At 35.7% G+C, this 72089-nt stretch overlaps 1 protein-coding gene and 1 non-coding gene across 6 annotated transcripts; both read right to left on the bottom strand.

Annotated features, from left to right (window-relative positions):
* Positions 1-15922: 15922 nt before the first annotated feature.
* TRNAR-UCG (transfer RNA arginine (anticodon UCG)) lies at positions 15923-15996 on the bottom strand. Its single transcript has one exon. It is a non-coding gene; the product is annotated as a tRNA-Arg (tRNA).
* Positions 15997-16803: 807 nt separating this feature from the next.
* On the bottom strand, positions 16804-51196 carry LOC131144391 (type 2 DNA topoisomerase 6 subunit B-like). Of its 5 annotated transcripts, none has more exons than XM_058093015.1 (12): positions 51116-51196; positions 50888-50981; positions 50464-50547; positions 50281-50307; positions 49805-49913; positions 49650-49725; positions 42454-42474; positions 21007-21203; positions 19797-19941; positions 18678-18870; positions 18426-18556; positions 16804-17601 (listed from the first exon to the last, which is right to left on the bottom strand). In XM_058093015.1, the coding sequence occupies exons 1-12, from the start codon at positions 51149-51151 to the stop codon at positions 17302-17304; spliced, it is 1413 nt and encodes a 470-aa protein (XP_057948998.1). In that variant the 5' UTR covers positions 51152-51196; the 3' UTR covers positions 16804-17301. The 5 variants fall into 5 exon arrangements, with proteins under 5 accessions (XP_057948998.1, XP_057948999.1, XP_057949000.1 ...); XM_058093016.1 differs by having other exon boundaries at positions 21007-21200; XM_058093017.1 differs by lacking the exon at positions 42454-42474.
* Between the last annotated feature and the right edge of the window lie 20893 nt (positions 51197-72089).

The raw sequence follows: 72089 nt of genomic DNA, 5'->3' as shown, positions 1-72089 counted from the left end.
TTTCCAACAAATATAATATCAGAGTTTTCTAAATCTATCTATATACCATAATAAATCATGCATCCACTTGTATTCCCATATATACACATATCTTACAAAAATATTCAGTATTCACAATACCAGTATGTTTCACAACCATTTATAATATCTAGAAGACTTAAAACATAAAACATAAAATATTTGCATTCTCAAAAACATCATTAAAATGTTTATAACCTTTTTTTTCTTAGATCTCCCAAAAATGCTATAAAACCTCGAGCTCTCTAAGTTCGATCTCAAGGAGGTCCTAAAAAAAATACATCTATATTCGGGTGAGACACATCTCAGTAAGGGAAGAAATAATATATTAAAACAGTGTATGACCAACATGAGTTTATATAACAACATAATATTTAACATTTGAAAATCATTAACATAATTTCTGAAATTATTCTCTGAACTTAATCAAACACATGCAAAAGTTTAACCCACGAGATTACCTAAGGATAGGGGTGATTATTCGCTCATACAAGTAGCACCCCTCTACTCTGATACTTAGGCAACCCAAAGGTCACTACTAAAGCATATCAGGGCACTCACCTTACTCAGTAAGCCCTCAAGTATTAGATTAATCTCGTACTCACACAGTTCAAACAAAAGTTTACCAGCGAAAACCCTAAGGATAGGGAAATCTACCCGCTCATACAAGTAGGTTCCCTATGCCCTAGCACATTATGCAGCTTACTGCTACACCTAATACAACCAGAGCACTCGCCTTTCTCAGCAAGCCTTCGAGCGAAAAGTTTGCCCCGCCCAAACGTAACATATTCTACTAGCATAAATACTGCTAATACCATAATACATTATTTTCTTTGCCATTATTCTGCATCTCCCAATTGTTCATGTTTTCATCTTTTATTTTTCATTTCATTTCACTTTACGTGACTCTTTCCCATTTTACATTGTTCACATTTCACGTTTCATTTTCATTTTCATTTCATTTAATTTCATACCCAGCATCTTTCAGCTGTTTTACCCAACAATTTTTAGCTGTTATACATTTACCCAACATCTTTCAGCTGTTATACCCAGCATATTTCAACTATTTACATGTTTGCATTAACACACACAAGTAACATAGTTTGTATCATATTTCATTCTCAATGTATTACTTACTTAACCTGCATCTCATACATTTAACATATATTTGCACAGAACTTACATTTACTCATACCACACAATTTAGTAATAAAATTCATACACTGCTTGAAAAATAAGTCAACCAACATTTAATGTTTATATACTGAAAATACCTTTCATTTTTTACATAATTATCCTGAAAATATTTTTCACTTTCATCAGTTCATTTTGGCATATACGTAACTAATAAACAGTCCTAAATTCGAAAAAACATAATTTAAATAGTTGGCATTTTAAACCCATATCGAAATATATACACGTATTTATAACACAATTCATTTTCCCTTAAATTCATAAAAATTCTAGTTTAATATATATTTTTTCCCTTACCTGATTTATTGAACTACACCAACAGGGACCCCGAAAAGATACCTGCAGCGCTTAGGGACCCCGTAAAGATACCTGCGGCGCTTACCCGGACCCTAAAATAATAATCCTAATTCATTTAAATTAACCCTAAATAAAATATTATTTTAATATTTCCTAAGCCCTTAAATACCAAATAAACAATTATACCCTCAACCAATTTGCCAAAATTTTCAAATCTCACTCTCGCTTTGGAGTGGGGCGTAGAAAATCCTAATTGAAAAATTTACTTATGTCAAATGACGACGATCACGATTAGGACCCCGTGGTGGTGCCTGATCGTCGATTTGATTGCAAATTTAACAAAAAATTGAGAAATTAGGGGAATATTGTCTTACCCCAGGAATGGTGTCTACCCTGCTCGCACGACAAATCCACTCCAATAGAAATATCGGTGGCGGAGTTAGGAATCTAATGAAACTTTTTGTTTCCCGATCGGCGCTCGTTAGACTGACGAAATTGAGGAGAGAGAAAGATTTCAGGGGCGGCCTCTCCCTCTCTACTCTGGATAGATCCAGAGCTTCTAACTTCCTTTTTTTTTCTTTATTTTTACTTTATTATATATGATAACAATTTATATTATATTTATAACCACCATTTTATTTAACTAAATTAATTTAATTTAATAATATTTAATTAATTAATTAATTACTAATTACTCTTAATTAATTTTTTTTCATACTATTTCTCTTTATTTGTTTATTTAATACATTAATTTAATAATGTTTAACTAATTAATTGATTAATAATTTTAATTAATTAATTTTTTTTATTTTTTTTCCCTGGTTATTACAGTGCACGTGTACTCTTTAAAGGGTGGTTGTTTTTAGGCAAATTTCTGACTTTCTATACCCTTCCCTCCTTTTTTATTGAACAGTCATTCAGAGGCCTTAACTAGTAATCTGAATTATTTTCCTCTTGATAATGAAGCTTATTCCTCATCATCTATTTGTTTCACTTTGTAATTTTTTTTTCAAAAAATAAAATAATAGCTCTAAAAAATCATAAAATTTCACTTTATTTTTAGATTTTCAATATTTGTAGGAAGTTAGAAAATATTATTTAGAAAACATATTTATTTATTTATTTACGTATTTAAGAATTTAAATGTTATTTCGAAAACCAACCGTTCGAAATGGATTTTATAAACTTAGGATATATGGTATGGTATTTTGAATAAAAACAAACGGTGGAAAGTTTTGTTGTTTATATGGTTATATTTAAATGTAAAAATTGTGTGGCCGATGATTATTTGGTAGAATTTATTGTTTAACTAGATTTAAAACTGTTTGCGAAATACTAGAACTAATTGTGAAATACTACAATTGTTATGAAAAATACTAGAACTGCTTGTGAAAAATGCAGGATTTTGAAATAAAGGCCAATGACAGGGTATTGTTTGATTTGTCAAGGGCTAGGATTATTATTTGATGGCCAATGGCCGGAGTTTTATTTAAACAATTGTGAGCCGGATTGTATTTGTGGCCGGGGGTCAGGTTTATGGAATAACAAGAAATATATGTGAATTGATATTTTAAATAGTGATTTTTATTATCTAAATTGCATGATACACTTTAGGAACCCTCGAGACCAGTGTATTGTAAGTACGGTACCATTGCTAGTTAGACCATGTGCACCCACACTGTTCTAGATAGAAGTGTAGGAGGTCCCAGCCGACTGCCTGCGTCAGGTTGAAGTAAAGGCGTCGGACCTGCAACTTTGTTGTGGATGCTTGTAGATGTGCTTGCAAAGGATGTTTTTTTTTTTTTTTACTTTATTTGGGCTGATCGCCTAGGCTTAGTCCAGCCTTCGGGCCGCACAACTCGTGTCATGGGGGAAGTAAATGACGTGTTTGTCACAGGGAGTGTCTTATATGCAGATCTGTTAATTTATGTGAATACGAATAATTAATAAGATAATTTCGAGGACTTACTGAGAAAGGTGAGTGCCCTAATAGCAGTAATGGTATTGGAGTAGAGGGAAGCTATTTGTATGAGCGGTTAATCTTCCCTATCCTCGTCTAATTGTGTGCGTGAGTATAAAATAAGAATGATTTCATAAAAGTGTTTATTTACTCAGTGAACTGGTATTTTTCTGTACACTAAACACATACTGGCCACACACTGACATTAACTTAGTCTTTTTCTTACTGAACTGTGCCTCACCTCTACTTTACAAACTAATTTTTCAGGAAATCCCAGAGATCGGGTCTAGTAGGCTAGAGGAGCCAGGCTAGCGATGTAAATTTATGTAGGTAGTGTGTATGGACAGAGAGTTTATTTTTGTGGAATTTTATGGGTTGTAATTATGTGAAAATGGATATATTTGTGTATAAAGATAGTTAGAACTCTGATAATGTAATTTGAGGATTTTGTATTTTATTTTCGTTGCGTATATGTGTTTAATATTTGATGAATAAGGTATCAGGTACACATACGTCACTAAAGTAGCACTTCAGGCCCACGTGGCTGGTCGAGGTCGTTACAGGTGGTATTAGAGCCTAGGTTTTCTAAGTTCTGTAGACTTTGAGGATTGATAATTACTGGAGTATAGGTTGAGATAAGATATGGATAGGATTGGGTAGGTTAATATTGGTTTTGGTTTGGAAGCTTAGAGGCAAAAATCTATTGACGGATTTCTATGATTTTCTGAATCAGTCGCAAGTTTCAGAAAACCATGGTAAATCCATCAATGGTTTCGTTTCTAGGTTGAGGGACTGGAATTCAGAAAATTTAGGTTGGAATGTTAGGATGAGTGGGTATATGGGTAAAGTTAATGTTAGGATGAAGATTTTTACCTCAATGATTTTGTGATAGAATTGGAATATGAATTATTAAATTAGAACATGTATATTATATCAATTCAATTATTCCATAGTTGCATTAATTATGTTAAATGTGAAAATTTTAATTTAGGTTATATCCTATTTACAAGATGGTTTCTAGGAGAAAAGATATAGTGGTTGGAGGGGATACCTCTAGTGAGGATGATGTAGATGCTTTAGCAGTGCTGCGAAATATAGCGCGGCAAGCTAGAAAGGAGAATGGGAGGGACTCTAGAGAGCAGGATCAGCTAGTGGCTGATAGGGGTTGCACATTTCAGCAGTTCACCCACGCGAACCCATCGGCGTTTGCAGGAGGACCAAACCCGATCGCAGCTGAAGATTAGATTTAGGAAATAAAGGAGCTTCTGAGGGTGTTGGAGTGCACTAAGGAGCAAAAGGTGAATTATGCCACTTACAAACTAATGTGGGAAGTAAAGAGATGGTGGCAATCGGCGAAAATAGTGGAGCAGCAGTGCCTAGGGCCAGCGGCTATCACTTGGAGCTGGTTCAGGGAGGTTTTCTTCGACAGGTACTTCCCGGTTGTCACCCGCACAGCTAAGGTAGAGAAATTCTTGCAGCTGACTCAGGGGCCCATGACTGTGTAGCAATATGCAGCCAAGTTTGTGGAGTTAATCCTGTTTCGCTCCACACATGGTTCCGAACAAGCCACCGAAGGCCCAAATGTTTGAGAGAGGATTGAGATAGGGAATACGTGCACAAGTGGTGGCGTTGTTGTTGACTCAAAACTTTTTTGAGTTGGTGGATTGGGCCATGGAAGTTGAGGCCAGCATTCAGGAGGGGGAGAGAGTGCTAAACCAGAAGAAGAGGCCCTTGCCTCAAGGGTTTTACACCAGCTCTAGCCAGGGCTCATGGAAGCGGCCTGGTAATTTTTTTGCCCAGCGACAGGAGATGGGGTACCGAGGCCATCAAGGGGGTTCCCAACGCCCTATATGTTCTAGATGCCATAAGAGACATTGGGGCAAGTGCAGGGGAGGATCAGTCATCTGCTACCGATGTGGAGAGGCAGGACATCGGATGCGAGATTACTGCGCGATGTTGAATTACGCACCGTCGCAACCTCAGTGTCGGGGAGGTAACCAGGCACCCCAAGGTGGTCACCAGTGGGGTATGGCTTAGGCACGAGTATACTCACTTATCCCACGTGATGCGAAGAACGCCAGCGATGTGGTGACAAGTGCTATTTCCATACTGTCAGAGAGTGCTGTTGTGTTATTTGATTCAAGTGCAACCCACTCATTTGTGTCTCGGGGATTTGTTAAACTATGTGGGTTAGAAGCTCAATTGTTAGAGAATGAGTTAGTAGTGGGCACACTAACAGGGTCAGTGTTAATATGTAGCAAGGCAACCAAGGATTATCCGGTAGAGATTCAGGGGAGAGTGCTGCCTGCTAGTTTGATAGTCCTTGATATGCATGGTTTTGACATTATTTTGGGCATGGACTAACTAGCATCCAGCTACGTGAGCATTGACTATCAGAGGAAGGAGGTGGTATTCAGACCTCCTAAGGAGTTGGAGTTCGTATTTGTTGGGTCGTGTGTGTGTTCGGCACCACATATCCTTTCTGTTATCCAAGCGAAGAGGTTACTTTTAGGGGGATGCTAGGGTTACCTTGCAATGGTGAAGGAAGCTCCGAAGGAGGAACTCAAGTTGGAATATATCCCAGTGATAAAGGAGTTCTCTAATATTTTTCTAGAGGATTTACTGAGGTTGCCTCCTGATCGAGAGGTGGAATTTGCAATTGATCTGATCCCAAGGACAGCACCAATCTCCAAAGCCCTATACAGAATGACTCTAATTGAATTAAAGGAGTTAAAAGAGCAACTACAGGAGCTTCTAGACATGGGGTTTATCAGACCGAGTGTATCGCCCTAAGGTGTACTGGTGTTGTTTATGAAGAAGAAAGATGAGTCGATGAGGATGTGCATCGACTACCGGGAGATTAATAAAGTAACAGTGAAGAACAAGTATCCATTACCCCGAATTGACAACCTGTTTGATCAGCTTCAGGGTACGCAGATTTTATCTAAAATCGATCTGTGATCTCGATATCATCAAGTGAAGGTTAGATTAGATGATGTATCGAAGACTGCTTTTCGGACTTGGTATGACCATTACGAGTTCTTGGTTATATCGTTCGGGTTGACAAATGCTCCAGTGGTATTTATGGATCTGATGAACAGGGTATTCTACGAGTACTTAAACTAGTTTGTTATTGTGTTCATAGATGATATTTTGGTCTATTCGAGGAGCCCTGAGGAGCATGAGGCTCATCTGAGACTAGTACTTTAAGTGCTCAAGGAAAAGAAGTTATTTGCTAAACTTAAGAAATGTGAATTCTGGTTAGAGTAGGTTGTGTTTCTAGGTCATGTGGTATCTAAGGAAGGGATTTCAGTGAACCCAAGCAGAGTAGAGGCTGTAATTGACTAGGCAAAGCCGAAGAACGTGTAGGAAGTCAAAAGTTTTCTAGGTCTTGCTAGATACTACCGCCGATTTGTCGAGGGATTTTCCAAATTGTCAGGGTCTTTGACACGACTAACGAGGAAGAATGTGAAGTTTGACTGGACTGACGAATGCGAGTAGAGCTTCTAGGGGTTGAAGCAGCGTCTAATCACTGCCCCAGTGTTGACCTTTTCATCAGGTGAGGGTGGATTTGTAATCTATAGCGACGCATCGCAGAAGGGACTTGGTTGTGTTCTAATGCAGTAAGGGAAAGTCATTGTGTATGTGTCTCGCCAGTTGAAAGAGTACAATCAGAACTATCCTACACATGACTTGGAACTAGCAGCAGTTGTGTTTGCGTTGAAGATCTGGTGACACTACCTTTATGGTGTAAGGTGCGAGATCTTTAATGACCATAAGAGTCTAAAGTACTTCTTCACCTAGAAGGAGTTGAATATGAGACAGCGCAAATGGCTCGAGTTGATAAAGGATTACGACTGCACCATTAGCTATCACCCAGGAAAGGCGAACTTGGTAGTCGATGCATTGAGTCAGAAATCTAGGGGTATGTCAGCCTCAGCAGTTAAGGCTTTGCACCAGATCATGATGGAACTTGAGAGGTTGGGTGTAGAATTGGTAGAAGGGAATCATCAGGCGTTCATTTCTAGTCTGGTGGTTCAACCGACTTTATGGGAGAAAATCAGAACAGCTCGGTTGAAAGATGCAGAGTTGATGGAGATTGTAGAGAAAATACAGGATAAGCAACACACAGGCTTTAATGTTGCTGAGGATGCAGTTCTCAGATTTCATAGTCGATTGGGTGTGCCAGATGACGTAGAGATAAAGAGGACGATTTTGGGGGAAGCTCATTGTTCTCTCTATATTGTTCACCCGCGTAGCACGAAGATGTATAGAGACTTGCGAGAATCGTTCTGGTGGAGTAACATGAAGAGGGAAATTATTAAATTTTTTTGTCAGTGCTTGACATGTCAGCAGGTGAAGGTAGAACACTAGAGGCCAGCAGGACCATTTCAACCACTTGACATCCCTATGTGGAAGTGGGAGCATATCTCGATGGACTTTGTATCAGGATTGCCTTCAGCGTTGCATGGGCAGAATGTCATATGGGTAGTTGTTGACATATTGACGAAGATTGCCCATTTCATTCCGTTTAGAACCAGTTACTCCATGGATAAGCTGGAAAAACTCTATGTTCAGGAGATAATTAGAATACATGGCATGCAGATCAGGATTCGTAGTTCACTTCCCGATTCTGGAAGAGTCTGCAAGGAGCGTTGGGTTCTTAACTCACTTGCAGTACTGCATTTCACCCACATACAAATGGACAGTCCGAATGAACCATTCAGATTCTCGAGGATATGCTACGGGCATGTGTGTTAGATTTTGGGGGCAGTTGGATCCAATGTCTGTCGTTGGTTGAGTTTGTATACAATAACAGTCACCAAGCCAGCATTGGAATGACACTATATGAGGCTTTGTATGGTCACCGGTGCCGATCTACGTTATACCTGGATGAAGTAGGCGAGCAGTAGAATTTGGAGCTAAAGCTTGTTCAGCAGGCCTCTACAAAGGTTGAGCTTATCAGGGAAAGGATTAAAGCAGCCCAGAGTCAACAGAAGAGTTATGCGGATACTCGCCGACGGGAGTTAAAATTCAAGATAGGTGATATGATATTCTTGAGGATTGCTCCAATGAAGGGGGTGATGAGGTATGGAAAGAAGGGCAAGTTGAGCCCTAGATACATTAGGTCGTTCGAGATTCTAGAGAGAATTGGTTCGACGGCGCACAGGATAGCATTATCCCCAATGTTGTCCATGATACACGACATGTTCCACGTGTCCATGTTGAGGAGGTACGTTTTAGACTCCTCACATGTGATCAGTTATGAGTTGTTGGAGATCGGGGATGCTCTAGCATACGAGGAGGTACTAGTTCAGATTTTGGATTGGAGAATACAAGAACTGCGTACCAAGGATATACCGTTAGTGAAGATGCTGTGGCGAAATCATGCTTTTAAGGAGGTTTCTTGGGAATTAGAAACAGAAATACGTCAGAAGTACCCACAGCTATTCGGCGGGGGCTAGTGCCAAACGGGTAAGGGTATGGTTGTATATGAATAGATTAAAGTAGGTTGTGTAGATAGTTGTGTATAGTTTTAATTATGGATAGTCTTTGGAAAAAAATTGTTGTGATTATTATAATTTTTCAAAGGCAGTACTGTAACCACGGTATTCTTCCGCCATAAGTGAGAGTAGTTAATAAACTTGGGACGAGACCACTATGTGGGTGGCTACTGACTCTTCTGTAGACAGGGGTAGTGAGTTAAGAATGTGATTGGTCATAGTTAACAAATTTCAAGGACGAATTTTTGTAAGGAGGGGAGAATGTAGTAATCCAAAAAAAAAAAAATTAAAATTAAATTTTTTAAAAAAATTAAATTAATTAAATAATTATTATTAATTAAATAATATAATATTATATTATAATAATATATGTTATATAGATAAGGTAAGAATTCAATCCTGAGATTTCAATTGCGATCCAGAGAAGCTGCTTCTTTTCTGCGTTTCATTTCTCTGTTCCCTTCGTCCCCTCTCTCCCACTCTCAATCTCGTTTTCAATATTCGGCCGATTGGAAATTTAAAGATACCATTGGATTCCTATCACCACTACCGATAATCCTACTGGAGCAGATTTTTCGTAGGAGCGACGTAGACATATCTCCCGGGGCAAGACCAATTTTCACCCTTATCTCAGTTTTTCTTAAATCTTAAACCCAATTGACGAACAAAAATTGTCAAAAGATTCGTAGGGAGATTCTCTACAATCTAGTCGGAGCGGGTTTTCGAATTGGAGCTCCAGGGTACCAAACCTAAATCGAGGTAAGTTTAATAATTTAGGCTTTTATAGGTTATCTAGGGTGTTCAGAACCTAGGGGGATTTTAGGGAAAGTTACTCTAGTTATTGTGATAAATAATGTGGTTAAGTTTGAATTTCAAGGTTTAGGGGTTTTGAACGCCGTGGCGCATAGGCTGGGGTTTTATCGGGCTTTTTAGGAATCAGGTAAGAGGATTATGTAAGAACCCGAACCGTGATAACTAGATTAAATATTAAGAGAGGGGCAAAATTGAAATTTACCAGGCTTTGTCGACGAAGCCAAATTTTATCGACGAAGTGTGTGCTTTTCTCGTAGACGTAATTCAGAGACTCGTTGACGAGGAGTTTCAAAAAAAGGGAATATCAAGATTCGTCGATGAGGCCACCGATTCGTCAACAAATTCAGTGAAAGATTCATCGATGAAGGTACCATTTCGTCGACGAAATCGGGCCGAGTCAAAGGGCTATAAAAGGAAATTCTCATTACTTCTTCATTAAGAAATCTCAAACTTATCCCTCTCTCCCTCTAAACCTCTCCCTACTCTCTCTCTCTCTCTCTCTATAGATTTCTTCGCCGATCGTTGATAGAATCGGGAAACGAAAGTTACCATGAGGATCATGGAAGGATCCTCTACAACTTCTACGAATCGGAATCTCGTTTCAGAGGTTTTCGGGTTTTGGCGAAAAATCGAGTTAAGGCTCGGTTTTCATTTCTGATCTGGTAGTTTTTTAGAGGATAGTCTTGTGAGTATATTTTGTACTGTGATTTGTAGGTTTTGGAACTCGGTTCGCTGTTCAGGAGCCTTGGAGTTAGGGATTTGTTATACGGGGTTAATGTAAGGAGAACTATGTTTATATTGGTTCTTTTCGAAATCGGACTCGGTGGAACTGTGGTCCATGGTCCTGTGTGTGTTTTGGCTACTCATTTGGGGGAGGGGATCTAATGGGAAAAACTATGGATTTTTCATTATTGCAGTTTTGGAAAAAAGGGGGCGACGGGCTGAATCCCGGGTTTTATTGAAAACCGAGTATATGTGTGATTTATACTGTGATATTGGGATGGTCGTGCCTTGACTTTGTTTAAACTGTATTAGTTTGGAAAACCATGATTTAGATTACGAAATGAGTGTGGTTTGTTTGGTTATATGAGCATGCATGTGTGTGTGATTGCGGAATTGCTGATAGGAACACAGTTCCAAAATGATTCTAGGTACTGAGAGTGTCCGGCTTTGTATCCGAGGGCGTGCGTTTATCCCCTGCCACGTAGGCAAGAGTGTCTGGCTCTATATCCGAGGACGTGAGCCTATTCCGGCAGATCAGGCCGAAGGGTGTGGATCCACCAGTTAGCGCTGGTACGATGTCATGGGAGTCGAGGACTAGCCATGTGCCGGTGGCGCCGTGCTTCGCGGATTGGCTACGGATCAATGCCGGAATGCCGGATCGGCTTCGGGCCAATGAGTGTGACGACACTGTGTATTACTAATCATGTGTGTGTATTGTGACGGGGCTGCGTATAAATGGCCGCCGTATGCGTGCGTGTATGTACTGTGTGAATTCGTACTAGATTGCATTCAACTGCGTGTATGTTATATCATGATAACACTCAAATGCCACACACTGATATAACTTGTGTTCCTCCTTACTAAGAGATGTCTCACCCCTGCTGTACGTACATTTTTATAGGTCCTTCGAGTAACCGGAACTAGCGTCCTGGTGTAAGGAGTGTAGTGGCCGGTGTACTGCGTTAGCACTTGGGTAAGTGCTAGGATTGTAGTTTGTTGGGTTGCCATTTTGAGTTGTATTTGGGCACCCAGTTTGTACGTTTTGTCAGAGCCATGTTCTGCTCTTGTATAGACTCTGGTATGGTACTGCATATGTTGATATAGAATGATTTTTTTCCCTGCATATATGATTGTGGTTGGATGTGTTTAGGGTGCCTAGGAACCCCATAGGGTCGGACCATCATCCATTGTACTGTATCTGTGATGATTTGTATGATATAGGGACATGTTAGGTTACATTTTCACCCCAAGGTTCCATTACAGGGTTCGGGGCGTGACAGATTAAGTTAAGTCAGAATTTTATTAAATATGAACTTATTAAATTGTTATATGTTTATTTATTTACGTATTTAAGAATTTAAATGTTATTTTGAAAACCAACCGTTCGAAATGGATTTTACAAACCTAGAATGTATGGTATGATATTTTGAATAAAAACAAACGGTGGAAAGTTTGGTTGTTTATATGGTTATGTTTAAATGTTCAAATTGTGTGGCTGATGATTATTTGGTAGGATTTATTATTTAACTGGATTTGAGACTGTTTATGAAATACTGGAACTATTTGTAAAATACTGAATTGTTGGGAAAAATACTGAAAATGCTTGTAAAAAATGCAGGATTTTGAAATAAAGGCCAATGGCCGGGTATTGTTTGATTGGCCAAGGGCCAGGATTATTATTTGACAGTTGAGGGCTGGGGTTTTATTTAAACGGCTGTGACCTGGATTGTATTTGTGGTTGGGGGTCAGGTTTTTGGAATAACAGGAAATATATGTGAATTGATATTTTAAATGGTGATTTCTATTATCTAAATTGCATGATATGCTTTAGGAACCCTGAGGACCAGTGTATTGTGAGCACAGTACCGTTGCTAGTTAGACCATATGCACCCACACTGTTCTAGATAAAAGTGTAGGGGGTCCCAGCCGACTGCCTACGCGAGGTTGAAGTAAGGGCGTCGGACCTGCAACTTTGTTGTGGATGCCTGCAGATGTGCTTACAGAGGATGTTATTTTTTTGACTTTGTTTGGGCTGATCACTCAAGCTTAGTCCAGCCTTCGAGCCACACAACCCGTGCCATGGGGGAAGTAAATAACATGTTTGTCACAGGGAGTGTCTTATATGCATATCTGTTAACTTATGTGAATACGAATAATTAATAAGACCATTTCGAGTGCTTGCTGAGAAAGGTGAGTGCCCTAATAGTAGTAATAGTATTAGAGTAGAGGGAAGCTACTTGCATGGGCGGGTAATCTTCCATATCCTTGGCTAATGGTGTGCGTGAGTGTAAAATAAGAATGATTTCATAAAAGTATTTATTTACTTAGTGAACTGGTATTTTTTCTGTACACTAAACTCATGTTGGTCACACACTAACATTAATTTAGTCTTTCCCTTACTGAATTGTGCATCACCTCTGCTTTACAAACTAACTTTTCAAGAAATCCCAAAGATCGGGTCTAACAGGCTAAAGGAGTCAGACTAGCAGTGTAAATTTATGTAGGTTGTGTGTATGGATAGAGAATTTATTTTTGTGGAATTTTATGGGTTTTAATTATGTGAAAATGGATATATTTGTGTATAAAGATAGTTAGAACTCTGGTAATATAACTCGAGAATTTTTTATTTTATTTCCGCTGCGTATATGTGTTTTATTTTTTATGAATAAGGTATCAGGTACACAGACGTCACTAAAGTAGCACCCCAGGCTCAAGTGGTGGGTCTGGGTCGTTATAGCATGACTCATGACATTAATTGAATGTTGTCCTTGTTGTTTATGTCATGCCTCTTCTTGAATTAACATGCTTCCCAATTCATTCACATTCCATTTTTTTTTTAATAGTGTTATAGTGAATTTGAAAAGACTCAAACTGAGGAGGCAAAGAATTTAGAATAAACTGAACAAGGAAATTTTCATCAACATTCATTCCCAAAGTTTTAAGTCTAGCAACTAGATTAGTCATATCCAGGACATGTTCGTTCATTCCTCGGCTACCATCAAACTTCATTGTGGTAAGTTCAGCCATTAATCTCCCTGCAAGGGATTTGTCTGCTGAATGAAATCGATCTTCCACAACCTTAAGATATTTCTTTGCATTTTCTAGTTGATGAAGTGTTGATTAATATTATTTGCTATACACATCCACATGAACATAATACTTAATTAATTTGTTTGACCTTTCCTATGACCTATACAAAGCCCACTGCTCCGAACTACTCGTTTCAGTAATAGCAGTCGATTTATCTATTCGTAGAGCTAAGTACAGATCTAGAACATCAAGATGAAACTGAATTTGTTCATTCCAATTAGAAAGTTTGTCCCATTAAAGATCGGAACAGAAGAAGCTAGCGAATGTAGTGAAACAGAAACAGACACTGTAATAAAATGATCACAACATTAATGCTTTGAGTAAAACATTTCATTAGTAAATTGCCTTCAATCTTTGGATTAACTTATGTAATATACTAACATTTACTTTTAATGGTGATTTTCATTCACCCAGGTATAATTGATAATCCTTTACAATTCAATTGGTTTGTCACCTTTGGGCAACCATCCCAATCTTACTACTATTCTTTCAGTTATCCTGACTAATTCAATGATTACTTGAAAGTTGGTGCACCTTTGGGTCAACCATTATAATCAAATAACTATTTTGTAATAATTTTTGCAAAATCATATTTCAATTCAATATCCATCCCAATTCCCCACTACAATACTTTACTTGCTTACTTTCATTCTACATCTTATGCATGCATAAACATAATTGTTGTTCCAGATACAAATGAGTCCAGAACACGCCATCATTATCAATTTACTATTATAAAACATGTGAATGATTCACTCTTAATCAAGTAATAAAAACAATTTGCATGCATTTCATTTAATAGCCCACTTTAGTATCACTGTACTCGGAAAAACCGTTGACGATTTCAGGCTACTTCAGGCAAACCGTCGATGGTTTTTCTGAAGCTCAGAAAAATCTGCTCTCGGTATCTCAATCCGTCGACGGTTTTGTTCGGCCAACAAAATCACAGTTCAGAACATAAGATTTCAAACCAACAAAACCCCATAAATCTATCATATATCACATAAATTTTTAGGAATCATATATCATATGAATTTTTTTTTTTAAGTTCGATTCCAGAAAAATATCATATATACAAATTTTCATACAAAACCATAACGAGATCGTAAGGGGTTAATGGAAATGATCTTTAACATGAAGGAAGAACACGATAATTTTAACACTTGCTCGGATACCACGTGTAAGAAATTTTATATGTTGTATGATATTTAACTATCATGTTCTTCACATATGTCTGTTAACTTTAATCGTGAAAATAATGAAAAACCATAACGTATGCATGCCGGAATCATTCATGTTGTGTACAAATCAAGGAGAACGCTGCTAGAATCATTTCTCTCGCTTCACCCTGATTTCTTATCTATCATTCACCAGATTTATGGGAGTAGAGATGATAAAAAAGAACTAAGGTAGAGAGAGGACAATCCTATATTTCTCCTTTCTAGTTCACTTCCTTAGCATACAGGAAATAAACTCTCTTATCCCACTCCCCATAACAGCAGCTGTAGTTATAAAAGTCCCTTCAACTTTTGGCTATTTAATCTCACATGCATTTTCAAAACAAGTCATTTAATCCAATCCTTATCACATGGATGATGGGACGCATACCCTTCATGGGACTCATATCATTTGCAAACTTGGAAAGAAATAAGGTTAAAAAGCTACATATCTCATACAAAGCAGCTTGATAACAAAATATATATTACCTTGAACTTAGCTGGTAACCTTTCTTTCCATCTAGAGTGGTACATAAATTATATAAAGCCATAAATTGCAGTCAGCACTAGCCTGTGTACAACCCACAAGCCCCATTTCACTCTATGCGGATTTTCATTGTCATCAATGAACAATGGCGACGAATCAAGCTAGTAATTAATTTATTCAAGCAGAGGGTTCCAATTTCACGTATATAAGGAAGAAGAGCGAGAAAGATGGCGAGAAAATCGAACCTGAGAAGGAGAATGACATGAACGAGTGACGTGAAAGCCGTTGGTGGAGACGCGTCTCGTGCAGGGAAGGGGAGGGAGGTTTGGTGTTGTCTGATCTACACTTTGGATAGGCGAATTCGAAGGCTATGGTTAGTCGATAAAGACGAAGCAGCAGAGAGAGAGAGAGAGAGAGAGAGAGAAATCAAACATTTTTTAGCATAGAGGCCAGTATTCCAGCGGCAGAAGGCGGAACGCCGGCAGCAGGACTGGGGCTCCGGCGGACGTCTAGGACGGAGGTGACTGAAACAGGGGAAGAGAACAAAACAAAACGCTTACACATCATGTAGCGTTTCTTTCAAAAACCGCATCGACGCGTGGAAGCGTATATATATATCCGACCACAGTGGCAGTCGAACCCACGACCTTTTGATCCGAAGTCAAACGCGCTAATCCACTGCGCTATGCGATCTGATTGAGGACAGTGGAGTACCTTTTAATAAAATATTCTATTGCGAGACCGTGAGAGCTTCCCATGACTAGAAGGTTTTGAGAGTATGAATCATAAATTTTAGATTTGTATTTTTTTTTTTTTAAATTCAACAAAAGTAATATAATGTTACGCTAAATCTTGTTCAAATTTACATTCAAGATCTGAATTTCAAATAGTAGAACATGATATCACTTATTTTATTTTATTTTTTTGTATTTTATAATAATAAGATTAAAAATGAACATGCTGTACTAAGGTCGGTCAGGTTAAGGCATGTGGAAGTATGTAATAAGGTCGGTCAGGTTAAGGCATTTCATAGGTACTAAATCTGGAAAAAAGGGGGAAAAATCAATGATATTCTTGTGCTGTCCTCATAGATGGCAAACCAAACACGAGCTTTAATTTTTAGTATAACTTAATCTGAGTTCTGTGAAACCTTTGTTTGCAGGTACTAAGGAGAAAAAAAGTTCAAGGATAATATGTAGGAAAGAATATTGTATTGCAGGCTTAATTTGCTTATTATATTGGGTTAGATACCTACCTCAATGAAAGTTAAGTTGTAGGTGGTCAAAATCGGGTTGTTAGCTGGGTTGGGATATGGTTCATTCCATGCATTATTAACAAGCTGTCGATGGAGGGTGCTGGAAAGACTCATTTAATCTTCTAGCTATCAAAGGCATATGTAGCGTTCACATCATATCTGTATTAGAAGATCTTTGATTTATTGGGTTGATTTGGTCGTAAATTATGTGACACTTTTATAAGATAAAATTACAAAATTAGTGTGTGAAAACAAACAATACCTTATCAAAATTGAATCGAGACATGTACATTTGATAGTGTAACTATCTTGAATCGTACATAGAAATATAGCCCACTCAAACAAGAGGGTTAGAGATCGAACATAATATCACATCAAACTCCTATATTGAAAGTTACAGTATGCAATGCCTAGCTTAAGGTTTTTTTTTTTTATCAGTTCAAAACCTGTGTAAGTTTGGACTACACAATAGGAAATTGCCCATCTCCCATCACAAATTCTTTCCTGCTCCTCCCCTTTTTTTAAACTTTGATTACTAGAATGTCTGAGAGACATTGCCCACAATGTGGCCTAAGTAAATTTTCAAGTTATTTGAACAAACTGGCACTTGGAATCCATGCAGATATGCCCACAATGGGGGATATCTACGTAAATTTTTTATTTTTACAAAACCAGCAAACTGAAATGCATGATAGTAAATCTTGGAGATGATCTCTCTAGAAGTTAATAAAATGCAGAATGCACTACAGATCCAAGGTACTGTAGGTTTCTTCATCCTCATATTCCCCTTCTTGGATGTCTGGTTCATGGAAGCAATCTTCAAAAAGAAATGGTGCAGCCTCTGCACTCTTGCTAGGCTTACGATCGTTCGTCTCTACAACCGAAACAATTTTTCCCGTAATGCAACATTCAACAATTTCTCCTCTGATTTCTTGAGACGGCAACCCGAGTAACGAAAAGCATTCTTCTTGGAAGTTCGAGTTGTTGGAAGACAAGATCAGGGCAGCAATTGTTCTTGCAAGATCAGGAGCATAACTGCGAATCTGCAAATAAAGGAAAATGATTTAAAACTCAGTCACCAATGTGGAAGTATAAATTCACAGATCAATGCAGTATCCGTCATAGAAAACATTTGTTGCTCTTTGCTTTTTCTCCCCACTGGGCAAAGGCATTGATTACCCATCAACAGTACATAATTGAGTGCTAGATGGGGAAGGGGCCATAGCACAACCAACAAATACCAAATTCTGAAGTTGAGATCCCATTTAACTTCCTCACCAAAATTTATTTCTACAAAAAAACAATGATTAGACTTCTTCGACAGTTCCAATTACAAGTTCTCTCAACTTCATCATGTGCAGAGTAACTAAAATCAGTAAATTTGATACTTTTATAGGTTCTATATGGTATTATGCCATAAAAACGTTCTACTACCATGACTGAAATAAACTTTCAATACAGCATCTGATAAAAGCAACAAAAGCTAAAAACATGAGGTATGCCCCCAATAAACTAATAAGCCACTTGTAATTGAACTTCTGAAGAAATCAAGTCCAATCCAAGATTGCTTCAAAATTTTAAATAAGAACTTTCTATTATTCATGTACTCTAGAAGAGAAACTTTTCAACTGACCTTTAAATTTTCAATTATTCATGTAGTCTAACATAAACTTTTCTGATGTCAACAGACTTCTTCATCCAGGTATTAATTCTTATTAATGAGAAGACATTAATGGATAACAATGTTACTATGCATTAATATTCTAAATTTCTAATGCTTCTTTATAGGATCCATTGCATTTTTTTTTTTTTAAATCATCCATTTTGAAAGAAATGGCATGGGGGTGTTAGAGAGAGAGAGATTAACCTTGAGTGCGCGAGTGCTGAGAAGAGCACCTGGATGTTTCTCCTTCAAATCACCCAGTGCAAGCTTAACTGCATTTTTTATTAAATTTCGATCTACTTGGGTCTTTTGTCCTGCAAGAGGCAATATGACCTTGGCAAAAAGTTAAGGACCAATTGCATGAAACATTGTAACTCACGTAACCAAAGTCAATAATTCAATCAAAACCAACTTAGAATTGTTGAACAAATAAATGACAACACAATGTTGGATATTGTTTTTGATAAAAGTGAAGGACAATGTCAATGTGTGCACAGGAGGGCAAGCTCTCCCACTCCAGTATTGCATGGCCATCTTGTTCCACAACAGTCCGCAAGGTCAGACCATAACTTTTCCAGTCAATGCTAGCCAATGCATTCAGAGACGATTGAGGAATTGAACAAAGCAAGAAGTCTTTGAAATATAATACCTGATAAAAATGTTGTTAGGTCATCCAAGTTAAAAAATATAAATGGAATTACATCTCATTACAAATTATGCTTGACTACTAGCGTTGAAGCAAGTCAACTTTGCTTATTAAATTTATTCTATGTTAAGACAAGATAGAGAGGCTAGTTTATGCCAAGCTATCCCAAAACCAATCATTATATTATTGTAGGCACTTTACAGAGAAAATCAAGACATGTTGCCTTGTTTTATATTATCTCTTTTCCAGTTATGTGGATTCCTGGTTTAAAATAGATAAAGGTCTGTTGAGTTGTGGAAAACAATTTCCATTTCACATTTTTATTTGACAACTGAGAGTGGAAAATGAAAACTGTTGTCCGCATCTGAACAGGCCCTAAAATTTCCAATAGAAGACCAACCATTAATATTAACCAAAGAGCCTCCTGAATAGATTTGTAGTAATAATCTGCAGCTGAATAGCTCAAGTAGCCAAACTGGTCATCTGAATTCTTTCAGAAACCCAATATAATAAACAGGGATTCTAAATTCATTAGACAACAGTAACTATCATTTGGAAACTGAGTCGAAAGCCATTCTGGCTCTCAATTATGAAAACCTTTAATTTGTATCCCAACAAGATGGTGTTCATATATTTTCTCCTGACCCTTTGATCTTTTTCGAATTACCAATTTCACCATCCACTTTATGCCCTTTTTCTCTTAGTTTTAAAATTGAACTTGCATTCCATGCCATAATCAATATTAGGAATAAAATATAAACAACAAAACAAGTCCCTAGTAGAAAATTTAACATTCAGCATGTAGAAGCAAGTATTCAACATTATGCAGAAGTGCTCATATGATTTAAGGAAACAGACACCTCCCAAGCAATTTTTTTCTCTATCAAAAAATTAAAATTAGGAAACAGGCAGTGGAGACATGATATGACCTCCGTTTTTGCACCATATGCCCTGAAGCAAGCACATGATGGCTCAGACGATTCACTTATTACAATCACAGCTTCAGTCACAAGATCTGAACTACTTCGGCTTCCTGCTCGGTGTGCCATTCCACTACCAACCTTCAGATGCTCCCTAAAAGGAGGAGAGCAAAATAAATGAAATCAATTCATCAATTTGAAGGCCACAAGTAAAGGTGGTGAACAAAATATCAAAATTTATATCTATATAGAGAATCATGCAATAGTTAAATAAAAATTTTCTAACAAAATATTGTACATATTCATTCTAACTACGAAGAAAGAATTGTGCAAGGGTAAGACCATAGAAATAAAACAACACAGAAAACATTGAAAATCTTTCACACCAGCTTTTCTTCCTTTGGATCACGCTGCAAATTGGCTATAGAATATAAAAGTTGATTTTCTGAAAGCAAATGGAAAAACTATAGAAGCTCCACAATTACAAGGCTCTGTTTCACTGAATGGAAATTTTTGTGGAAGAGTTCAATGATTTACTATCAAAAGGAATGAGAAGAAGAACGTACACTCACAATGCTCCCACCCATCAGGGATTGGAGAGGCCAAGATTTAACCCCCTTACCAATGGCTCAAGGAATCTAAGAAAAATAAAAATATTTTTATTATTATGCAGCTACGTGAAGATCTCTTAACAAAGCATATTTCTGTTATGAAATGTGCATATTTACAAGATCCCAAAGTATCAATAATATATTCCTATAATAAAACCCTTGAATCACCAGGTTGAAGTGTCATTTGACCAAAGTATGGCAATATTAACACGGTAAATTCTGTGAACTATAGCTTCCACTTTCTAATGGATAGTAAAAAATGGAACAAAAGACATGTAGACCAGTAGTAAGTCCTTAAACAGAGTAGAAATGAAAAAAAAAAAAAAAATCCCCAGTAGTGAAAACAATGATATTTATTAGTTGGGGTAATGTTTTTTGGGATACAAGCAAAACAGTGAATCAAAGTTATCGAGTTGGGTTAGTGCTTTATGAGATGTAAGCAAAAATGGAATAAGAACACTTTCAAGCTGTCCACTAGAAAAATCATTAATCAGTAGTATTACTGCAGCGCACAATGCATGTTTCACTTGACCAACTCAAACATATGCCACATGTGCCCAAAAAAAAAGTAGAAAACCGGCATTGGCATATAACCACTAGATTCTTACCAAGTTGGGAAGCAAGAGTGACACCTCTTATCCAAACTATTTCCATGCTTGTAAACATAATCTTCAAAGCCTGATCTTAGACGTTCAAGATTTGATGAAAGAAAAGACTGAGGAATGCACTCATTTGCCAGAATAAACTTCTCAGATCGTGATATAGGAGAGTCACAATGTTCAACCACCAACTCTATTGCAACCTTCTGAATCAGAAGCAAAACTTATAAATTAATTGTACTAGTTTCGAGAAAAAAATAGGAAGAAGAAGATTATAACCAAACTTTATATCAATTTAAATACAAGGAAAAGGAAAAGAAAAAGGTTAACTGATTGAACTTGAGTATAAGAAGGAAAACTATCAATCAGGGATCTTTGTAAGTTAAAGTATACTTCATGCTTTTTTTTTCCCCATTCCGTTCATAGAAATTTTATTCAATTTATTTATTTAGTTATTCATTTTTTATGAGCATTGCCAAATTCATGAATCACCAAAAAAATTCCACATGGAAATTCACATATCAAGAAAAACAGCCAAGGTTCACGCATCATTCGAGATGTGGGTGGTAAAAAATTTTAGGAAACTAGGATTAGATTAACAAGTTATAATATAGGGACCCTTACCATAGAAGCAAGGAGGTGGTTGACGCATTGAGTAGAAAATAAATTAGCATAATTAGCCTTCATGAAACTAAGCGTAAAAGGGGGATATATAGAGAAATTGAAAAATCAAGATTTGAGCATTGATACATAGGAAAAAAAGAACATAATGGGATTGGAATCACTGTAGACAGAATTGTAGATGCTAAACGAGTAGGAGAGAGAAAAATAAAAGTCAAGATGGTCACAGTGAAAATGTCACTGTTGCTTATGCTCCTAAAATGGGCTTAGGAAAATCTTTTAAGGGCAATTTTGGGAAGATATGAATAACATTATTTAAGGGATATCCGGAGTGAGAAAATATTCATAGAAGCGGATTTGAATGGTTACACTGGAAAGGATAATAAATACATAGAGAGAATCCATATGAAGACAAAAGGAGTTAAGATTTTGCTATGCCATATGACCTTATAACAATGAATACATGTCTTATAAAGAGAGAAGAACACTTAATAACCTTCAAGAATGGACAAAAATAAAAGTCATAGATTTTTTCTTAACTAGGAGGGTAGATCTTTCATCATGTAAGGTTGGCAAAGTTATTCTAGGGGAGAGTTTAACTTCACAATATAGAGTATAATGAGTATTAGTGTGTCTATATGAACTAAAAAAATGAAATAGAAATGGTAACATAGATAAGGACTTAAAATTCAATTTTGACTTAAAGAAATAACGGAAATTTATAGTATATGATGGAAATTTACAATGAAACTTCGGGAAATATCAAAATAGATGATTATACATAATTTGGAATCAAAATTAATTTAGAAAATGCATACATGATAGGGCCAGTGACGTAGTTGGCTAAGGGTTAATTGGGAATTGGGAGGGGCAAAATAGTAAAACAAGGGTGGAGAGGGCATTTTTGTTACATCATCATCATAATAGTAAGGGGCATGCTTAGTTCAACAAGGGCGAGAGGGCATTTTTATTACATCATCATCATAATAGTAAGGGTGCATGCTTAGTTTAGGGCTTCAAAACAGGGGTAAAGTGACAAGGTATGCTTAGTTTAGGGCTTCAAAATTCATTTTTATTTTCCAAATTTTTTCATCAAAAATTGAGCTATAGTGCCGAATTTATTGAAATTTCCCTCAAAATTACCTAGATTCCAAGATTTCTGTCAAAATTTACTAAAAGGTTCAAATTTTTCAAAAATGAATTTTAAAGTGAGTTTCCATTTGATACCCTCTAAAACTCGAAATTTCAGTTGAAATTTTGATGTTTCAACCAAAAGTCCTTTATTCAATGTAAGAAAACTATGAGGTAGAGCCTAGAGGGAGAAAATATACTAAAATTTAAAGATAAAATGATAAAATATGATGAATAAACAAAAACACTCCAGTAGGATGCTAGTTCTAATAAAGAGAGAGCAAAACAAGTTTTAAATGTCTCTAGAGTAAGATGCATGACTAGTAAAAAGAGTTGGTGGTGGGATCAAGGCATACAAAAAGCAATTAAAACAAAAAGAATGTGGTTTTAGACATGGAGAAAATGTAGAAACATGAAAAAGTTTGAAAAGTATAAATAAACAAGAAAAGATGCAAAAAAGCTCATTAGTGAGGCTAAACATAGTGCACGCATGTCTCGATACTAAAGAAAAGAAAAAGGCATCTAAACTTGCTATAGCTAGAGAAAGAAAGAGTAGAGACTTCAGCATTGTCCAATGTATGAAAAAAATAACGATGGTAGTGCTTTAGTTATAGAAGAAGATAATAAAGATAAAGAAAGATGGCGAACTTATTTTAAAAAGCTATTTAATGAATACAAAGTAGAAGGCCAAAATTTAGAATTGATAAACGAAGAAAAGGCTAAAAACTTGAGATTTGTTCGTAAAAATAGTCAATGAAGCTAAGTTTGCATTAAAGAAGATGAAAATTGAAAAGCTATAGAACCAAATGACATCCTACTAGAAATTTGGAAATGCGTAGGTGATAACAGAACAATTTGGTTAAACAATTTAGTTAAGACAATTATATGAACTAATAAAATGCCTGACGAATGGAGGAAAGACACTTTAGTCACTATATATAAAAATAAAGGAGATATTCCAAATTATAATAATTATCATGTAATTAACTTTTCAATCATACAATAAAACTTCTAAAAAAGGATAATTGAACAAAGATTAAGGTTAGAAACAAGAATTTTAGAAAATCAATTTGGTTTTAGCCCAAGAAATCAACTATAGAAGCTATATATATATAAATATACATATATATATTAAGAAGATTAATCTAAAGTTTAGTAAAAAAAAGGACTTGCACATGGTTTCTATTTGCCAAGAGATTACCCATAGAAAACCTATGTAGGATAAATAAGGAAGTTTTAAGGCGTGTTATAGAAATATAGGGAGCAAGTAGACGGTATATAGATGTCATTAAGGACACGTACGATAGAGTAATGACTAGCATTAGGACTACAAGTGGAGATCCTGGGAATTTTAATAAGCGTATATTAGGGCCTACTTTAGTTCAATATCTTTTTGCATTACTGATGGATGAACTTAGTTGAAATATTCAAAATGAGGTTCCACAATGTATGTTGTTTGTTAGACAATATTGTCTTGATGATGAAACTAGAGGTGGAGTAGAATCTAAATTGGAATTATGGAGACATGCTTTAGAATTTAGAGGTTTTAAAATAGTTAGGAGTAAGATAGAATACATGAAATGCGATTTAGTCATTTTAGGAGGAATGTTGGAGAAAAGATTAAACTTGATGGTCAAGAAATTAATAGCAGTAGTATATTTTGATACCTTGAATTTATATGCAAGTTGAAGGAGAAATTGAAGAAGATTGAAGAGGTAATATAGAGTTTAAGTAGGTTATGTAAAATGAAAAGGTGCTTTAGACATGCTATCGTAGAAAATTCTTAAAATTAAGACCAACTATGCTATATGAATCAAAATATTAAGCGACTAAGAAACAACATATTCAAAAAGTAAAAGTTATTGAAATGACATGCCAAGGTGGATGGGTGGCACAAATCTAAAGGATAGATTAAGGAATGAACATGTTTGTGGTAAGGTAAGTTGAAGGGGAGCTGAGGCACAACGGTAAAGTTGTTGCTATGTAACCTAGAGGTCATGAGTTCAAGGTGTGGAAACAGCCTATTACAAAAATCCAAGGTAAGGCTATGTACTATAGACCCATCGTGGTCCGCCCCTTTCCCAGACCCCGCGTATGTGGGAGCTTTGTGCACCGGACTCCCCCCCCCCCCCCCCCCTCTCTTTTAAATTCGTGGTAAGTTAGGCAAAGCACGAAAGATAAAGGAAGGAAGTTAAGATGGTTTGGGTAGTGAGCTAGTTAATTTTGCCGCCCGCCAGGGGTGGGGGTTGGGGGCTGGAATAATGGACAGAGATTGTGAGAAAGGATTTGACAATACTGCAATTGATGGATATTGCCCTAGATCATGCGGAATGGCGGAAAAGGATCGATGTAGCCAAATCCACCTAGTTAGCAGTTAGCACTTAGTTTTGTTGTTGTATTTATGAGAAAACATCAAGATGCCCACAACTTAAGCTTAAACACTCTGATTCTATGTAGCACAACAGTTCAAGACCCATCACTATGGACAATCAAGAATATCTTCGAGCCACAAAGGCAGCATGAACAGATGATATTGAAGCCACTTTAGAAATTCCATAATTTCTAAAAAACATAGGCAACCGAACATTGTTGAAGCACTTCTAATCTCCCAATGAGAATATGTTGGGTGGGACACAAAGAATTGTGAATTTGATAACTTTGCAAGTCATTTCCAACCAATTCTGCTGAAGGAAGTGTGATAACTTTGGATTCTGAAATTTTCCTACTTGAATGTGAAACTGAATTTCTCAAGATAACAAGGAGAATCATGTGTGTGAACCTGATATCAGGATTTTCAGGCCCTCAAGTACCATCACTTAAAGGACCAGCGCATAGAACAAGAGTCAAAGCAGAAAAGAGGAAGAGATTAAGTGCAAGAGTGCATGTGATCAATCTTTACAACAGCTGAAGCTGCAAGAGTATGTATATTTCATGCACGTACACCACCATAACCTGTGCATATGTGTATTTTTCATATGCATACATTTAATATCATGTGCAAAAAAGAAATTTTAACCCGAAATTGCAGGGCATCATGCTTTGAATTTAATAAAAGCATTGACCCAACTAGAAAAGGGTTAGTGTTAATGGCTATTTTAGTCTTTTAGTATTATTAAGTGTGCGAGTGTTATGCTAATTAGTGAGAGTTAGTAAGGGTATTATGGTCATTAGAATGTATTTGATTTGTACTATAAATAGAGGGAGAGACCTATCTTTGAGTTAGGTCACTCATTTAATCAAAAAATTTCAACATGGTCTTGAGTATATGATCCAACCTAAACCCTGTCACCAACACAAGCTCAGCCACCACCGGAAAACACTCTCCCATCGCTGCCCTTCTCAGAACCACCACAACCCTTCACTATTTCACAAAACCAACCATATAGCCAAAAACAGGACCCTCTGAAACCTCCCCACACGCCAGAGCATAAGAGTGTTTCAGGCCATTTCTTCCGATTTTTCCCTCCAACATGTTTTATTTTTTGTTTAAAGATCCAACCTTTTTCTACCATGCACTCATGACGATCCATTAGTTGTTATTCAGTGTTTGTAAAGGCTATTGTGAGTCTCTTGGAGCAGTGGTAGTGTTATAAGTTGATTTGTGAGGTTGTGGCAGTGTTATATCAGTTTGTAGGTTGTTCATCTCATCCGTGGTTGTTTCGGTGGTTCACCTTGTTCGTGGTTGTCCCGGTTAGTTTTGATTGTTCTTGTTTGACAGTGGTGTGGCTGCTGGTTTGTGGGTGTTGGGATGGAATCTATGAATCCCAAAAACATGTTTCCTTCATCCCAGCCACAGATAACAAATAAAAAGTTGGACGAAAAGAATTATGTTTAGTGGTATAAGGCTGTTCGAGTTTATTTAGCAAGAGGATTAGGAAAATCTGACCACTTGCTCCAATCTGGTCCTTTTGATGGAAAGAGAAAAGAAGTGTGGATTTGAGAAGATTCCTTGATTGTTTCCCTCTTGTTGAATTCGATGGAGCCCTAGATTGCATGGATGTGCATGCATCTAGATTCATGCAAGAAATTTGGGATTATGCCAGGCTTTTGTACTCTAGTATAACATTACACATATTTATGATTTATCCCAAAAGCATTTTTAGTTACAAAAAGGAGAGTAGCATTAAAAATTATTTTGGAAAGATAAAACATATTCATGAGGAGCTTAACATCCCACAACCTATTATTGCATGTTCATGAGATGCAGAAGCAAAGGAAGCAGATGACAGTTCTTCGGGTTCTGGCAAATTGAAACCCAAGGTTGAGGCAGTCCAGCCCTAGATAATTAATACTGCATAGTTTCCATCACTTGCCAACGTTTATTCTCGCGTCCTTCATGCTTCCTTCAGCACACATTCTCCTGCTCTTACATCTGGGTCTAAAAGAACAGCCTTTGCAATGCATGGTGATTCTAGTGTTCAACCAAATAGCCGCGGAAGTTATTGAGGTGGCTCGAGCAATCGTGTGGTAGAGATGGACAAGGTAGAGGCACTCTTCATGAGTCACAAGTGCACTCATTGTGGACAAGGTAATCATACTAATGAGCAGTGAAGGGATCTCCACAGTAAACTTTCATGTGTTGCCAATGCAGCCACCATTGACTCCACACCTTCGGGTCCAAGTGGAGGGCAACATGCTGTATCTATGTCAGAGGAAGAGTGTTACAAGTTCCAGCAGTATCATGCGTCATAACAAGCTTCTCTTCCCATTACATTTCTTGCCCAAGCACGTAATCCCACAACATGCCAGTTATCCAATATTTCTCGTGCTAGTCCTTGGGTTATAGACTCCACTGCCACTTATCATATCATAGGTACCTAATTTCTTCTCTACTCTCCATCCTGAAAACTTACCTTGTGTACTTTTGCTGATGGATCCACCACTGCCATCAAGGGAATTGGGACTGCATATCCCACTTCTTCTATTTCTCTTCCTTCGGTTTTGTATGTTCCCAAGTTTCCTTTCAATCTTATGTCTGTTAGCAAGATTACCCAAACCATGAATTATTTAGTAACATTCTTCCCTAATTCTATGGCTATTTAGGATTTGAAGACAAAGAAGACGATTGGCAAAGGGTGTGAAACTGGTGGACTTTATCATTTTGGCCCACTATCTCCTTTTGCCACCTGCACTGTTGTTGCCACACCTCCCCAAATTCGTTTGTCGCCTTGGTCATCCTTTGTTGGAAAAGTTGAAACATTTGAGTTATGTATCTAGTCTTGATTGTGAGTCTTGTTAGTTGCGAAAGCATCATTGTGTCCTTTTTTCTTCTCAAATCAATAAATGGGCTGCAAGCCCTTTCATGTTAATCCATTCTAATGTTTGGATCCTAGTAAAGTAGCGTCCAAGTTGGGTTTCTGATGTAACCTTTGTGAATGATTATTCAAGGATGACTTGGAAATATTTAATAAACGATCATTCTAAGTTATGTCATATATTTTGTGCCTTCTATTATGAAATAAAGACTAAATTTGGTTGGCCTGTTCGAATACTTCGGAGTGATAATGCTAAAGAGTATGTTAGTATTAAATTCACTACATATGACCCAGTTTAGTATTGTTCACCAATCATCCTATGCCCACACTCCTCAACAAAATAGGGTTGCAGAGAGGAAAAATACACATATCCTTGAAATCACTCACACCTTACTTTATCAAATACATGTATCTAAATTATCAAATACATGTATCTAAAGTGCTTTGGAGTGATTTTGTACTCACTGCTTGGTATCTTATCAACAGGAAGCCAACCTCAGTTCTTAGTGGTAAAATTCCCTAGTCCATTCTTTTTCCTAATTCACCTCTATTCTATCTACCTCCTCGTATATTCGAGTGTGTCCTTTGCACATCAAGTCATCAACTAACTCCCATGGTGGATAAGTTGGATCCTCTTGCTATAAAATGTGCCCTTCTAGGCTACTTATACACTCAAAAAGGATATCGTTGTTATAGTCCTGCTTTGCATCGCTCCTTTGTTTCTACATATGTTACCTTCTTTGAGTCTACACCACACAACACTCAATCCTTGAATGCTTCTAATCTCAATGAGTCTTTTGCCTTTGCCTAATCTTCCAGATTCTAGTTTGTTGTCCTTACTAAATCAACCACCTGTTTCTCCATGTAGTTTGAGTCCTTCTCGTAGTCTTGATCGTCCTAATTTGCAAGTGTATTCACGATGGTGGCTCTAAGGAAGAGAATCCCCTCTAATTTTTACTACCACGCTTTGGTTTCCTCGTCTGATGATCATATTCCCCACAACATTGATCCTCCTATTGTTGTCCAAAAAAGTAAATGCACATGTACACAACATCCCATCTCCAACTATGCTTGTTATGACTTCTTATCACCCTCCTTTTATTGTTTTGCTATAACTATAAATCTATTGCCCTTCCTAAACCTATTTCAAAAGCCTTAGCCCACTCTAGGTGGAGGAATGCCATGGTTGAAGAGAAGAATGCTTTACAAGACAAAGATACTTGGGAATTGGTATCTCTTCTACCTAACAAGTTTGTAGTTGGTTGTCGCTGGGTATACACTATGAAAGCCAACCCTAATGGTTTTGTAGCTTGTATGAACGCACGTATTGTTGCTAAGGGGCATACTCAGGTGTATGATTTGGATTAATCTAACATTTTTTCCCCAGTTACCAAACTTACATCAGTATGTCTGTTCATGCCTTTGCCTTTGGCCACCACTAGTCATTGGCCTCTACATCAATTAGATGTAAAGAATGTCTTCTTACATGGTGATCTTAAGGAGGAGGTCTATATGGAGCAACCACCTAGGTTTATTGCTCAAGGGGAGTCAAGCTTAGTGTGTCGACTTAAAAAGGCACTATGTGGTTTAAAATAGTCTCCTAGAACATGGTTTGGTCGATTCAGTGCTATAATACTTGAATTTGGACTTCGATAGTGTACAATGGATCACTCCGTGTTTTATTGTCATACATCATCGAGTAGAGTCCTTATTATGTATGTTGTCGCAACGTCCAAGAGAAGGGTCTGAAATGGTGAGGAATAATAATATTAAAGGTTCAATGGAGTTGCCACCAACCTATTATTTTCTTATGTGCGGTTAGTCCACCTAATTGCTACTTGTTAATTGGTCTCTAGACTAATCCTAGGCTAAAGAACCAGTAATCTCAGTCTGCATTTACAAGAATTGGGATCAGGAGTTCAGCTATGTGAGGGGAAGACACTAGCACCCCCTACACACCCGCTCTACGAACGGTACCTAATTAACTATGAATTATCCATAAACTGAATTTAGTGGTCTTTAATTAACTCCTTAAAAAGTAAATAAATATTACAGCTTTAAAAGAAAATGTGAAATAAGGTGCGATTTAGGAATGTCTAATAAGACCTCCAAAGGAGGGGATCTTATTCGATAAACGCCCCTCAGAACTAATATAGGTGGGATCTGAAATACCTTTTCACCATTTGTTTAATCATTGGGATGCACACACACCAAAATAGAATATATATATATATATATATATATATATAGAGGTCGTGCCTTGGTGCGATGGCAAGTACCTCCGCCTTGGTACAGGTGGTCTCAAGTTCAATACTTGGGAGCGGCCTCTCCAAAAATGGGGGTAAGGCTTGCCGACATCCACCTCTCCCAGACCCCACTCAAAGTGGTAGCCTTGTGCACTGGGTACGGCCTTTATATATATATATATATATATAAATATATATATATATATATAATCAAACAATTTCATCAAATTAGAGCAAAACGAGTCTTTAAAACATTCCTAGGTTTCCAAAAATTTTTAAGAATTTTCTGAAAAAATTTTCAATATTTTTCTGCAATTCTCTGGGATTTTTAAAGACTTTTTCTTCATTTTATTTATTTTTGATATTTTTATTTTTCTATTTTTTTTTAAGGGGAGCTCAGGCGCAACGGTAAGGTTGTCACCATGTGACTTGAAAGTCATGGGTTCAAGGCTTGGAAATAGTCTCTTATAAAAATGCAAGGTAAGGCTGCGTACTATAGATCCATTGTGGTCCGCCCCTTCCCCAAACCCTGCATACGTAGGAGCTTTGTGCATCGGGCTACCCCTTTTATTTCTCTATTTTTTTTGTTATCTAAGTCAAAATAACTCAAATAATTTATAATTATTTTTTATTTTGAATATTTTTTCCTAATTTTTCATTATTTGTCCCAAATTTAAAATTTAAAAAAAAAATCAATTAAAATACAATTTTTAAATAAAAGAACAAACCGACGGTTCAAGATGGGTTAGACCCCCAGTTCAACCGGTCTGAACCGATGTAACGGGTCAACTCAAGCTGCCCAGGATCAAACCGAGTTAACCCAATAGGGGAAGAGGGCTGTCACGTGTCAGCCAGCGGTGGCGACGCATGGCGCTAATATTTTATATTTTATATTTTATAATTTTTTTAATTTGCTGTAGCCTGACGTCACTTGCCAAGTGGCAAAATGCTATGGGCTCTAGAAGCATGTTACAAATCGTCGACGTGGCATCAATCCGACCGTCCAGAGAAAACACACATTGAACGACCAGGATTGCACCACATCGCTTCCCAAACACACTGTCCTAGTTGCGCCATGTGTCACCATTCGTATGATGGCATGTGTCCTACTAATTGTATATATTTATTTTGAAAAAAAATTAATAAAAAAACCTTTTTTTTCTTTCCTTTTCTTTTCTATCTTCTTTTCTTTTCTTCTCCTGAATCTTCTCTAACCTCCCTCTCTCTTCACTGCGCATCTTTCTCTTATTCTTTATTTTTTTTTAATTTTTTAACCTCTCTCTTTTTCTTAGATCTTACTCTCTCTCTCTCTTTTCAATTTCTCAACTTTTTTTTTTTTTGCATATTCAAATGAAGGAAAAGGTAGAGACAATTTCTTTAAGTATGGATCTGAAACCCAAAGGTGAGTTTTTCCTTATATTTTGATTTTTATCTTTGATTCTTTGGATTTTCTTCAAATTTTTCCTCAAAAATTTTCTCAGGAATCGAACACAGTTTAGGGTTATTTGGCATCAGGCTTATATGGTTGGGCTACGCTTGATTTAGGTTGGATTGGGCCTTTGGCCGGGTAAATTGGTAGGTTGGGCTTAGGATAGGGTTAAGCCCAATTGGGCTTTGAACTGAGTTAGTCTTAATTGGGCTTGGTTCTAACAATTGGGCTGATAGGTTGATTTGGGTCCAGGTAATTATGTGGGGTTTGGTTTAAAGTTTAAATGGGCTTAGTCTGAATTCAGTTGCTTGGCCAATAAGGCCTGACCCAATATGATTTAACATGGGTTCTTGGATTCTAAGATCACTGGATTTGGGTCAATGGGTCAATGGAACCAGGTCGAGGTTGACTTAGGTCCTAGGTCTTTGGGTCATTTGGCTTGGATCTGGGTCAAATCAAGGAGTATTCGGATATGGGCTTTTTCATATCCAAATTTGAACTTGGGCTTTCCAGTATAGTTATTCAGAATTAGGGACAATGCTAAATTCTGTTCAGAGTTCTGCTTCAAATTCAAATCCCAACTTGAATTTAAAATTCAGCAATACCAAAATAAAAAATTGAAACATAATTAAACTGACTAATACAAACCTCTCTTTCAAAACTCTGCCAGCTTGTTCTTCCTTCACTCGAACTCTCTTCAAAGTTTCCACAACCCAGCCTTCAAGTCTTCACTGCCAAGTCTTCTCCAATTTCTGCAACTCAAACCCTTTCAGTCTTCAGTTTTTAGTCTTCATTCTTTGATCACTCAATTTTTCCCTCACCTTTTTGTATTCAATTCTCTAAAAAAAATATTTTTTCAACCACCAATTCCTCTCCAAATTTTCTTCCCTTAACTATTTTTTTAGTGAGTAATTCCTTCTTCCAGTTGTGCCTCTTTGCCTTTTGAAACTCACTATTATAGGCTCAAAGGGTAACAACCCCATTAATCTTGATTGATCAATCAAATTTAAATTGATTTGATTTATTTTTTATCTTTTATTTCTAATTGTGCAATTATCCACATGTCTAATTGAAATCTCCTTTATGTGTGCAGGTGCAAACATGAAGAAGGTGACCCACTGAATTTTATTTTTTCCTTTTTTTTTATTTTTTTGTTTTTTTTATATTTTCCATGTATTCAAAAAAATTTATTTCACGTATTCAGTTTTTTCCCTTTATTTTCTCATTTTATTGTATTTAATGAATAAGATCATATGCAAAATTTGAATTTGAATGAAAAATCATTCCTAGAAAAGGATCAAAAAGGGCATTAAAATTAAATAAAAAATCCTTAATTTGCTATTTGAAGCCTCAGACAAAATGGGGTGTCTACTTATGTGGATGATATTGTAATTATAGGTCATGATGATCAAGGTATTCAAAGCCTTAAACATTTTCAATAGACTAAGTTTCAAACCAAAGATTTTGGGACCATACTTCATGAGTATAGAAACATCCAAATTTCATAGAGGAACTATTTTGTCATAGAGGAAGTATGCTCTTTATCTGTTGGATGAGACTAGACTCCTACAATCCAAACCGAATCCTAATAGCAAGTCAGTGTCTGATATAGGTGATTTGTTGCCTAATCCTAGACGATATTGAAGATCTTACAGTCACTCGATCAGACATATATTTCGCAACAAGTGTTGTGAGTCAATTTTTGGATTCTCCGAGGACAAGTCACTGGGATGCAATAATTTCGTATCTTGAGATATCTCAAAGGTGCACCTAGGAGAGGTATCTTATATAGAGATTAGGGTCATATTTATATTCAAGGATATACAAATGCAAATTGGGTCAAGTTGCCTTTCGACTAAAGATCCACAACCGGTATTGTATCTTGGTTGGGGGTGATTTGGTTTCTTGGAAGAGTAAGAAACAAATTGTGGTGGTCAGGTCAAGTGCTGAGTTAGAGCATAGAGCTATGGCTCACACGTGTGAGCTTGTTTGGTTGAAGAACATGTTGGAATAAATGGGTTTTCCACATTCTCAGTCTATGGAGTTGATGTGTGATAATCAAGCTACTCTTCATATTGCCTCCAACCCAATCTTCCACGAGCAAATGAAACACATTGATACTGATTGTCATTTTGTTTGGCAGAAACTTGTGCAGAAGCTCATAACTACCACTAATGTGAAGTTCAATATGCAGCTTATTGATTTGTTTACCAAAGCTTTGGGTGTGCTTGTGTTAAATTTATTTGTAACAAGCTATGAGCAGATGATATCTATGCTTCAACTTGAGGAGGAGTGTTAATGATTATTTTAGTCTTTTTAAGTATTATTGTGTTAGTGTTATGTTAATTAGTGAGATTTAGTAAGGGTATTGTTGTGCAAATTAATGCGTAGCAGAAACAAACGATCTTACAACGCAGCAACCAACAATGAAATATACAGAAAATACAATCATGCAGATTAAAAAGCAATAAAACAATGACACGAAGAATTATGTTGTTTGTCAATCCCTACGTCCATGGGGGGAAACGGCAGTGATCTTTCATTATCTTTTATCAAAAAACATAGAGTTACATCATACAACATGTATATATAACCCTCCCAGAAGTTTTTCCCCCAAAACCCAACCTATACGACTTCCCAATTCAAAATTTGAAAACCAAGGCTGAGTAACCGAGCAAAATCGTCAACAATTTCAGTCATACCGTCGACGATTTAAAGCGGAGACCAAACAGTTGATGTAAAAGGACAAAAACAGTCAACTGTTTCTTCTGCACCTGGCAAAACCGTCGATGGTTTTAGTGAAACCGTCGACGGTTTGATCCTGCGAACCAGCATTCTTGTTTTCTACCATGTTTTCTCTTTGTACATGCATTCCACTCAACATATGAACCACATATTACAACAATCTTCACCTTGGTGAATATGCGCCCCTTAGGAGAAAATCGAAAACATAACCCGCTGCTCCACCTGGGACAATAGGTTGGGACTGCCTCCCATCTAGCAACTAGAGACATTAAGCAAGTCCAAGCAATGCTTGAACTTCTCCGTGATAACAAGCTTCGTCAATACATCTACTGCATTCTCAAAAGTGTGAACTTTCTCAAGCACAAGTTCACCTCAAAAAACCAACTCTAGGATCCTGTGGAACCTCACATCTATATGCTTGGTTCTCGCATGATACACTTGGTTTTTCCCCAAATAGATGGCACTCTAACTATCACAACGCAGTTGAACTCCATCTTGCTATATATCCAGCTCCTTGACTAAACTTGTAAGCCACAACGCTTCCTTTGCAGCTTCGACAACTGCCATATACTCCGATTCAATTGTTGATAATGCAACCATAAATTGTACCATGGACCTCCAACAAATACGCCCTCCCACAAAAGTGAACACATACCCTATCGTAGACCTCCTGTCATCCAGATCCCTTGCATAATCTGCATCAACATATCTCACACTCGACCGATCACTCTATTGCCTGCCAAACATGATGTCATAGTAAGAAGTACCCCATAAGTATCTGAAAATCCACTTGACGGCATCCCAATGTTGCCTACCTGGATTTGAAAGAAACTTACTCACCACCGACAGCTTGTGCCAAGTCCGGTCTTGTACATACCATAGCATACATTAAACACCCCACTGCACTAGCATAAGGGACCTTTGACATGTCATAGATATCATCATCCGTCCTTAGGCATTAAGCAGTAGACAATTTAAAATGATTGGCTAACGGTGTATTTACCGATTTTGCATTAACCATGCCAAATCTCTCCAACACCTCCTCCACATAGCTGCTCTGAGATAACCACAATCTCCCTGCAACTCTTTTCCTACGAATCTCCATCCCAAGAATATTCTTGGCTACGCCCAAATCTTTCATGTCAAACTCTTTATTCAACAGAGTCTTTGTAATGACCTCAAAATTCTTATCATTTTTTTTTTTTTTTTATAAATATACAATAAAAATTCCTACGCAGCGGAAACATAAATCATATAACCATTATACATAAATTGTACAATACCAGAATCCAAAATATACAGACCATACAAAAATGCCCCTCCAGTATCATCTATCCCAAAAACATACACAACTCTGTCAAAACTCACCCTATAACCAGGGTGATCTAAGCTACACTCTATCCGCGAGCCTGATCTGCTCGCCTAACTGGCTCACCTAAAAAATGTTAAAGTAATGGGGTGAGTCGACGCTCAATAAGTGGGAGTATGCTATTACTAGTGTGTAGCAACTAAGTTAAAGATACTTTTAAAAATAATAACTGAACTGCAATGTAATAAATCATCTATAAAACATATCTTTCTTTCACAATTTAAAACATACTGTATCGTCTGTTTTTCTACTTTTCATACTGGTAATATCATACTATACTCATCATATACTGTAAGACTGTAAACATATATATAACTGTGCTTTTATCCCTGGGACTCTATATGTCATGATTTGACCCCTCATGATAGGGTTGTGCGGCCCGTAGGCGGGACTCTATCTGGTCGGCCCTCCAGATAAGTCATCATACTCTACACTATCTCAGTCCGGCCAAACTGCATCCTCTCCTAAGCTCGGGATTGGCTACTACCTCATCAAACCGACCCCCTCAACCCAGTGTACTGGGGAGCTGCATACTCTCCGAGCACGACTGACAGTACCCACATACTATCTGAGATATGTGATTGCACTCTATCTGTATCTAACAACGGTACCGTGCTCTGTAATCTGTATCTGTCTGTGTATCTTTCCTCAGGGATCTGATACTATATACATATATACATATACACTCTTTTACTGTTTTCATCATGTTTCCAAAATTACCGTAACGCTATCTTTATGTACTATATATATATATATATACTATAAAATTGTATACTGCATCTGTAGCATCTTGATGTTACCTTTGTATCTCTGTCTGTATATTACGGTAATAGGAAACATGGCATACTAAATTCTGTATAAAGCTGTGGTATAAATACCGATCTGAATAATACTGTATACATGTATTTGTATATATATATATATATATGTGTGTATATCTCTGTTTCAAGAAACTATTCTTATAAAACTGTAAATACATGTACATTCTCTATATAATCTCTGTGAATATATATATATATATATATATATATATATATCTACATCTGTATATTCTATATAATTTCGTATATTGAGAAAAAAAAACCATATAAATTGTACATATTGTCTACTTCCATGCATTCCGTACAGTATGATATATATATTATTAAAGCTATATAAATTGCTTCATCTCATGAAAATCACTTAGGCCACACAATCATTTAAACTCATATTCTAAAACAAATACTGTTTCAAACTCATATTCTGAAAATTATGTATAGTAAAATGGTGGAGTTATGCATCTATAAAATCTCTAATATCATTACAAAAACTCCTAACATAGCATATTTCCCTTTCCTCAACTTTGAAAAGCCCCTATAAAAATCTTGCTCTATACCCGCAGGATTCCTAACTCAACATCCTGAAAACACAATGTCCCAGAACAAAACATCAGTATTTCATCGCCTACGTCATTTGTTATAACTACCATAAGGCCAAAAACTGGATAAAAGACCTTACCCTGAATTTGGGATGAAATCCAACTTCGTTTTCTCGATGATCCGCTCCAACAAACTTGTAGAGAATTCCACCAAGAGCGTCATGGTAGCTTCGGATCGTCGATCCGGCGACTGGTGGGGCTGAAAACGAAGAGAGAAGGGAGAGGGAGACGTAGAGAGAGAGAGGGAGAGGAGAGAGAGAGCTTGGTGAAAAATGATAAAAATCTCAGATTTCCACTATTTATAGGGCCAGGTTCGTCGACGAGACACGTAACCTCGTCGACGAGCCCTTCACAAAATTCGTCGACGAGATCCTGTGTTCGTCGATGAAATTCAGAGCAGCCCGAACTGTCTCTCGGTATTTTCTCGTCGACGAAGCCCTGTGTTCATCGATGAAGCTTGGCAATTTTCTGAAATTATGACTATTTAATATTATCTCCAAAATGCAATGTCGTCGACGAATGCTTTGCCTATTGCCTCCTTCTGTTTTTGTTTCCATTTTCCTCTCTCTTTAATATTTGAATATCAATATTTTCTGGGTCGTTACAGTCTTCAATTGATTTACCTCAGTCATATCTTTCGCAACAATCAACATATCATCAACATAAAACAACAGAAAAATGAGAGAACCATCCTCAAGACTCTTCACATGTATACAGCAATCATGCTCACACCTCTTGTAGCCTATCCGGATCATGTAGGAGTTAAAACGTTTGTACCACTGCCTTAGAGACTGTTTCAGCCCGTAAAGTGATTTTTTCAGTTTACAAACTAAGTGCTCGTGTCCAGGTTGACTAAACCCTTTTGATTGTGTCATGTAAATTAGCTCCTCCAAATCACGATGGAGAAACACCGTTTCTACGTCCATTTGCTCCAATTGCATATCATAATGCGCCACCAATCCCAACACTACTTTGATGGAAGTGTGCCTAACCACAGGAGAGAAGATTTCATCATAATCAACTCCTTTCTTTTGTGAGTATTCCTTTGTTTCTAACTGAGCCTTGAACTTCTCACCTTCCTTTTCTGATACCGCTTCCTTCTTCCTGTACACCCACTTGCAACCTATCGCCCTATTCCATTCTGTAGGCTCCACCAGCTCTCACATTTGGTTCTTATGCAATGATTCCATTTCCTCCACCATAGCACACATCCATCTACTTTTCTCCTAACAGTGCACTGCTTCTTGAAAAGTAATTGGATCCTTACAACTAGTAATGAGAGCATAAGATGCCAAATCATCAAATCTATAGCTGGGCAGTGGCCTGATAGTGCGTCTAGGTCTATGTATAGAGATATTGTGATCCTGTTGGTTTTCCAAGCTAGAAGTCCCTGTATCCTAAACACTGTCATCTTTGCCCTGAGTTTCTAACTCCACCTACACTACTCTTCTCTGCTCCAGTTTTCTGGCACCTGTTTCTATTCTTCTTCCTCCTGAGTACGCTGCAACATGGATTTATCATCGAAAACCACGTCTCTACTGATCATCACTTTGTTTGCCAATGGATCCCACACCTTGAAACTTTTCACACCTTTCTGATATCCCAGAAAAATGCAACGTCTAGACTTTGCATCAAGTTTTGATCTCTCCTTACTAGAAATGTGCACATAGGTTGGACAACCAAATACTCTCAAATCGAAGTAGTCTACCGCATTACCTGTCTATACTTCCGCTGCAACTTTTCCCTCTAGTGACGTCATTGGTGATCGGTTAACCAAGAAACATGTCATACTCACTGCCTCGGCCCAAAAGTTCTTCGCTAGCCCTACATTCAACCTGAGACACCGATCCCTTTCGATTAGAATTTGGTTCATCCTTTCAACCACACAATTATGTTATGGGTGTCTAGCGAATTGTGAAATGTCTCCTTACGCCATGCTGCTCATAAAACTCCATGAACCTCGAATCAGCGTACTCGGTTCCATTGTCTGACCTGAGGCATTTAATTCCCCTCCCAATCTGATTTTCCACCTCATTCCACAATTTAAACCTGGCAAACGTCTCTAACTTGTGTCACATGAAGTACACTCAGACTTTCCGTGAGTAATCATCGATAAAACTCACGAAGTACATATATCCACCCCGTGATGCTACTCTCCCCGGCCCCCAAACATCTGAATGAATGCAGTCAAGAATACACTCCGTTTTGTGAGTGGCTGTTTTGAACTACACCCTGTTCTATTTTCCAAGAACACAATACTTGCAAAAATTTAACCTGCATGTTTTGATACCCTTCAAAAGATTCCTCTTATGAAGTTCCTTCATCCCATGCTCACCCATATGCCCTAACCACATATGCCACAAAATAGTATTATCTAACTCAGAATCTACAGCTGCAACTCCACCTACAACTGCAGTACCCAGCAGTGCATAGATATTTCCCGCTAACTTCTGCCCCTTCATCACCATTAAAATGCTTTTACACAACTTCATAACCCCACTTTCAGACTTGTAATTAAACCTGTTACATCACATAATGTTTTCACAACACCATCATGCATTTTAATTTTGACACTTCCTATTCCAACTATTTTGCATGAAGCATAATTTTCCATCAAAATAGAACCAGAATTAACTGACTTGTAGGTGCTGAACCATTCTTTATTTGGTGTCATTGATAAGAGCATGCCGAATCTAGGATCCAAGAATCCGTGAGGAGGTCTGACCGCAATGAAACAGAAAGCATATCACCATCACCGCTTTCCGAGTCTCCTTCCACTACATTTGCCGATTTTGAATAACCCTCTTGATTTTCTGCATTCCCCTTCTTCCTTTCCGGACACTCCAGTTTTATGTGCACTTTTTTCCCGCACTTAAAACATCTAATGTCCTTCTTCTTCTTGGACTGTGATTGAGACTTATTACTACTCGTTCCGTTCCGGAACTTACTTCACCCACGTTCCTGGTTACCCTTCACCACAAGCCTTTCACCTTATGAAATCTCATCATTGGCCTTCTTTCTTTGATGAAAACCCAGCAGAGTGCTTGTTACCTTTTCCAAATTCAGGGTTTCTTTGGCCTATGTTAGAGTCGTAACCAGATTTTCATACGTATAAGATGTAGGTAGGGAATTCAATAGCATCAATGCCTTGTCTTCTTCCTCGAACTTCACATCAACCCGCATCAAATCACTTATAATCTGATTGAATACATTGATGTGTTGGTTTAAATTTGAACCCTCTGCCATCTTAAGCCAATACAACTTCTGCTTAAGATACAACTTGTTCGTTAAAGACTTAGACATATACCAGCTTTCAAGTTTCTACCAAACAACAGCGGGAGATTCCTCATCCATGACATAATACAACACGTCATCGGCTAAACAAAGCTTGATAGTTGCCATAGCCTTCGCTTCCAATTCCTTCCAACTTGTTTCGTCCATGCCTTCCGGTTAACCTCCGTATAATGCCTTCACCATATCTTACTGCACTAATAGATCTTTAACCCTTCTCTGTCATAGTCCGAAGTTTCCCGTTCCATCGAACTTAACAACATCAAACTTTGTAGAAGAAATTCCAGAAGCCATTATAACCAAATGCTCTGATACCACTTTTTGTGCAAATTAATGCGCAGCGGAAACAAACAATCTTACAACGCAGCAACCATTAGTGAAATATATTGAAAACACAATCACACAGATTATATGAAAGCAATAAAACAATGACACAAAGAATTACGTGGTTCGGCAATGCCAACATCCACGGGAGCAAACAACAGTGATTTTTCACTATCTTCTGTCAAAAAACATAGAGTTATATCATACAACACGTATATATAACCCTCCCGGAGGTTTTCCCCCCAAAACCCAACCTATACAAGTTCCCAATTCAAAATTTGAAAACCAGCACTGAGTAACCAAGCAAAACTGTCAACGGTTTCAATCAAACCATTGACGGTTTAAAGCCGAGACCAAACAAACGATGTAACAGGACAAAAACAGTCGACTGTTTCTTCTGCACCTGGCAAAACCGTCGACGATTTGATCCTGCAAACCCGCAGTCTTGTTTTCTACTTTGTTTTCTCTTTGTACATGCATTTCACTCAAAATATGAGCCACATATTACAACAATTATGGTCACTAGAATGTATATGAATTGTATTATAAATAGAGAGAAGTAGAGAAAGAGAGAGAGACCTATCTTTGAGTTAGGTCATTCATTTAATAAAAAAATCACAACAGTTTCCAACCATCAAATTCAAGAATTAAGAATGGCAGTGAGAGCTGGTAAGCTCGAACAAGAGGATTTGACCACCAAAAGCAAGCAAATATTATTCATGATGACAAGAAACCTACACTAGATGAACCCTACCTCAGTGGATGACATTAGAAGACTCATTTTTCGTTAAACAATACACAATCATCTGATCATATTAATCTAGCTTGTAGATCTATTGAAAAAAATTTATTGCCATGTAGCTTCAGGAAACTTCATGTTATAGAGTACAAGTCAGGAACAACAATTTAATGAAAATAGAAACAATAAGCAGTATATGCTCTGGTCATTAATGGAAGTCCCTGTACATAGTCTTTCAGCAGCAGTACCATGTTTTGGGGGTACCGACAACGCCAAGCCTGCAACCTCTTCGAACAAAATTAAAATAAAAACAGTCCTTTTATGAACCTCCAAACAGAATGAGATCTCTTAAAGTTAATGAGAGCCACATGACTGGACCAAACTGCTCCAATCACGTTTTGCAATTGCATAAAATATGATCAAGCAGAAAAAATAAAAATCCAAAAAATTATAATTGAACTTTCTGGGGATAATTTTTGTATGAAGAGTTAACAAGGATAGCCCTTAGTGAGCATTATGGTGGATCCCCAAGTCCCAACACATTGAATGTGCTGCAAGATGCAAGCATGACTAGGCAACATTGCATACAATCCTAAAATGCATTATCCCTTCCATTTTTCAATATTGAAAAAGCAGAACTGCCATTAATTATCTAAGAACTAATTCAAAGACACAGGTTCATAAAGGATGCTTCAAATGGCATGGTCACTTATGATAAAGCTGCAAGCATTAGTAAAGCAAAACCTAGATCAGAAATTTTAATAGAGGTAACTAGTATTTCTAAAAAACTTTATTTATGCGGCTTATTTAGCAAAGTTTCTTCAAAATAAAAAATATAGAATGTAAAATTAAAAGATAAATTAGCATGGAAGTAGTAAGTTCAACTCACAGGTATTTTTAAGACTTGCATCTGCAACACCATACAAAAGGCTAAATTAAAATGAAGAGAAGTTAAGACTGAAAAAAAAAATACAACCATGACTAATTATTCGAAGGAAAATGGAGACTGAGAAAAGATTGATATATGAACAGATAACATGCAGAATCTATAACTTGCTAAGATAATCATTTTAGCACAGCACATTGCTTAAAATACTTGAAATGATCATAGACCAAAAAATATATTAGCCTGTAATATAAACTGAGAGTAAGTGTCTCCTATGGGAAGATGATCAACTTATCATAGCTAAAAAAAAACACTTGGTCTGCATGTTAAAATGTAAATCTGATCTGCTATGACCTTACTTTGTAACTGAAAGAGCTTGATTAGTCTTATCTATAAGAAACTGCAAGCAAATAAGACTTTTCAAATCTGTTGCAATACTTTAAAGTTTCCAATTTATGCTCAAGATTAAGACAGCATCCTATAACATCGTTGTTAGATAGCTCTATTAGCTTCTCCCAACAACAGTTGCTTTCCCTGCTTTCTTTAGCCTAAATATGTTGATTGTGCACGAGCACCTATAGCCTGCTTTCTCTCTTGCGCTGATGAAAGATCATGTCAACACCTGTCAAAATGATTTTCTGTCTATGCTCTAGAGTAGATTCAAGTTCAAAATTCGATAGCTGCTTCCTGGTTATCTGCCTTCTGTTTTTGCGAAGGACTCCTTCAGAACTAGCTCACTCCGTCTAGTAACTCCAGTTAATCATTATCATACAGCAACAAGATAGTTGAATTTCAATTACGCAACAACCAAAATGTACCAACAAACATGTTTCTATACATGCATACACACACTGCTTGGATTGCAATTTTAATGCACATCAATTTTATTTTATTTTTGCAAAAAAACACAACTTTATTAATAGCCCTCACTTATGGCGGAGGAAAACCATGGTTACAAACATGCCACAAGGGAATTACAAAAAAAAACAAGCAAAACCAACCCAGGCAACAAAACCAAAACAAGCCTAACAAAACCCATACCATAATCCAATTAAAACAAAGTAAACAAGATCATATGAATCAAAACAAAACAAACACAAACAATAAACAAAAAACCTGCAAACTAAAGACAAATACTTGCAAAACAAAACCTGAGTTAAAAGCGAAGGTTTGGAATACTCATCTTACCCATCCTAATTAGACCTCTTATTTTACTCGGCAGCACATCACCTACAAAATATCTCTTCGTATTGCCTCCCTTGCCTAGACGAGCTTAGTAATCCGCCACCTGATTACCTTCTCTAAATTGGTGTTTTATAGAGAACTGAAGGCCTTATAGCTCCTCCTCTAACAATTCCCAAAAGTCCCACAAGTACCAGGAAAGCAAAATCCAGATGTGATCCATTCCACCACCAATTCCGAGTCACTTTCAATACAAATATTCTAATATCCCAACTCTTTACAGAGCCGAACACCACTAGTAAGAGTCTGCAACTCCGCTCCATTATTAGTACCTGACTCAAATTTTTCAAAGAAAGCAGCCTTAATATTACCTGATGAGTTGCGGATGATACCATTACCACCACAAGAACCTGGATTTTCTCTACAAGAGCTATCAATATTTAGTTTCAACCAACCTACAGGAAGCTTTTCCCAGACAACTTTTCAAGGAGCTCTAACCTTCAGTGTTATCGATTTCACTTGGAACTCTTCCAATAAATTCTTATCAATAGAAGGCAGAGAACCCTTCACACCTTTTGCAATTTTAGCGAGCCAAAACCTCACCGATAACCAAACAGCATTCCCCGACTCATACTTATCTTCCATGCGGGCTTTACAACGTTTGAGCCAAAATCTCCAAGAAATTATAGTAGGTAACAAACCGATGATCGTACCTTTTTGGGTTGATTTTTTGGTGCATCTGAACCATCTACTAATTTTCACCCTCCAAGGTTCATCATCAAAGTTTAGAATTCCCAAGACAGACACTGCTCTTTTCCAGACCATACTTGCGATGGAACATGATTGAGAGATTCCTCCTTTCTAGCCAAGTAGCCATGCAACGGTTACAACACAAGACTATATCAATTCCCAGTTTCCACACTCTCTCATCTACAGGAAGACATTGGAACATGGCTTTCCACATATACATCGATACTTTCTTAGGTAGAAGTTTATGTCAGACCCACTTCATCCACGGGTACTGCTCCCCTTTAATTCTTATCACCTCCCAAGCCGAGGCAATTGAAAATTTTCTATCTATGGAAGGCTTCCAAATAAACACGTTCGGCCCCGATTTGTGCTTTATAGATGACAACAAAATCTCATCCGTTTTGGGGACCCCTACCAAATCATTCAGCATATCAATATCCCAATTCTCTGACTCCCACCAATCTTGAATCTTAAACTTAGGATGCTGGATCGTGTGAGAACACTCCGCAAGGGGACCACTGCTCAACCACTTATCAAACCAAAAAGAAGCTTTTCCTTCTCTAACCTTCACATAAGCATTCTCAAAATATCAAATGAACATACTTAATTATCCACAGGGTTATTCCTACAGCATATGAATAAAATTGTATTCAAATGCTTGCCCAACATGAGTGTGTGTACCATCAAAACTATTAGATTACCACTTTACCTAAAAGCTTAGGTTGTTCGGGCCAACAATGTATATCAAGCTTTAACACTCTCCCACATGTGCAGCACGACAGCACATGGAGGGATAAACACACGATAAATAACATCCATTACAGAGAAGACAATAATTTTTTAAATACCACACAATAAACTTGGGCAACAAGACTAGAACCTAGGATCTCTTGGCAACCAGCTCTAATGCCATGTTAGATTATCACTTTACCTAAAAGATTAAAATATTAGGTCGTGAGCCAACAATGTGTATCAAGCTTTAAAAAAAAACTAATTTACAACAATATAATTTTTTTTTTATATAAAAAAAAGATAATAATTAAAGAGAAGAAGAGAGTACGAAGGGGATGAGAAATCCTTGCAATGTAAAAAGAAAACCAAAAACTGTTAAATTATTGAAAAAACAAAAACAAAACAGAATAAAAACAAACCTAAAAGGGTCAACCAATCGCGCTGAATATCAAAGAAAGCTGCATTACTGAACCCACCACAAGTGAACTCCCACAGTGAAGCCAAGAAGACAAACTTATCGCAAATAGATCTAAAAGAGGCACAATAATGAAAAATCTTATCATTCCTCTCCAACCAGGTTACCCACATGATTGCACAAACAGCAGACAGCCACAAAACCTTCACCTCCTTTTGATTACCAAAGCCAACAAAATCAACCAACAAAAAATCCTTCAAAGTCTAAGGACAAATCCAACATTCTCCCCTCAAATAACAGAAGTTTAGTCAATTACTCCAAGTTAGTGTATTTTTATATTATTATTTTATTTATCACCTTGGAAAAGAGCATGTATCTTGGAATAGGTTATGTATCTCCATTTAATTAGGTCATTCATTCATGTATTTCATAAATGCATAAGATTAATTATGTGAAGTGTAAATTAAATCTAGGTGTATATCTATTTAATATATATACATCTTATTTATTAAGTGCATGGAAAATGAAAGGTCATTTTGTGCCTATAAATAGACCCTTAAGGCATTGGTACTACACACCAATTTCTTCGCATCATTCTCATCATATCATCCTTCTTTCAAGTCTAGAGAGTTTGACGAGCAAAGAAATGTATTTTTTTGTGGAGCTTTGAACTTCTACGTTTGTACAGAATTGGAGAGAGTCATACGATTTAAATCGGGCTGTTGTATCCTAGAGGAGACAAGTATTGAGGAGTTCTACTGCACCAGTTTGTGGGCTAAGCCAAAAAATCACAGAGGGCTTGAATCTTTTTAAAGAGAGCAAGATATTAGTGTCTCAACCTATTTGTAAATCATGTTTATATTTGTATTTTTATTTGTGTTTAAGTTTTATTGTTTTATTCTATTAAATTTCCTAACAATTTTAAGGAAATTCATAATATGGAGCCTATAGTTGAGAAACCGAATGAAAATGTTGGAGATCTCAACAAGCCTTTTCGGTTTAAAGGAGCCTACTTCAAGAAATGGAAAGGCAAGGTACTTTATTCTACCTTAGTCTCCTCAAAGTTGCTTATGTTCTCACCGAGAAGGATCCAAAAAAAAATCGATACCAAAAAAATGAATGAAGATGAGTTAGTAGATCACCACGGAAAAATTGGAACAATAAAAAAATATAAGTATAAATGTCAGTATTACAATTTAAATTGTCTAGCCAATCATTTTTATGATTATTATGATACTACTTACTCCTCCGCAAAGAAAATCTGGAAGGTTTTGCAGAATAAATATAACACAGAGAAGGCAAAAGGGCAAGATGCAATTATGCAAGAAAGTGGTAATACCAATAACGGTAATAATACAAAGGTAAATTTAATTGCTTCTGAACATAATACTTTGCCCAAAGGTCTTTTTACTAAAAACCCTAAATTAAAGTCTAAGAGGAGAAATATGAAAAATAATAGTAGACCTCACAAAATGAATAGGGGCAACCCTAATCAAAAGAATTTGAACCAAAGATCCCCTTACAATCAAAACAAGAAAAACAACAATGTTTGTTATGTTTGTCACAAAAGTGAGCATATTGCTCAAATTTGTAAATTTTGAAAACGTGGACCTATTCCTCAATCTAATATAGTTGAGGAACCATTTGTGGCAATGCTTACTGATATAAATATAGTCCACGGTATTGAGGGGTGGTAGGCAGACTCAGGTACTAATAGGCATGTATGTTATGATAAATCTTGGCTCAAGGTGTACACTCCTTTTAAGGAATCCAAAACTCTTATACTTGGTGATTCACATGTTATAATTAGCCTCTATGTGAATGACTTACTCATTTTTGGTTCAAATTTGCATGTCATAAATAAAACAAAAACAATGCTCAAAAAACATTTTGAGATGAAATATTTAAGTGAGACTAATGTTATTTTAGGCATGAAAATTACAAGATCGTGTGATGGTATATTTCTTGATCAGTGTTACATTGAAAAAATTTTGAATAAATATGACTATAATAATTGCAAGCACGTTACTACTCCTTTTGATACAAATATTCACTTATTTACTATTAAGAATGAAAATGGAGTGGTTAATCAAAATGAATATAATAGCATTATTGGTAGCCTAAGATATGCAACTGATTTAACTAGACCTATCATTGCATATTCAGTACGAATACTTAGTAGATTTTCAAGCAAACCAGGTAGAGAACATTGGATTGCTCTTGAACGTGTAATGAAATATTTAGTTGGTACCAAAAATTATGGCTTGTTTTTTACTAAGTATCCTGTTGTACTTGAAGGTTTTTGTGATGCTGATTGGAATACTTTGTCAGGTAATTCTCTCTCTACCACTAGTTATATTTTTACTTTAGGTGGTGGTGCAATTTGCTGGACATCTAAAAAACAAACAATAATTGCTAACTCCACTATGGAAGCTGAAATTATTACTTTAGCATCAGCCAGTGAGGAAGCAAGTTGGTTGAGAGATATGTTGTATGAAATTCCATTTTGGGAAAAACCAATATCACCTATCCTAATTAATTGTGATAGTACTGCTGCAATTGGTAGAGTGAATAACCGTTATTATGACGGTAAATCTAGACCCATAAGAAGAAAACACAATACTGTGAGATCATATTTGAGCAGTGGCATCATTAATGTGAGTTATAAAAAATCTTCTGAAAATCTTGCGGATCCATTAACTAAGGCCTTAGCAAGAGAAAGGGTCTGGAATACATTGAGGGGAATGGGATTAAAGCCTGTAAAATCATGAACCACGCATAAGGATACCCAACCCAAGGACCAAAGATCCTATAATTGGGTTCAATGGGAAGAACGAATCATATGGTGGTCATAAGAAATGCACTATTATTTTTAAACTTATCCCTATGGTGTAAGTGCATTTATCCTGTAACGGAGGAGGTTGAGTTTTTTAAAAAACTCTTAATGATAATTTGTATCTCTTATGAGTGGGGTGTTAGAGTTACAAGAGTAGCCTTGGCAAATTTCGCCTATGTGAGCCTGAGAGTAGGGCCGCTCTCTATGAGAATTAGGCATATTCTCAAATATGCTCATGAAACCAGGATTAGCACAATGCCAAAATGTGCTGGCTGTTAAAGCTCATGTCAACACCTGAATGATTATGTGTAAGCAATAATACTTTATTTTCCTTAAGCAGAGTCATAGTTCAAGTCTAAGACCACTACTGGCTCTGGAGTAAAGGTTGTTGTTCGCCAAGTAAAGGTTCAATGCAGAGCACACCTTCATTATGCATAATTATTCATCTTTGATTGTTAAACTCTCTACATGCATAGTATATACATAATATTAAAATGAGGGGGGAATTGTTAGTGTATTTTAATATTATTATTTTATTTATTACCTTGGAAAAGAGCATGTATCTTGGAATAGGTTATATATATATATACATTTAATTAGGTCATTCATTCATGTATTTCATAAATGCATAAGATTAATTATGTGAAGTGTACCTTAAATCTAGGTGTGTATCTATTTAATATATATACATCTTATTTATTAAGTGCATGGGGAATGAAAGGTCATTTTGTGCCTATAAACCTTTAAGACATTGGTGCTACACACCAATTTCTTCACATCATTCTCATCATATCATTCTTATAGAGAGTTTGAGAAGCTAAGAAAGGTGTTTTTTTGTGGAGTTTTGGACTCCTCCGTTTGTGCAGAATTTGAGAGTCATACGATTCAAATCTGACTGTTATATCTTGGGGGAGACAAGTCTTGGAGAGTTATGCTGCACTAGTTTGTGGGCTACGCCAAAAAATCGTAGAGCGCCTAAATCTCCTTAAAGAGAGCGAGATAGCTGTGCCTCAACCTATTTGTGAATCGTGTTTATATTTGTATTTATATTTGTGTTTAAGTTTTATTGTTTTATTTTATTAAATTTCCTAACACTCCACAACACTATGATTAAATGCACATTTATGTTATCTGCATCATAACAATACAAGAGTGCGCTAATAATCCAATAGACGATCTAATCACATGTGCATGTAATGTCCACAGTTGCTTTACATGTGTAATTTCCCGGACCAAGTTGACAATAATAATAAACATAAAGTACACATAGTCGAGTCAACAAACCTTCCGAAGGAAGTGAGCAATCTCCACCAACAAATCATCAATATTTTCAAAAGAGGACAATGATACTTCAGTCCCGCTGAAGAAAAAATTATGGAACAGTTGAAGACAAGAGAATCCAATAACTGACAGCATGAAAATTGTGGCCTATTGCATGCCTGAATTTTGCACCATTCTTGGGGTTTGAAGGCAGTTTGATCAACCTTCTTGCGGAGGTACTTTCTTTTAAATTTAGACAGTACTGAAATATCTCATTATCACTAATGCCTGCATCCATGAATAACAACAGGAACACTGAAGTGAAGAAACAATCTGAACTGAGGACAAGAATGTTATCTTACTTTCAAATTAATGTTTACATGGCAATTTATAGTCTAACAAAAACTTCCTGGAACTGAGATAGGGGAACTGACAACTAATTTGTCAGTTCCAAGCATTCAAGACTTTCAGTTGCCAAGGTTATGATAAATCATTGGGTCCGTGGTAAAATTAAATATAAAAAATAAATGAAATGAAGGAAAGAAAGATCAATTTTTAAGGCCAAAACAACTAAAACATTGTAGTTGCATCACAGCAAAAACAATGTAAAGAAGCAAAATCACTTGAGCTGTTGAAGAAGCTGGATGAAACTCACTTGTAGTTGTGACAGAAATAACTCCATCTGCATCATAAAAGCATAACACAAGAGCCATCAAGAGCGAGAAGAAGAACTCAGTGCCAAATGCAGGATGCTTTCTTCAGAATATTGTGTCATGAGAACAACATGATACTAGAAAACGAGGTGCTAACAGTATACCAGACCGTTTTGACTACTCACCCCATTTTTCAGCAGAAACAGAATCCATTGTGAATTTCCAGTCCTGGAAATCCTCCAAGCAGCTTCCAACACCCGTGTCCGAAACTGCTCATAACAAAACCCGCGGACATCAAATTTTGTTGGCATTTGGAGACCATAAGGCAAATCCTTCTCCTTCCCCTGGTTTGTGCCTTTTTTTTTTCTTTTGTATTTTCCAGAAATGGTTTGTTATAAGGAAGGAAACCGAGCCGAACAACACCGTTTTGAGTAGATTAAACTCTCAAAATTCGTAGTTCAGTTGGATCGCCATAAATTGCACAAAACTATGAGCAACCTAATTGAATCTACAAGAAGTCTAATTAATTAATTGAGAAGCGAGAGGGATATGAAGATCGATCAAAATAAAGAAATCAAATCGATAGCAGAACACAGGCACGCGGCTTACTTGAAATTCGAACAAGTGGAGAGCGCTTGAGAACAACTGACAGTCTGCAAAAATCGTCGGAGATTCGGCATCTTTGAATTGCAGAAGAAATTAACTGTATAGTGTAAAAAGCACAGACGAAAAAAAATAATAATTGAATAAGTCGAAGAAGAGAAAAAGATTGGAGAGGCACAAGTGATTTTCATTCCAAAAAAAAAATTGCAGATCTTAATGGAAATAATAACTCACGCGTTGGCAAAGCTTTGGAACGGAGGAAACCTCCATTGATACGATTTTTATTCGGGATTGAACAAAAGACTTCCCGCGCAACATGTGCTACCGTTCACGCTTCACACTACACACTACAAACTTCACCGTAGTATCCGGGCCAACCCGATCAGATCCGTATGTGGATGTGGGTTTGTAAACGGGTTGGTACGGCAAGCCTAGGCCAGCAAATGAACCAAACCGTTGATTAGCAGGTCGGGAGGTTTAAAACTCATTCACCCTCGTTTATTATATAATTTTTAATTTAATTTCAAAATTAAATTAATAAACGAGTCAAATAAATAAGAACGAATTCAAAGTGAGAGCCAATAAATTATAAACTTAGTTAGATTCAATTCAAAGATTTTGATTAGCTTTATTTATGATTATATTTAATAAAGTTGAATTAGATTGTAGTAGGCATAGAAATAAAGGTTACCAATGGATAGGTTTATTTAGCCAAAGCTTCAAAATCCGAATTTAATGATATAATCAATGTATCAAGGGCAACTAGATGGATTAGTGTAGTAAAGAAGTTTTAAGATAATAGTAGTAAGAGCCCTTTCGTACTTTTTATCTAAGAAAATTCTTAAAAACCTTTGCATCTCATAATGAAAAAAGGTTTAAGAAAATTATTTTTTTTTTTTAGCATGCTAATAGTTTGACTCAATAAGTATCTGTGAAATCGCTAACTTACATAACATATAAATTTAAGCTAGCATATTCGATTTTAAAAATAATAACGAGCTATTTGTTCTATAAAATAAAATGATAAATTATAAGCAAATTGAAAATAATAATAGGCTTTGATACTATATACTTGCGGAAAATAATTACATTTTCTACATTTTTTTTCTATATTTCTAAACTTGTATAGAAAAGTTAGATATCATTTTTTATAATTTTCCTGGATTTTTTATTTCTTAAACAATTTTGAAAAATTGTAAAATCAAGATATGATTTTATTATTATTGAGAAATCTGGAAATGAAAGATGAAAAGTATTTTCTACTACTAAATAAATCCTTTATTTTTTAACTTTTTAACATAAATCTTGTAAAATTAAAAAGTAAATTAATATTTTCATAATTATTTTAAAAAATAAATAAATAAATAAATAAAACCTATTTTTTTACAGCTGGCCCTTAAACTTTCTTTCAAATTTAGGAAGATGTTTAAATTATATTGATTAGGGCTTCCTTTTTTACTATCGAAAAATTATTATAAATTTTTTATCGAGTATTGATATATTTATTTTATATTCAATAAATTTTGTTGATAAATTATTACACATAATAGTCATTCCGTTAAAATTGATTAGTATTTTTTAAAAAAAAAATTATAGACTAGTATCTTTAATTAACTAAACATGAAGTAACTCTTGTCATATATATAGGGTTGTAAACAAATCTTAGTGGAATCAAAATTTATCTTACTCGAGTTTATTATTAAAATTTTAATCAAATTTAAGTTCAAGTAGAATTCAAATTATGTTTTAATATACTTGTTTAAACTTATTCGTTTATTTACACAAATAAGTTAAATTACCCAATCACTCATCAACAATTGGATTATTTGGGAACCTTCCACTGTGAGAAGTGAGAGTGCTATACAATCCTTATTTTTAGGCTAAATGAATTTACTGGTCTGTTGAGCTTAATTTGACCCTATTAAAAAGTTTTGAAAAGTCTTTAACTGAATTATATATTCATGAATGGAACAATGTGAAACACGCGCAGCACGTGCACTGCAAGCATCCTGTTATATATATATATATATATATATACACGGGATGCATGCAGTGCATGTGATGTATACACATATATATTTCAAAGGGATGCAGGCAGTGCATGTGCTGCGCGCGCGCACACACATACAGATATATATATATATATATATATATATATATATATATGTGCGCGCGCTATGGTGTGATTAGGAGTAAGCATAATTCAGGTTTAACAAAATTAATCAATTGAGTTCGTTAGTTCAGTTCAGTTAATATATAAAGGTTTGGTTCATTTTGATTCTAAATTTGGATAATTTCGAGTATTTAATTTTTGATTCAGGTATGAGAAATCCTTAATTCAATTAATCGAACTATTCGAATTATTAAATAATTAATAATTAAATATAAATTAGTAATAGTAATATATGATATATGTTAAATCTTAAATATTTAATCTTAAAATATCTCTTTTATTAATAAATATTTTATTTAATTAAACTAAAATTGATAAGTTAGAAACAAAATTTACAATTATATTTTATTTTTATAATTAATTTAAAATTTATTTGATCAAATTCGGTCAATCGAATTATCCAAAAAATTGATTCAGTTGGTACAATTTGATTACAACAACTAATTTCTACGGTTTGATTAAAGATTAAATATTAACCAAAAAAATTGATTAATTCAATAAATTAATTAAATTTGGCTAAACACTCTCTGCACACCCCTAGTTGTGAATGTCCTCATCCTCAAATATTCCTTCTAAGCAAGTTCTTAAAATGCAATATGGAGCTGGCTGCCAGCTGGTTTCCACCAATAGATTATATCTCCACCTATGGATTATATATAAATTTAAAAAAAGAGAGAGAGAGAGAGAGAGAGAGAGAGAGAGTCAAATTTGGCCTGCTGTGGACAACGAAAGGAAGGTCATTTAATTGGTTTAGATAAGAATTGATGACTAGTAAATTGGGTATCCAAAATTCTGGCTACTGTGCAGCATGCATGAATTAGTAATTACCATTCATTTGCAGTTGCAGATTATCCACAGGTACCTCTCCCTTAACGGCCCACAAGTTTTGTACTTTGCCACTGTCTATTCAAATACGATAATATTTTTTCAGTTCATTAAAGACTAAATTACAGAATAGAATAAATAATAATTAAACATAGGAGCAAAATAAGCACACAAAATAAGAATACTAAATTTACGTGGTTTGGTCTAATCTGACCTACGTCCACAGAGCACACCGAATATATTATAACTTGAGAGAAAAATAAGAGTAGGAGACACACACTTAACTCAATTCTTCTCACACTTTTCTCTCTATCACCTTCAGCACCTTCACACTCCTCACTCACTCGCTTCACTATATTCACATTCACGTACAGTTGCTTCCTTATATAACCATATTGAATAGATAGGAAAGGAATGGAGTAATTGGGACATTTAATGGGTTACTTTAGCACGCGGGTATTATCATTCCAGCGCATGAAAGCTGGCTCCTCCACGACTCATTTTCATCTACAACTCATCCTCTTCAAGGCCATTTAATTTTCCGTTTCCATTTAATATGTTTCCATTTTCTCTGTTTCCATTTCAGCTTAACAATCTCTCACTTAAAGACAGAGATACTATCTCAACTAATATATAGATAATGATGTGCTCAAATTTGTCTTTAAGCATGAAGACCAACTGAAATTGAGCACAACTTCAGCTTCTCACCACCTTTGTCAACATATCTATCGGATTCCTGCTACCTTGAATTTTTTTCAGTGTCAACACTTCATCCTCTAACAGAGATCTGACGAAATGATAACGTAATCCAATGCGTTTGGTTTTAGAATGAAATGTAGAGTTATTTACCAAATGTATCGCACTGTGACGATCGTTGTGCAAAACATTTCTTTCCTATTTTATTCCAAGCTTTGTTAACAAAAATGAGACCAAGATCGAAGAGAGAAGGAGGGAGAGGCGTTTTAGAGAGAGAGAGAGAGTGATTGCTGCGCCAAATTTTGCAATTTAATCCGCGTTTTCAATATTTATAACCCTGGATTCGTCAACGAGATACGTCATCTCATCGACGAGTCTTTAAGGAATTTCGTCGATGAACTTCCTCCCTCATCGATGAATTTCAGACTGCCCCAAAAACCTCTCTCAGTATTTTCTCGTCAACGAGGCGTGGCTTCATCGACGAGGCCTCCTTATGCCCTCATCGATGAACTCCCTCCCTGTGTTCATCGATAAGGGCTTGTGTAAAATTTCTCGAGCTATTATAGTATACCCAAATTAATTGGTTTAAAATTTAATAAAAGCCTACTATAATTAATTTCCCTTACTTGTTTTCTTAAATTACGCCCGCGAAAACCCCAAAACATTGTCTGCGGCACTCACCCAAATCCTAATTCAGAAACCTGAGTTTATTAACCCAAACTTCAATAAAATGATATTTTATCATTCCCTAGGCTCCATATACTCCATATTAAGAATAATACTTAAAAATACACTACTTACCCTGATTTTGGGATGGTGCTTCGGAACCTCAAACTGAAAATCTGCTCCACATAGGTTGCAGAGAATCTTCCCAGAAACCTTATGGTGGTTCCTAATCGTCAAAACGGGGCTTAACGGAGCGAGAATCGAAGATGGAAGGGCGGGGGACCGTAGGGTTTCAGAGAGGAAAATAGAGAATTTGATTCTTTGAAAAATGCTCGCAGGATCTCTGTTTAATATCACCTCTGCGCAGAAAATCGTCGCTGGTTTTCTATGGCGTTCAGAAAATCGTCGCTTGTTTTCTCTGGCCTTCAGAAAATCGTCGCCAATTTTCTCTTTAACCGGCCCTATTTTACCGTTTGCCCAATAATTGACCCACGGTAATTACAAACCGTTGCCAATTTTCTTCCTTTCTAGAAAACCGTTACCAGTTTTCTTCCTTTCTAGAAAACCGTCGCTGATTTTCTCCTTAATCAACCCAAAAACTTCTTTTTCCTATTTATTTTATTATTTTTACCTTACAATGTGCTTATACTTTTTAGATGATTTGTTGTGCTAAATGAATATATTTTCTAATGGATGGATATTTTTTAAAAAAAAATTGATTTGCTTTGAGTTGAATGTCACTATCCATCACTTGCCTAATGATTATATCTTCGTATTAATAGTTTATATTTTATTTGATATATTGATGAAACTACTAAATTGCATGCTTGTTCTACATGTCTCCTATATGGCTGATGCAGTGATGTGTATTGCATGCTGGTAGTGGAAATAGGTTCTCGCATGCTTGAACCAAATTATAAATTGATTGCGTGAATCTATCAAGTTTTAGGTACATGAAAAAATGGGAAAATGTTCAAGTTGCAGACGGCATGTTGCCGAAATTTCGGTTGAACTTTTCCCAAAAATGAAACCATGTATTAGGATAATAATTTAATGCATGCTAAAATATTTTTGAAATGATGAATGAATCATAAAAGAATATTAATTTTATGCATACTCTTAGGGGGAGTCTTTTCAGGTTGTACTCATTTTACTTTTAGGTGTTTTTCATCATTAAAAAGGGGAGATTGTTGACTTTTTGAGTTCGATCCCTATTTTGATACTGGCAAAGCACCAGGTTCTTATATGTGTTTTTAAGTACTTGAACATGTTTACTATTTAACACACACATAAGGAAAAAGGGAAATAGAAGTCATAAGACTTAAAGCTTACTTCAACTGGTGCATTCTATGGAGAGAAAAATAATGAAGAAAAAGAAGACGACATTTAATTTTAATTTGTATTGCATTTAAATTGTTATTATTTGGTCTGTAATAATGCATATATCTTGCATGATATGTCTAAATGCTTAGATTGACCATAATTTGACCTTAAAGATCACCTTAGATCAACCCTAGATCCCTACACATTACTTGCACAAGTCCCCTCTATCTTACGAATCATAACTATACAAATAGGGGTAAACTACACTCAGAATCATGACCTAAATAAATAATTGAAAGTCACTTGATCAACCGAACATAGCTGGTTATATTCAGTTCAGTTGACCGAACCACTCAAGGGTCAACAGTTTGACCAAGGTTTAGTCGACCAAACGGTTTTGAATGAATCTTCCACAATCGACCGAACTGGCTCGTGTCTAACACCCAACTGTTTGGTCGACCAAACCTCCAGTTCATTTATGATTAAGTTGACCGAATCATATGAATAGCAGACCGAACTTAAATTATAGCCGACCGAACCTCGAACGCTTTCAAAATCGCCTTAATTCAGTAAACTATATCTTTAGTTCAAAAGTGTCTCGATCAACCGAACTTAAAATACAATCGACTGAAACTCTCGGGTTATAATTTTTTAAAAGCGCTAAAACGTCATTAACTTTTAATTAATTTTTTTCAAAATACCGGCCGTGTCCCCAACTGTCATAATTTTCAGAAAATCTATAAATGCCCCCTCATAACTCCTAATTAGTAACTTTAATTAACCTAAATTTTCTCTCTAATCCATTATTAATCAAAGTTCCCCAAAAACATTTTTTATTGCTAAAATCATTCTTTTGGGGCAAAATCTTTTACACAAATCTCTCAAACTCTCTTTCATGCTGTTATTTCAAAATCATTTTTGAAGAGAGTATTTTATTTAGGGCATTTTATTTGCATATACTCTCACTTGTTATTTATTTCCCGAAAATTATTTTTGAGAGTATTGCTTAGGTTTTCTCCTGGTTATTTCTTTGATAAATATTTTTGGGGAGAAAATTATTTACAGTACAAATATTTTCTTGAGTTTAAATTCCTAAATTCTCCAAATATTCTTTATTTGCAAAAATATTTATAAGAGAACAATAAAACTCATTTTTCATATACATTTTATTTGTGCAAATTTATTTGATAGCACCCTTACTCTGCTGAGCATAATGCATATCATATTAGAGTGCATGTATTTAGAGCTTTAATGTGTACATTTATGCTCATATTTCAGAAGCATGTTTTATGTACACATATGTTTTAATGTACCGGTTGGGTTCATCCCATTAATTGAACCGGGGAGTCTCAGCCCCATAAGTGAGATCATTTTGGTTCAGCTCGAAATTTGAACTAGGGAGTCTCAACCTCATAAGTAAGACAAGTTGGGCTCAACCTTGTAATTGAACTGGGGTTTACCTCGCCCCGTAAGGAGAGGTTGTAACGGCTTCTGTTCCGCTCGTTTAAGTGAGTAGGTTTAGTGTAATCCTTAGGGGGTATGCCCAAGGCGGGGACGTAGGTTGGTTTGGCCGAACGTAGATAACAAATATCATGTGTTTCTCTCTTTCTTTCTCTCTCTCTCTCTCTCTCTCTCTCTCTCTCTCTCTCTCTCTCTCTCTCTCCTTATCTCATTTTACAATGACCCAAAGAATTATGGTGTTTAAATAATAAGAGAGAGGAAAATAGAAATATATATATAAAAAGTGGCAGCGGGCTTCGTCGACGAACGCGAAGACGTTGCATTGTGGGCTCATCAACGAGGGTACGTCTCTTCGACAAGAAGATACCGAGAACCAGTTGCCTACATGTTAGCTTTACCACCTATGTTATCTAGGATACACGACGTATTCCACGTCTCTATGTTGAGGATATACGTACCAGACCCTTCTCATTTTATTAGTTATGGTGAATTAGAGTTCAGTGATTCAATAGTATATGAGGAGGTACCAGTGCAGATTTTGGACATAAGAGAACAGGAACTACGTAACAAGAAGATTCCTTTGGTAAAGGTTCTATGGAGGAATCATGCAATAGAAGTGGCTTCTTGGGAGCTTGAGGGATAGATCAAATAGAAGTACCCGCAATTGTTCCAAGAAGTTTAGATATAATTAGGAAATGTAAGTAAATATGTAGTATTACTTTTGCAAGTACATGTAATACTTCAGTTAATAAGTAGTATTTTAGTTTTGGGAGAATTTTCTTTTGGTGTATGTAATCTCCTAGGACTTGAAATGTAACCACGGTATTCTTCCATCATAAATAAGGGTAAGTAATAAAATAAGTAGACCATTTTGCCTTTAAGGAATGATGAGTTGTATGAATAGTAAATTTTGAGGACGAAATTTTATAAGGAGGAGAGAATGTAATGACCTGAAGAATTATGGTGCTTAAATAATAAGAGAGAATAAAATAGAAATTGTATATAAAAAGCGGTAGTAGGCTTCGTCGATGACGTTGCACTATGGGCTCGTTGACGAGGGTACGTCTCATCGACGAGAAGATATCGAGAGGATGATTTTAGCAAATCTAAATTTCGTCAATGAGGGGGAAAGTTCGTCGATGAGAAGCCTTCTTGACCTCGTCGACGAGGTGACGTGGCTTGTCGACGAAGGCCAGTGTATAAAAAGGCCAAACTTATTTTTTTTAGTGGAATTTCGACGCTCAAACCCTCTCTTCGATTTCTCTCTCCTTTTTCTTTGATTTCAGCTCCGTCGTTCACTGGATCAACGATCTGACACCACCACGACGCTCCTAGAGAAGTTCTCTCCAAGTCTTCTGGAGCGGATCGTTGGTGGAGTTGAATTAGAATTTATCCCTGGTATAAGGTCAGACATTTTATGCCAAATTTGGTCTTACTGTAGTTATAAGAAATGTTATTCACGAAAAAATACTGAAGTTTAGTTATGAAAGTTGTCGTTTTCAGGGTGTTGAATGGGGAACCCTGCGGGTGCAGGACGAGCGCATTTTAGGAGGTTTCTTTTCAATGTCAGGTAAGGGAATAAATTAAAGCATTTATTTTTCATGCAAAATTATTATTATTTATTAGCAAATTTATTTTCAGGAAACATGCATAATATATATGAAAAGATTGGTAATAATGCATGTTTGAGAAAATACTGCTATTATATTGAAATGTATATATATATTAGTATGATATGCCAGGAAGTATGATTTTTAGAATGAAATGTACGGTTTATTCAGCATTATATGGTATGAATATTATTTTACCTGAAATGTATAATGTTATGGAAATTTTACAAATAAAGCATGTTTTTACAGATTATAAGATAATGCAATACATTATGGTTTCAAATACAGGATAAATGAATTATTTATTCAGAACGATATTTATGAAATGTTCGGCGCAAGGTCGTGATTAAAAGCCTGCGTAAGGCTGTGTATGATATATGATTTCGGCGCAAGGCCATATGCATGATTTTGGTGCAAGGCCACAAATATGAAAGTAAACGGCGTAAGGCCGTATGTTTTTACGTTGTTACAGAACTTGCTATCAATCTATTTATATTAAATTGTATATTATCATGTATTATGTATTATCATAACTCGGATGATAGTTCAGTTCAATTATAGGGGCATGTTACCGTTGCTAAACAGATAAGATATTATGTTCAGACTTGTACTAACCACCCCACAAGGGGGTGGGAGATGGATAGTCGATGTTACTTTCAGTGTAGAGTTGTAGTGTAAAAACCCCAAAAAGAAATATAAAATATTAGTGGATTGATTTCAAAAAATAAATAAATAAATAAATAAAAATAAAAATAAATAATTAAAAAAATAATAATAATAATAATTATTATTAATTAATTAATTATTAAACGAATTTAAAAAAAAAAGAAAAAAATAATAATTAATTAATTAATCGAATTTAAAAGAAAAAGAAAAAGAAAAAAAAATTATTAAAATTTATTTTTATTTTTTATTTTTTTAATAAAATATATTATTATTAATATTAATTAAATATATATTATTATTATTATTATTATTATTATTATTATATATGATAACACTTGACCCCCCCCCCACCTTCTTCTTCTTCTTCTTCTTCTTCTTCTTCTTCTTTTCTTTTCTTTTCTTTTTCCTGCGTGCAGGAACTCTCAGGAACCTTCTCTCTCTCCTCACATTCTCTCTCCCTCTCTCTTCGATTTCGTGACGGATTTTCGCCCGATCGAAAATCCGAAAATACCACTAGACTCCATTCGTTGCTGCCGTCATTTCTACTGGAGCGGATCGGTGGTAGGAGCGGCGTAGGCATATTCCCTGGGGTAAGTCATTTCCCCCTTTTTCTTTAATTTCTTGCAAAATATAAGCCCAATTGACGAACGGACACCACCACGAGAATTTAGGGATGATTCTCTACAAGTCTAGTGGGACGGAATTCTCGTGGGGGTGTCGGGCCAAAACTCCAAATTTGGGGTGCGGCCATTATTAAGGGGCTTATTTTTAATTAATTAGCATTAATTTAGAAATGCTAAAATATTAAGCATCTGCGACTGAAATAGGATTTTTGAAATTTATGGCTCGGGTGAGCGCCGCGGGTGTAATTTTGGGACCCGCAGGTAAAATTTGAAAAATTAAGTAGGGATATTAAATAATAGTTTAAATATTAATTTGAGGTATATGGAGCCTAAGAAAGGCTAGATGAGTATTATTTTGGAGAAATAGATTAATAAATCTGGGGAAAAATGTAAATTTGCAGGAATTAAATTTCGGGCGCCAAGGGCGTGAAATTTTGGTCCTAAGGAATTTCTCAATAGTCAGGTAAGGGAATAATTAAAGCAGTAATTTTTCATACAAATTATTATGATTATGAGTAAATTTATTTTCAGAAAGCATATGTTATATTGTGTATTACGCATGAAATGTACGATTGGGAAAATACTGCTATGATGATTAAAATGTTTGTATGTATGAGATGTAAATAATTAACGTTTTTAGAATATGAAGTATTACTTTTTAACAGGCATATGTGTGGCATGAATATTATTTTATGTGAAATGTATTATGATGTGAAAAGATTTTACGAACCAAGCATGATTTCAGGCATTTATGAAAATATGAGTTATGTTGTGATGGTTTTGACGATTGTGTGATAAATGAGGTATTTTCAGTATATATATACCTGAAACAATTTTGGCGCGAGGCCATATATTTATGTTATCGGCACGAGGCCGTATTTATGTTTTTGGCGCGAGGCCATATATTTATGTTATCGGCACGAGGCCGTAGTTATGTTATCGGCACGAGGCCGTCGTATATGTTATTGGCGCGAGGCCACGTATTTATATTTCGGCACGAGGCCGTATCTATGTTTTCGGCACGAGGCCGTAATGATGTTATGTATGATCATGTATTATATGTTTTCATAACCAGGATGTTAGTTTAGTTCAGACCAGGAGCTCGGTACCGTAGCTATGGTTCATTTTGGCACGAGGCCTTATTAGTGCTACCGTCCCACGAGGGGATGGGAGATGGATAGTCGATGTGGCTTTCAGTAGAGTGTGGACGTCCACCTGGCAGTCCGGACCAGGTGTGGGCGGGGTGGGGCTCATCGTACTTACAGACATATTTGATTTCGGTAGGGTCGGCCAGCCATTGTCTGGGTCCCGCCTTCGGGCTGCACAAACCGTCATGGGGGGTAATACATGACACCAGCTAGCTAGTCATCATGTGTTTATTTTTATGTACTACAGTTATAACAAAATGATTTTATGTATTGAATGAATTATTAACAGTGTGAAAATATATGTTAACCAGTACGATATGATGATGTTTATGGAATTATGAAGTACTATATACGTAAATGATAAATATTCATGTTGCCACACAGATGTATTTAGTTTATTTTCCCTTACTGAGAAGTGTCTCCCCCAATATTATTACAATTTTCAGGAGTCCCTGAGCAGCCGGCGGGTCAAGGCCGCCGTGAGATTAGTGAGAGATTATCCCCGTGAGGAGGGTAAGATTTTGTATGGGTTAGAATATTTTGTTTGACCCTAGAGATATTTTGATGTATGTAGGATGTATAGAATGCTCTGGTATTATATTTTCTGACTGGCTGGTGAGAATTTTATGTGTAAGGCTGCTAGGTTTTCCGCTGGGTATGGACAGGTTCCCCGCACCCATTGGTTCGGGTTGCCAATTATTATTATGTGATAGTTTATGTTAAGAAATGAGGGACGTACATGTAGAGTCACCTGGCGTCCAGACCAGGGTTGGGTGGGGACATCTACTCTCCCCCCCCATAGTACTTACAGATATTTTTGACTCGATAATGGTTGGCCAGCATTGTGGGTCCCTCTTCGGGCTGCAAACCCTATGGGGAATATAATAAGACATCTAAGCTATACATCTTGGGTAAATTTTCATTATTATCAGTTATATCAGACATTTTATGAACTATATGATTTATTAGAAAATATGAAAGTATATGATTATTCAGTATGATTTGATGAATGTTCTCGAGTATATGAAATGTACTGTGTATGTATAATTACATCAAATATTCATGTTACCACATAACTGTATTTAGTTTATTTTCCCTTATTGGGAAGTGTCTCACCCACGAGCTTAAATAATTCTTAAGAAACCCAGAAGGACCGCGGATAGAGGCTGTCGTTGAGTGTTGGTGCCTACACCATTAGGAGGTAAGGTCGAATTAGGATTAGGAGACTTTGATGTGGGGTCCTAGAGATATTTTTGTATTTTTGTATTTTGGGAGATTGTATATATGCACAGTAGTATTTTGGATTGTGTTAAACTCTGGGTATTTATGTATTTTTTAGGTTATAAAAATGTGATTTAAATTTTGCTGCTAAGTTTCCGCTGTGAATGAAGATGTGTCCTCGTTACCCACGGTGTGGGGTGACCTTATATTAAATATGTTTTATTATATGATAAGTTAAGTAGATATTACACATTTATTTATGCACTTTAATTTGGTATGTGTAGCTTCATGTTGTGGAACCATATGCATTGCACACAAAATTAATTGAAAGGAAAATATGGGGGGGATGTAACACCCCGACACCGAGGGCCTGGGATATAACTTTTTACTAGATTTACAGCGGAGCAAAATAAACTCATTTATTTTAAACCCAGAGCGATAATTATCCATAGTACAAATCACTTATATCAAACGCCAAAAATTACACAAATAGAAATATCTGAACCAGACTAAGAGGGAGAAGCAATCTTTATTTTCTAATCCCTACCCGTCATGACTTGCTAAGCCTGATTTCCGACAGGTCCTCAGAGGTATCTGAACTAAACATATGATTGGGGTGAGCCGACGCTCAGTAAGTAAATAAGATTATTATTAGTGTGTGACAAAATGGCTTTTAAAGCAATTTCGAAAACAATATTTAATACTAGAACGTACAAGACTGCTTTTAGAATAAATAGAAATTTAAAAATTGTTACATAAAACTGTTGTCATCAATTCATTAGTAACATTTTATAAGAATATACGTATAATGGTAAAGGAAACGTGTAACTTAAAAAACTATAAAAATAATTTAAGATCACATACATTATGGTCCTAGACGTTTTCCTTAACTCGTCATGTAAGCACCAGAATGATCCTTTTACGTAAACTGTACATGTAACACCCCGACACCGGAGAGAGGAGGGCATGGGATATTAACTTTTACTACTAATTTACAGCGGAAGCAAAAACACTCAAATTTTTATTAAAACCAAGAGGCACTAAATTCCATATTACCCAATATGTTTGTTAGGTTTCAAAAGAAGGAAAAATTACAAAACATAAATATCTGAAACCATTACTAATATTTCTAATCAATCTTTATTTTTCTAATCCCCCACCCGCAGCTTGCTAAGTTGATTTCCGAACATGTCCTTCAGAGTTATCTGAAATAAAATATGTTGGGGGAGACGACGCTCAGTAAGTAAAATAAGATTATTATTAGTGTGTGCCAAATGAGCTTTAAAGAATGTCGTAAAATAATATTAATACTATAACTTCAGATGCTTTTAAAATAAACATAAATTTAAAAATTTCTAATAAAACTTTGTCATCAATTTCAACAGTAAATTTTACAATCAGATACTATAACTGTAAATTAAACTTTTAACTTTAAAACTGGTAAAAAAATATGTAGATAAAAATACATATTACTTTTCCTTATACGTTTCATTAGATCGATTTAAGGACCAAATGATCCTTTTCACGTAAACTTACACGTTTTCCTTCAAATCATCAGTAACTTTGTACACGTAATTAAATATGTATAAATATATATTATAAAAAAACTACCCTTAGGCCTGTTTGCCGTAAGCATGTTTACCCCCATGTGGTTGTGCGGTCGAAGACTGACTTAGCTGGCTAGCCGACCAAACTAAATCAACGTACGTAAACTTTAAGTGAGATTTTCCGGATTAAGTCTTGCCTTAAACCAGGTGTGCACCAGGCAGAAATCCACTAAATCATAAACCAACTCTGTAAACAGTGTGGGTGCACTCGGATCTCATATAAAACTTTAAGCTGCAGGTACCGAGCATCTATAACTTTGAACTGTGCGTTGCCATAAGGGGTTGAAAAATCATGTCTTATTACATTTATGCCAATTAAAATAATATCGTGAAAATCTTATCTTTACTCATATGTACATAACAATGTAACGTAGAAATAAACTCAGGCCAACAATTTTTGTGTTAAAAATCTATATATAATTTATTTTGAATAGAAACGAGATGCTGCAACTTTACCCGGAGGGGATTGGCAATTCTTAAACCCAAAAAATAGATGCCAAGTATCTTAAAGAAGAAACTGGATAAGTACATATGGTGACAATAAACTCATGAAAATTGTGTGGAACTACTTGACCATCCTTAACATTTACGTACCAAATCAGTCGGGTCTGAATTTCAAATAAAAAGAACCCTAACATAATCAAAATGGACTTACCTTCTTCTTTACCGGGTGCTACGAACACCCTCCTTCTCTTCAACGCCAGCGCAGTCGGCCACAGTGGGTGCTTACTCTTTATTCCCCCCTTCGTCTCCTCCACCACACCACTTCTTTCACGACTCATCTTCTCTTCCTTGGCCCAGGTGTGAAAACTATGTACTGTGTATGTATAATTACATCAAATATTCATGTTACCACATAACTGTATTTAGTTTATTTTCCCTTATTGGGAAGTGTCTCACCCACGAGCTTAAATAATTCTTAAGAAACCCAGAAGGACCGGCGGATAGAGGCTGTCGTTGAGTTTGTTGTGCTACACCATTAGGAGGGTAAGTTCGAATTAGGATTAGGAGACTTTGATGTGGGGTCCTAGAGATATTTTTGTATTTTTGTATTTTTGGGAGATTGTATATATGCACAGTATTTTGGATTGTAGTTAACTCTGGTATTATGTATTTTATGGTTATAAAAATGTGATTTACATTTATTGCTGCTTAAGTTTCCGCTGTGAATGTCAGATGTGTCCTCGTTACCCACGAGTTTGGGTTGACCTTATTATTAAATATGTTTTATTATATGATAAGTTAAGTAGGATATTACACATTTACTTTATGCACTTTAATTTGAGTATGTGTATGCTTCATGTTTTGTGTAACCATCTTGCATGCACACAAAATTAATTGAAATGAAATATGCTGTAACACCCCGACCCCGAGGGGCCTGGGATATTAACTTTTTACTACTGATTTACAGCGGAAGCAAAATAAACTCAATTTATTTTAAACCAGAGCGCTAATTATCCATATTACAATCACTTAATTCAAAAGAAGAAAAATTACACAAATATAAATATCTGAAACCATACTAATATTTCTAATCAATCTTTATTTTCCTAATCCCTACCCGCATGCTTGCTAAGCCTGATTTCCGACATGTCCTTCAGAGTTATCTGAAATAAAATATGATTGGGGTGAGACGACGCTCAGTAAGTAAATAAGATTATTATTAGTGTGTGACCAAAATGAGCTTTTAAAGAATTTCGTAAAACAATATTTAATACTATAACTTCAAGACTGCTTTTAGAATAAATATAAATTTAAAAATTTTTACATAAAACTTTTGTCATCAATTTCATTAGTAACATTTTATAATCATATACTATAACTGTTAAATTAAACTTTTAACTTTAAAACTATAAAAATATTTAATGATAAACATACATATATTTTTCCTTATACGTTTTCCTTAAATCGTCATTTAAGCACCAGAATGATCATTTTTACGTAAACTTACACTGTAACACCCCGACCCCGAGGGGCCTGGGATATTAACTTTTTACTACTAATTTACAGCGGAAGCAAATAAACTCAATTTTTATTAAACCAGAGCACTAATATTCCATATTACAATCATTTATTTCAAAAGAAGGAAAATTACACAAACATAAATATCTGAAACCATACTAATATTTCTAATCAATCTTTATTTTTCTAATCCCCACCCGCATGCTTGCTAAGTCTGATTTCCGACATGTCCTTCAGAGTTATCTGAAATAAAATATGATTGGGGTGAGACGACGCTCAGTAAGTAAATAAGATTATTATTAGTGTGTGGCCAAAATGAGCTTTTAAAGAATTTCGTAAAATAATATTTAATACTATAACTTCAAGACTGCTTTTAAAATAAACATAAATTTAAAAATTTCTGCATAAAACTTTTGTCATCAATTTCAACAGTAAATTTTTACAATCATATACTATAACTGCTAAATTAAACTTTTAACTTTAAAACTGTAAAAATATTTAATGATAAACATACATATACTTTCCTTATACGTTTTCCTTAGATCGTCATTTAAGTACCAAAATGATCCTTTTCACGTAAACTTACACTTTTCCTTCAAATCATCAGTAACTTTGTACACGTAATTAAATATGTATAAATATATATTATAAAAACCCACCCTTAGGCCTGTTTGCCGTAAGTCATGTTTACCCCCATGACTGGGTTGTGCGGTCCGAAGACTGGACTTAGCTGGCTAGCCGACCAAACTAAATCAACGTACGTAAACTTTAAGTGAGATTTTCCTTATTAAGTCCTGGACTTAAACCAGGTGTGCACTCAGGAGAAATCCACTAACATAAATAACCACTCTGTAAACAGTGTGGGTGCACTCTGATCCATATAAACTTTAAGCTGCGGTACCGAGCATCTATAACTTTGAACTTTCGTTGCCATAAGGGGTTTGAAAATCATCTTATTATCATTTATGCAATTTAAAATAATATCGTGAAAATCTTATCTTTACTCATATTTACATAAAAATGTAACGTAGAAATAAACTCATGCCACACAATTTTTGTGTTAAAAATATATATATAATTTTATTTTTGAATAGAAAGAAATGCTGAAAATTTACCCGAGGGGATTGGAACATTTCTTAACCCAAAAATAGATGCAAGTATATTAAAGATAGAACTGGTATAATTAAATATGCGTGAAAATAAACTCATGAAAATTTTGTGGAACTAATTGACATAATTAAAATTTACGTACAAAATAAGCTCGGGTATGAATTTAAAATAAAAAGAAACTAACATAATCAAAATTTACTTACCTTCTTCTTTTACCGTGTGCTACGAACACAATAATTATCTTTAAGAAATGAGATCGGAAAAAGTGGGTGATTAATAATTTATTCAAAAATTCTCTCTCCACCACAAATTCTTTCACTCACTAATCCTTCTCTTCCTTGGAAAATTGTTGTGAAAAATGAAGGTTGAGAGCTCCCTATTTATAGGAAAATTTTGGGGAAGAAATAGAATTTATAAAAGTGTGGGGAGATGGGTGAAATTATAAATTTAAAAATTAAAGAATGGGCAAGGGATGGGCAAGGTATGGGTTGAGTGGAGGCTATTTGGGAGTGCTTGCCACCATTCCCACTAAATAAATTTTTAATTAATTACTTTCCTAATTAATTAATCCATTACCTAACTAATTATTTTATTATTTTATTATTTATCTTAATCATTATTATCATTATTATTATCATTGTTATTAATTTTAAACTTGAGTGGAGGCCATTTGGGAGTGCTTGCCACCATTCTCACTAAATAAATTTTTAATTAATTACTTACCTTATTAATTAATCCATTACCTAACTAATTATTTTATTATTTTATTATTTTTCTTAATCATTATTATTATCATTGTTATTAATTTTAAACTATATTTAGTATTTATTTTATTTTATTTTATTGTTGAACAAGAATTAAATTTAAATTTTAAAAACTCATGTGGGCCCCACATGGTCTTGTGGGCCCCATGTAGTCTTGTGGGCCCCACACAATTTCGAGACCCAAATGGATCGTACGTAATTCCAATAACTCTTATACGATTTTATGCATCCTGCATAGTTTTGAGACTTGTGAAACCTTCATATGGTTTCGGGACTCATGTGGGCCCCACACAGTCTTGTGGGCCCCGCATAGGATACCTATATTATTATTATTTTATCATATATTTCTTCAAATTATATCAGTTAAAACATTGTTTTATGTACTCATTTACGTATATAAACAGTGTCTTGTGGCTCCGGGACTCATGTGGACCCCACATAGTCTTGTGGGCCCCACATATGATACCTATATTATTATCATCTTATTATGTATTTCTACAAATTATGTCTGTCAAAACACTATTTTATGTATATATACTTATTTACGTATACAAACAGTATCTATCCTGTTTATCCTATGAAATTTCATTTTGACCAGGCCGACCTCCAGGGAGCGACTGAGCCGCAATGGTCTCTGAGCACTCGCTAAGACAAGGTCTTTCTTAGGCATCAAACATGGAATCAAGGATCCTACAGAAAAACACTTCTGTATTGATATTAACTTAATGACTATTTTTATTATTTTATTATTATTGTACTTTAATCATATATATATATTTTTGGGTCATCACATACACTTTTCCTTCAAATCATCAGTAACTTTGTACATGTAATTAAATATGTATAAACATATATTATAAAAACCACCCTTAGGCTTGTTTGTCGTAAGTCATGTTTACCCCCATGACTGGGTTGTGCGGTCCGAAGACTGGACTTAACTGGCTGGCCGACCAAACTAAATCAACGTACGTAAACTTTAAGTGAGATTTTTCTTATTAAGTCCTGGTCCGGAATCAGGTGTGCACTTAGGAAAAATCCACTAACATAAATAACCACTCTGTAAACAGTGTGGGTGCACTCTAATCCGTATAAACTTTAAGCTACGGTACCGAACATTTGTAACTTTAAACTTTTGTTGCCATAAGGGGTTTTAAAATCATCTTATTATAATTTATGCAATTTAAAATAATATAGTAAAAATCTCATCTTTACTCATATTTTCATAAAAAATGCAACGTAAAAATAAACTCATACCACACAATTTTTGTGTTAAAAATATATATAATTTTATTTTTGAATAGAAAGAAATGTTGAAAATTTACCCGATGGGATTAGAACATTTCTTAACCCAAAAATAGACGCAAGTATATTAAAGATAGAACTGGTATAATTAAATACGCGTAAAAATAAACTCATGGAAATTTTATGAAACTAATTAACATAATTGAAATTTACTTAAAAAATAAACTCGGGTATGAATTTTAAATAAAAAAAAAAAACTAACATAATCAAAATTTACTTACCTTATTCCTTACGAACGCTGTAACTATCTCTAAGAAATGAGATCGAAAAAAGTGGGTGATTGAGAACTTATTCAAAAATTCTCTCTCCACCACAAATTCTTTCACTCACTAATCCTTCTTTTCCTTGGAAAATTGTTGTGAAAAATGAAGGTTGAGAGCTCCCTATTTATAAGAAAATTTTGGGGAAGAAATGAAATTTATAAAAGTGTGGGGAGATGGGTGAAATTATAATTTTTTAAAAAAATTAAAGAATGGGCAAGAGATGGGCAAGGTATGGGTTGATTATGGGATGGGGATGGAGACCATGTGGGAGTACTTGCCACCATTCCCATTAAATAAATTTTTAATTAATTACTTACCTAATTAATCAATTAGTTAATTAATTATTTTATTATTTCATTATTTTTCTTAATCATTATTATCATTGTTATTACTTTTAAACTATTTTTAGTATTTCTTTATTTTATTTTTTGAATAAGAATTAAATTTGAATTTTAAAAATTCATGTGGGCCCTACATGGTCTTGTGGGCCCCACACAACTTCGAGACCCAAATGGATCCTACGTAACTCGAATAATTCTCATATGATTTTATGCATCCTACATAGCTTTGAGACTCATGTAAACTTCCATACGGCTTCGGGACTCATGTGGGCCCCACACAGTCTTGCGGGCCCCGCATAGGATACCTATATTATTATTTTATCATATTTTTCTACAAATTATATCAGTCAAAATATTATTTTATGTACTTATTTACGCATATAAACAGTGTCTTGTGGCTCCGGGACTTATGTGGACCCCACATAGTCTTGTGGGCCCCACATATGGTACCTATATTATTATCATCTTATTATGTATTTCTACAAATTATGTCTGTTAAAACACTATTTTATGTATATATACTTATTTACGTGTACAAACAGTGTCTATCCTGTTTATCCTATGAAATTTCATTTTGACCAGGCCGACCTCCATGGAGAGACTGAGCCGCAATGGTCTCTGAGCACTCGCTTAGATAAGGTCTTTCTTAGACATCAAACATGGAATCAAGGATCCTACAGAAAAAAAACACTTCTATATTGATATTAACTTAATGACCATTTTTATTATTTTATTATTATTTTGCTTTAATCGTATATATATTTTTGGGTTATTACATATGCAACACACGTGTATGTATGCACATATTGCTAACTTACTTTATATACATGTTTGACTTCGAATGAGATATGATATATGGTGAATCTGTAACGTCCCTTAATTTCTTAATATAAAATGTCACATAATAGATCAAATGGTCAACCCGAACCCGTGGGTAGCAGGGACACCTGTCAAACACAGCAGATAACCTAGCAGCAGTAAACATAAAATCTCAAACATCCAATCATAAAACATAATACTAGAGCTTTCTATAACATTATAAAATTGTACTTCTATAAACCCTCATATACATCAAAATATCTCTAGGATTGAACACAAAATAACTCTGACCCTATTACAAAATCTTACCCTTCTTACAGGGCAATCTCACTAGCTTAATGGCGGCCTTGACCCCCCGGTCTCTCAAAGGCTCCTAAAAAATTAATTAAGTTTGGGGGTGAGACACTTCTCAGTAAGGAAAATAAACTAAATACAGTTGTGTAGTAACATGAATATTTAATGCAATCATACGTATACAGTACATTTCAAATTTCGTAAACGTTCATCATATCATACTAAATAATCACATGCTTTTATATTTTCTAGTAAGTCATATCTTACATAAAACATCTGTTATACCGGTAATACTGAAAACATATACCCAGGATGAATAGTTAGCTAGTGTCAT

This window comes from Malania oleifera, chromosome 12 (assembly GCF_029873635.1).
Source record: "Malania oleifera isolate guangnan ecotype guangnan chromosome 12, ASM2987363v1, whole genome shotgun sequence".
Classification (NCBI taxonomy): domain Eukaryota; kingdom Viridiplantae; phylum Streptophyta; class Magnoliopsida; order Santalales; family Ximeniaceae; genus Malania; species Malania oleifera.
This window is presented reverse-complemented; position numbering and strand designations above follow the sequence as displayed.

What these genes read in the sequence shown, in the direction of transcription:
- LOC131144391 (XM_058093015.1), bottom strand. Translation starts at nt 51,151, where the DNA reads ATGGAGGTTTCCTCCGTTCCAAAGCTTTGCCAACGC. An exon ending in TTGCTCACTTCCTTCGGAAG is followed by an intron (nt 42,475 to 49,649) that starts GTTTGTTGACTC and finishes ATGGTGTTGCAG; the next exon opens with ATGCAAGTCTTAAAAATACC. An exon ending in CACTCTTGCTTCCCAACTTG is followed by an intron (nt 19,942 to 21,006) that starts GTAAGAATCTAG and finishes TCCTCCTTTTAG; the next exon opens with GGAGCATCTGAAGGTTGGTA.